Below are 72,089 nucleotides of genomic sequence, written 5' to 3' on the forward strand. Positions count from 1 at the left end.
GGAACACTTTGTGTGCTACCAAACGTCACAACGTAACTGGGTGATTATAAAGGTGCTCTAAAGGTGTCCCCAATGGTACTTGTTGAGTTGGCATAGATCGAGATTAGGATATATCACTCCGATTGTCGGATAGGTATCTTTGAGCCCTCTCGGTAATGCACATCACTATAAGCGTTGCAAGCAATGCAACTAATGAGTTAGTTGCGGGATGATGCATTGCGGAACGAGTAAAGAGACTTGCCGGTAACGAGATTGAACTAGGTATTGAGATACCGACGATCAAATCTCGGGCAAGTAACATACCGATGACAAAGGGAACAACGTATGTTGTTATGTGGTTCGACCGATAAAGATCTTCATAGAATATGTAGGAGCCAATATGGGCATCCAGGTTCCGCTATTGGCTATTGACCAGAGAAGTGTCTCGGACATGTCTACATAGTTCTCGAACCTGTAGGGTCCGCACGCTTAATGTTCGTTGACGATATAGTATTTATGAGTTATGTATGTTCGTAACCGAATGTTGTTCGGAGTTCCGGATAAGATCACGAACATGACGAGGAACTCCGGAATGGTCCGGAGATAAAGTTTGATATATGGGATAATAGTTTTTGGTCTCCGGGAGGGTTCTGGAATTCACCGGAAGGGGTTCCGGATGTTTCCCGTAATGTTTGGGGTATGAGAACACTTTATTTGGGCCAAAGGGGAAAGCCCACAAGGTTTTTGGAAAGCGCAAAAGGAAGTTTTGTGGAGTCCAGGGGCCAGACGCCAGGGTCCCTGGCGTCTGGGGCCAGACGCCGGGAACCCTGGAGTCTGGCCCTGGAGTCTGAGAAGGACTCTTGCCTTTCGGGTGAAACCGACTTTGTGGAGGCTTTTACTCCAAGTTTTGACCCCAAGGCTCAACATATAAATGGAGGGGTAGGGCTAGCACCCAAGACACATCAAGAAACACCAAGCCATGTGTCGGCAACCCCGTCCCCCCTAGTTTATCCTCCATAATAGTTTTCGTAGTGCTTAGGCGAAGCCCTGCGGAGATTGTTCTTCACCAACACCGTCACCACGCCGTCGTGCTGCCGGAACTCATCTACTACTTCGCCCCTCTTGCTGGATCAAGAAGGCGAGGACGTCATTGAGCGGAACGTGTGCTGAACACAGAGGTGGCGTATGTTCGGTACTTGATCGGGACGGATCGTGAAGGTGTACGACTACATCAACCACGTTGATAAATGCTTCCTCTTTCGGTCTACGAGGGTACGTAGACATACTCTCCCCTCTTGTTGCTATGCATCACCATGATCTTGCGTGTGCGTAGGAAATTTTTGAAATTACTACGTTCCCCAACATATCTAAGTGGGAGTTGTTAAGTAATTTGATTAATTGAACTTTAATTTATCATGAACTTAGTACCTAATAGTATTTTGCATGTCTATGTTGTTGTAGATCCATGGCCCTTGCTATCGTTCCTTTGAATTTTAATGCGTTCCTAGAGAAAGCTAAGTTGAAAGATGATGGTAGCAATTACACGGACTGGGTCCGTAACTTGAGGATTATCCTCATTGCTACACAGAAGAATTACATCCTGGAAGCACCGCTAGGTGCAAGACCCACTGCAGGAGCAACTCCGGACGTTATGAACGTATGGCAGAGCAAAGTTGATGACTACTCGATAGTTCAGTGTGCCATACTTTACGGCTTAGAATCGGGACTTCAATGTCGTTTTGAACGTCATGGAGCATATGATATGTTCCAGGAGTTGAAGTTAATATTCCAAGCAAATGCCCGAATTGAGAGATATGAAGTCTACAATAAGTTCTATAGCTGCAAGATGGAGGAGAATAGTTCTATCAGTGAACATATACTCAGAATGTCTGGGTACCACAACCACTTGACTCAACTAGGAGTTACTCTTCCTGATGATAGTGTCATTGATAGAGTTCTTCAATCACTGCCACCAAGCTATAAAGGCTTCGTGATGAACTATAATATGCAAGGGATGAACAAAACAATTCTCGAGCTCTTCGCGATGCTAAAGGCTGCGGAGGTAGAAATCCAGAAGGAGCATCAAGTGTTGATGGTTAACAAGACCACTAGTTTCAAGAAAAAATGCAAAGGGAAGAAGGGCAACTTCAAGAAGAACGGCAAGCAAGTGAAGAAGCCCAAATCTGGACCTAAGCCTCAAACTGAGTGCTTCTACTGCAAACGGACTTGTCACTGGAAGCGGAACTACCCCAAGTATTTGGCGGATAAGAAGGATGACAAAGTGAAAGGTATATTTGATATACATGTTATTGATGTGTACCTTACTAATGCTCATAGTAGCATCTGGGTATTTGATATTGGTTCTGTTGCTCATATTTGCAACTCGAAATAGGGGCTACGGATTAAATGAAGATTGGCTAAGGACGAGGTGACGATGCTCATGGGAAATGGTTCCAAAGTCGATGTGATCGCCGTCGGCACGCTACCTCTACATCTACCTTCGGGATTAGTTTTAGACCTGAATAATTGTTATTTGGTGCCAGCGTTAAGCATGAACATTATATATGGATCTTGTTTGATGCGAGACGGTTATTCATTTAAATCAGAGAATAATGGTTGTTCTATTTATATGAGTAATATCGTTTACGATCATGCACCCTTGATGAGTGGTCTATACTTGTCGAATCTCTATCGTAGTGATACACATATTCATAATATTGACGCCAAAATATGAAAAGTTAATAATGGTACTGCAACTTATTTGTGGCACTGCCGTTTAGGTCATATTGGTGTAAAGTACATGAAGAAACTCCATGCTGATGGGATTTTGGAATCACTTGATGCCTGCGAACCATGCCTCATGGGAAAGATGACTAAAACTCCATTCTCCGGAACAATAGAGCGAGCAACGGACTTATTGGAAATAATACATACTGATGTATGTGGTCCGATGAGTCTTGAGGCTTGCGGCAGGTATCGTTATTTTCTGGCCTTCACAGATGATTTGAGCAGATATGGGTATATCTACTTAATGAAACATAAGTCTGAAACATTTGAAAAGTTCAAAGAATTTCAGAGTGAAGTGGAAAATCATCGTAACAAGAAAATAAAGTTTAAACAATCTGATCGTGGAGGTGAATATCTGAGTTATGAGTTTGGTCTTCATTTGAAACAATGTGGAATAGTTTCGCAACTCACGCCAAATGGTACACCACAGCGTAATGGTGTGTCTGAACATTGTAACCGTACTTTATTAGATATGGTGCAATCTATGATGTCTCTTACTGATTTACCTCTATCATTTTGGGGTTATGCTTTAGAGACGGCTGGACTCACGTAAAATAGGGCACCTTCTAAATCCGTTGAGACGACACCATATGAGTTGTGGTTTAGCAAGAAACCGAAGCTGTCGTTTCTTAAAGTTTGGGGTTGCGATGCTTATGTGAAAAAGCTTCAACCTGATAAGCTCGAACCCAAATCGGAGAAATGTGTCTTCATAGGATACCCAAAAGAAACTGTTGGGTACACCTTCTATCACAGATCTGAAGGCAAGATATCCATTGCTAAGAATGGATCCTTTCTAGAAAAGGAGTTTGATAACCCGCAAGTATAGGGGATCGCAACAGTTTTTGAGGGTAAAGTATTCAACCCAAATTTATTTATTCGACACAAGGGGAGCCAAAGAATACTCTCAAGTATTAGCAGCTGAGTTGTTAATTCAACCACACCTGGAAACTTAATATCTGCAGCAAAGTATTTAGTAGCAAAGTAATATGATAGTAGTGGTAACGGTAGCAAAAGGTAACCGTAGTAAAAGCAATGTTTTTGGTATTTTGTAGTGATGATAGCAATAGAAACGCGAAAGTAAATAAACAAAGAACAATATATGGAAAGCTTATAGGCAATGGATCGGTGATGGAGAATTATGCCGGATGCGGTTCATCATGTAACAGTCATAACCTAGGGTGACACAGAACTAGCTCCAGTTCGTTGATATAATGTAGGCATGTATTCCGAAGATAGTCATACGTGCTTATGGAAAAGAACTTGCATGACATCTTTTGTCCTACCCTCCCGTGGCAGCGGGGTCCTTACGGAAACTAAGGGATATTAAGGCCTCCTTTTAATAGAGAACCGGAACAAAGCATTAACACATAGTGAATACATGAACTCCTCAAACTACGGTCATCACCAGTAAGTATCACGATTATTGTCACTTCGGGGTTAACGGATCATAACACATAATAGGTGACTATAGACTTGCAAGATAGGATCAAGAACACTCATATATTGATGAAAACATAATGGGTTCGGATCTGAAATCATGGCACTCGGGCCCTAGTGACAAGCATTAGCATAGCAAAGTCATAGCAACATCAATGTCAGAACATAGTGGACACTAGGGGTCAAACCCTAACAAAACTAACTCGATTACATGATAGATCCCATCCAACCCATCATCGTCCAGCAAGCCTATGATGGAATTACTCACGCACGGCGGTGAGCATCACGAAATTGGTGATGGAGGATGGTTGATGATGAAGATGGCGACGGATTCCCCTCTCCGGAGCCCCGAACGGACTCCAAATCCCTCCCGAGAGGTTTTAGGGCTTGGCGGCGGCTCTGTATCGTAAAACGTGATGATTTCTTCTCCCTGATTTTTTTTCTCCCCGAAACTCAATATATGGAGTTGGAGTTGGAGTCGGAGAGGCAACATGGGGCCCACGAGCTAGGGGGGCGCCCCCACCCTCGTGGAGAGGTGGTTCTTGATAACCCACAAGTATAGGGGATCGCAACAGTTTTCGATAAGTAAGAGTGTCAAACCCAACGAGGATCTAAAGGCAGAACAAATATTCCCTCAAGTTCTATCGACCACCGATACAACTCTACGCACGCTTGACGTTCGCTTTACCTAGAACAAGTATGAAACTAGAAGTACTTTGTAGGTGTTTTTGGATAGGTTTGCAAGATAATAAAGAGCATATAAATAAAGTGTAGGGTCTGTTTAGATAAAGACACAACTAAGTTAGTTTTAGTAAAGAGCTTTTTGTTACGAGAAAGTTATTTGTCCCTAGGCAATCGATAACTAGACCAGTAATCATTATTGCAATTTTCATATGAGGGAGAGGCATAAGCTAACATACTTTCTCTACTTGGATCATATGCACTTATGATTGAAACTCTAGCAAGCATCCGCAACTACTAAAAGATCATTAAGGTAAAACCTAACCATAGCATTAAAGCATAAAGTCCTCTTTATCCCATACGCAACAACCCCCTTACTCGGGTTTGTGTTTCAGTCACTCACGCAACCCACTATAAGTGAATCATGAATGTATTGCAACACCCTACAGCAGGGATCCCTCATGCTTGCGCGACACGAGAGCACCAAAGGACAGCACCAATACAAAACAGATCTACTCAAACATCATAGGATAGCCATACATCATTGGGAAATAATATATAGCATTGAGCACCATGTTTAAGTAGAGATTACAGCGGGTAAGAGAGAGGTTACACCGCTGCATAGAGGGGGGAAGAGTTGGTGATGATGGCGGTGAAGATTGCGGTGATGATGATGGCCCCCGGTGGCACTCCGGCACCACCGGAAGCGAGGGGGAGAGAGCCCCCTCCTTCTTCTTCTTCTTCCTTGACCTCCTCCCTAGATGGGAGAAGGGTTTCCCCTCTGGTCCTTGGTCTCCATGGCGTGGGAGGGGCGAGAGCCCCTCCGAGATTGGATATGTCTCTTTGTCTCTCTCTGTTTCTGCGTTCTCTGATTCTACCCTTTCACCGTTTCTTATATTCCTGGAGATCCGTAACTCTGATTGGACTAAAATTTTAACACGATCTCTATCCGGATATTAGATTTCTTGCTGTGAAAGAAGGGCACCAACCGCCTTACGGGGTGGCCACGAGGGTCAGGGGCGCGCCCCCCTGCCTCATGGCCCCCTTGGGCATCATCTCGCGTGGATTTTTCTTCCCAAAAATCATATATATTCCAAAAAAATCTTCGTCAGTTTTTATCCCATTTGGACGCCGTTTGATATGGATATTCTGTGAAACAAAAAACATGCAACAAACAGGAACTGGCACTGGGCACTGGATCAATATGTTAGTCCCAAAAATAGTATAAAAAGTTGCCAAAAGTATATGAAAGTTGTAGAATATTGGCATGGAACAATAAAAATTATAGATACGACGGAGACGTATCAGCATCCCCAAGCTTAATTCCTGCTCGTCCTCGAGTAGGTAAATGATAAAAAAGATAATTTTTGATGTGGAATGCTACCTAGCATAATCTTGATCACATATCTAATCATGGCATGAATATTAAGATACGAGTTATTCAAAGCAATAGTCTATCATTTGACATAAAAACAATAATAATTCAAGCCTACTAATAAAGCAATCATGTCTTTTCAAAATAACATGGCCAAATAAAGTTATCCCTACAAAATCATATAGTCTGGCTATGCTCCATCTTCACCACACAAAATATTCACATCATGCACAACCCCGATGACAAGCCAAGCAATTGTTTCATACTTTTGACGTTCTCAAACCTTTTCAACTTTCACGCAATACATGAGCGTGAGCCATGAACATAGCACTATAGGTGGAATAGAATGGTGGTTGTGGAGAAGACAAAAAGGAGAAGATTGTCTCACATCAACTAGGCGTATCAACGGGCTATGGAGATGCCCATCAATAGATATCAATGTGAGTGAGTAGGGATTGCCATGCAACGGATGCACTAGAGCTATATGTGTATGAAGCTCAAACTGAAACTAAGTGGTGTGCATCCAACTTGCTTGCTCATGAAGACCTCGGGCATTTGAGGAAGCCCATCATCGGAATATACAAGCCAAGTTCTATAATGAAAATTCCCACTAAGTATATGAAAAGTGATAACTCAAGAAGACTCTCTATATGAAGAACATGGTGCTACTTTGAAGCACAAGTGTGGTAAAAGGGTAGTAACATTGCCCTTCTCTCTTTTTCTCTCATTTTTTTATATTTTTATATTTATTTTTTGGTGGAGACTTCTTTGGCCTCCTTTTTTATTTGAGCTTCTTTGGCCTCTTTTATTTATTTTGAAGTCCGGAGTCTCATCCCGACTTGTGGGGAATCATAGTCTCCATCATCCTTTCCTCACTGGGGCAATACTCTAATATGATGATCATCACACTTTTATTTACTTACAACTCAATATTACAACTCGATATCTAGAACAAAGATATGACTCTATATGATGCCTCCGGCGGTGTACCGGGATGTGCAATGATCTAGTGTAGCAATGACATCAAAAAACGGACAAGCCATCAAAACATCATGCTAGCTATCTTACGATCATGCAAAGCAATATGACAATGAATGCTCAAGTCATGTATATGATGATGATGGAAGTTGCATGGCAATATATCTCGAAATGGCTATGGAAATGCCATGATAGGTAGGTATGGTGGCTGTTTTGAGGAAGGTATATGGTGGGTTTATGGTACCGGCGAAAGTTGCGCGATACTAGAGAGGCTAGCAATGATGGAAGGGTGAGAGTGCATATAATCCATGGAATCAACATTAGTCATAAAGAACTCACATACTTATTGCAAAAGTTTATTAGCTATCGAAACAAAGTACTACGCGCATGCTCCTAGGGGGATAGATTGGTAGGAAAAGACCATTGCTCGTCCTCGACTGCCACTCATAAGGAAGACAATCAATAAATACCTCATGCTCCGACTTCGTTACATAACGGTTCACCATACGTGCATGCTACGGGAATCACAAACCTCAACACAAGTATTTCTACTAATCCTCAACTACCCACTAGCATGACTCTAATATCACCATCTTTATATCGCAAAACTATTGCAAGGAATCAAACATATCATATTCAGTGATCTACAAGTTTTATGTAGGATTTTATGACTAACCATGTGAATGACCAATTCCTGTCATCTCTCTAAATGGATATAAGTGAAGCAAGAGAGTTTAATTCTTTCTACAAAAGATATGCCCACGCTCTAACAAATATAAGTGAAGCAAAAGAGCATTCTACAAATGGCGGTTTTCTATGTAAAGAGAAACAGGCAATCCAAACTTCAAATGATATAAGTGAAGCACATGAAGCATTCTATAAAGCCATACTCAAAAGGTATAAGTGAAGTGCAATGAGCATTCTATAAATCAACCAAGGACTATATCGTACCATCATGGTGAATAAAATAAAAATGAAAACTAAATGCAAAAGACGCTCCAAGATTGCACATATCGCATGAACGAAACGAATCTGAAAACATACCGGTACTTGTTGAAGAAAGAGGGGATGCCTTCCGGGGCATCCCCAAGCTTAGACACTTGAGTCTCCTTGAATATTTACTTGGGTTGCCTCGGGCATCCCCAAGCTTGAGCTCTTGCCTCTCTTCCTTCTTCTCACATCGAGACATTCTCGATCATCGAACACTTCATCCACACAAAACTTCAACAGAAAACTCGGTAAGATCTGTTAGTATAATAAAGCAAATCACTACTCTAAGTACTGTTGCAAACCAATTCATATTTTGTTTTTTCATTGTGTCGGCTGTAATATAGCTTTTCCCTGGCTTAATCCACTGATATAAATCGATAGTTTCATCAAAAAAGCAAACTATGCATCAAAAACAGAATCTGTCTAAAACAGAACAGTCTGTAACAATCTGAGCATTCACCATACTTATGATACTTGAAAAAATTCTACCAAAATTAGGAAAAATAAAAAATTTGTATAAAAGACAGTGCAAAAAGAATCAGAACCATTTGACGTTCCAGCTAAAAATGTAAAATCGCGCACTACAGCCAAAGTTTCTGTCCTGCACCATACAAACCATCAAGCAAATGTAAACATCCTAAAGGCAAATCTTGGCACATTATTTTTATAATACAATGGAATTGTACAAGGGTATAATTATTTTTGTTGAAAAGTTTCTGTAATCAAGATTCACAAAGTTGTCGTGAGCATGAACAAAGTTCAAGGAGCTCTCCCATTTCAACAATGCTTGTCTTTCTCACTTTCGCTTTCCTTTTTGAAAAAGTTTTGGCTTCCCCTCTTTATTTTATTTTGTTTTTAAACTATATAAAAGCACTCAACAGAAATAAATGAATCTCTAAAACTTCCGGGTTGTCTCCCTGGCAGCGCTTTCTTTAGAGCCATTAAGCTAGGCATATAGTGCTCAAGTAATGAATCCACCCGGATCCCAAGGTATATCAAAGCCAATTTTAATTAACAATGATTTGTAATTTAGTAGTGAGCAAAAAGTAACATATATCATACTACAATGAAGTGTAACTCTCTTCCTATGCATCGGCATGTCATAAAAGAATAATTCATGCACACAAAGTAAAGGCCAATGCATAGCATAAGCAGTTTCTTGCAATTTTGTCATATTGGAAACATAGAGGTGGAGATATAGTTCCTCTCTCATAATAATTGCAAGTAGGAGCAGCAAGCACATGCATATTATATTCATCAAAATCATCATGTGCAACGGTATAAGGCAACCAATCAATATAATCCTTAATAAGGGTAAACTTCTCCGATATAGTGTAGTTGGGAGAATTCAAAAAGATAATAGGACTATTATGCGTGGGTGCAATAGCAACAATTTCATGTTTAACATAAGGAACTATAGCAAGTTCATCTCCATTAGCATAATTCATATTGGCATCTTGGCCACACACAAGCATAGCAAGCATCATCAAAAAGGGATATTTCAAAAGAATCAACGGGATCATAGCATTCATCCTTCGGTAAGCACGAAGGGAAATTAAACAATGTATGACTTGAAGAGTTACTCTCATTAGAAGGGGGGCACGGGTGATCAATCTGCTCTTCCTCCTTTTGTTCTTCACTCTCCTCCTCATCTTTTTCATCCAATGAGCTCACAGTTTCATCAACTTCATCTTCCATAGATTCCTGCAAAATATTAGTCTCTTCTTGGACAGCGGAGACTTTCTCAATAAGTGCATTAATATCGGAATTGTATTCATAATTCTCATAGCAATATTTAAGGATAGCTAAATTTTCAGGTCTATAAACCGGATCATCAAAATCTTCAAACTCTTTAAACATAGATTCAATTTCATAAGCACCCATAAAAGCAACAAATTCTTCTATTTGTTCCACATCATAGTAAACATATATACCATTAGCATAAGAAGCTAAGGTTTTATTATCATTAAATTCGCATAAAAAGGGAAGGTGTGGAGCCTTTATCCTAGAGCAACAAGTATAATCATATCTCAAGGATAGTTGCCTATCATACCAATTCAATATATGAATTTGTTCCCATAATAGTTTTCCTTTCTGTGTCAAGCGGTAATCCCTAAAGTATTCACGTTGATCCAACGTTACTCCCATTACATAGTTGAATGGGGTTTTCTCAGGATTATTAAAGTAGTACATAATATCTTTCACATAACCAGCATCGAGGGTTTTAGGAGGTTCCCCATCTCCATGACCAGAAAGTACACCTAATGTTTTTGGTATTTCGTGTTCCATATCCATAACTCAAGATAAAGAACAACTAAGAATAGCAAATAAAAATTACTTAGTGATAAAGCAAACAAGCACACACGAGAATATTCACCCCACGCTATGGCTCCCCGGCAACGGCGCCAGAAAAAGGTCTTGATAACCCACAAGTATAGGGGATCGCAACAGTTTTCGATAAGTAAGAGTGTCGAACCCAACGAGGAGCTAAAGGCAGAACAAATATTCCCTCAAGTTCTATCGACCACCGATACAACTCTACGCACGCTTGACGTTCGCTTTACCTAGAACAAGTATGAAACTAGAAGTACTTTGTAGGTGTTTTTGGATAGGTTTGCAAGATAATAAAGAGCATATAAATAAAGTGTAGGGTCTATTTAGATAAAGACACAACTAAGTTAGTTTTAGTAAAGATCTTTTTGTTACGAGAAAGTTATTTGTCCCTAGGCAATCGATAACTAGACCGGTAATCATTATTGCAATTTTCATATGAGGGAGAGGCATAAGCTAACATACTTTCTCTACTTGGATCATATGCACTTATGATTGGAACTCTAGCAAGCATCCTCAACTACTAAAGATCATTAAGATAAAACCCAACCATAGCATTAAAGCATCAAGTCCTCTTTATCCCATACGCAACAACCCCCTTACTCGGGTTTGTGTTTCAGTCACTCACGCAACCCACTATAAGCGAATCATGAACGTATTGCAACACCCTACAGCGGGGATCCCTCACGCTTGTGCGACATGGAGAGCACCAAAGGACAGCACCAATAATAAAACATGCAACTCAAACCAATCACGATCATCAAATAGCCCATAGGAAAAAACAGATCTACTCAAACATCATAGGATAGCCATACATCATTGGGAAATAATATATAGCGTTGAGCACCATGTTTAAGTAGAGAGTACAGCGAGTAAGAGAGGTTACACCGCTGCATAGAGGGGGGAAGAGTTGGTGATGATGGCGGTGAAGATTGCGGTGATGATGATGGCCCCCGGTGGCACTCCGGCGCCACCGGAAGCGAGGGGGAGAGAGCCCCCCTCCTTCTTCTTCTTCCTTGACCTCCTCCCTAGATGGGAGAAGGGTTGCCCCTCTGGTCCTTGGTCTCCATGGCGTGGGAGGGGCGAGAGCACCTCCGAGATTGGATTTGTCTCTGTGTCTCTCTCTGTTTCTGCGTTCTCTGATTCTACCCTTTCACCGTTTCTTATATTCCTGGAGATCCGTAACTCTGATTGGGCTGAGATTTTAACACGATCTCTATCCGGATATTAGCTTTCTTGCGGCGAAAGAAGGGCACCAACTGCCTTCCAGGGTGGCCACGAGGGTCAGGGGTGCGCCTGCCCTCCTAGGGCGCGCCCCCCTGCCTCGTGGCCCCCTCGGGCATCGTCTCGCGTGGATTTTTCTTCCCAAAAATCATATATATTCCAAAAAAATGTCCGTCGGTTTTTATCCCGTTTGGACTCCGTTTGATATGGATATTCTGTGAAACAAAAAACATGCAACAAACAGGAACTGGCACTGGGCACTGGATCAATATGTTAGTCCCAAAAGTAGTATAAAAAGTTGCCAAAAGTATATGAAAGTTGTAGAATATTGGCATGGAACAATAAAAAATTATAGATACGACGGAGACGTATCAGTGGTAGGCCCCCTGGCCTTCATCTTTTGTAGGTATTTTTCTTATTTTTTTGAAAAGTGGCTCCATGAAGTTTCAGGTCATTCCGAGAATGTTTGCTCCTGCACATAAATAACACCATGGTAATTCTGTTGAAAACAGCGTCAGTCCGGGTTAGTTCCATTCAAATCATGCAAGTTAGAGTCCAAAACAAGGGCAAAAGTGTTTGGAAAAGTAGATACGTTGGAGACGTATCAACTCCCCCAAGCTTAAACCTTTGCTTGTCCTCAAGCAATTCAGTTGATAAACTGAAAGTGATAAAGAAAAACTTTTACAAACTCTGTTTGCTCTTGTTGTTGTAAATATGTAAAGCCAGCATTCAAGTTTTCAGCAAAGATTATAACTAACCACATTCACAATAATGCATAGGTCTCAAGTTTACTCATATCAATAGCATAATCAACTAGCGAGCAATAATAATAAATCTCGGATGACAACACTTTCTCAAAACAATCATAATATGATATAACAAGGTGGTATCTCGCTAGCCCTTTCTGAGACCGCAAAACATAAATGTAGAGCACCTTTAAAGACCAAGGACTGACTAGACATTGTAATTCATGGTAAAAGAGATCCAGTCAAGTCATACTCAATGTAAACTAACAATAATGAATGCAGATGACGGCGGTGCTCTCCAACTGGTGCTTTTTAATAAGAGGATGATGACTCAGCATGAAAGTAAATAGATAGGCCCTTCACAAAGGGAAGCAGGGATTTGTAGAGGTGCCAGAGCCCGGTTTTGAAACAGAGGTGAATAATATTTTGAGCGGTATACTTTTATTGTCAACATAACAACCAAGAGATGGCGATATCTTCCATGCTACACACATTATAGGCGGTTCCCAAACAGAATGGTAAAGTTTATACTCCCCCTTCCACCAACATGCATCAATCCATGGCTTGCTCGAAACAACGAATGCCTCCAACTAACAAGAGTCCCAGGGGGAGTTTTGTTTGCAATTATTTTGATTTAGTTTACATAAAGCATGGGACTGGGCATTCCGGTGACCAGCCATTTATCTCATGAGTGAGGAGCGGAGTCCACTCCTCTTGAGAATAACCCGCCTAACATGGAAGATACAGACAGCCCTAGTTGATACATGAGCTATTCGAGCATACAAAACAGGATATTTATTTGAAGGTTTAGAGTTTGGCACATACAAATTTACTTGGAACGGCAGGTAGATACCGTATATAGGTAGGTATAGTGGACTCATATGGAATAACTTTGGGGTTTATGGAGTTTGGATGCACAAGCAATATTCCCACTTAGTACAAGTGAAGGCTAGCAAAAGACTGGGAAGCGACCAGGTAGAGAGCGACAATGGTCATGAACATGCATTAAAATTAATCAACACCGAATGCAAGCATGATTAGGATATAATCCACCATGAACATAAATATCGTGAAGGCTATGTTGATTTTGTTTCAACTACATGCGTGAACATGCGCCAAGTCAAGTCACTTAAATCATTCAGAGGTTGTCATTGCAAACATGTTTATTCATAATAGGCTGAATCAGGAACGATGAACTAACCATATTTACAAAAACAAAAGAGGTCGAGTTCATACCAGCTTTTCTCATCTCAGCCAGTCCATCATATATCATCATAATTGCCTTTCACTTGCACGACTGAATAGTGTGAATAATAATAATAGTGCACGTGCATTGGACTAAGCTGGAATCTGCAAGCATTCAATAAATAGGAGAAGACAAGGCAATATGGGCTCTTTTGTCAAATCAACAATAATGCATATAAGAGCCATTTCAACAATTTAATTATGGTCTTCTCCTATCGACCCCCAAAGAAAAGAAAAGAAATAAAACTATTTACATGGGAAAGCTCCCAACAAGCAAAAGAAGAAGAGGAAATCTTTTTGGCTTTCTTTTTAATTACTACTATAAGCATGGAAATTAAACTGATTAAAAGCTACAACTAATTTTTTTGTTTTTCTCAAGGTTTATTAAACACACAAGAAGAAAGCATAAAAAAGGAAATTAAACTAGCATGGATGATACAATGAAAAAGTATGAGCACCGACATCTAGCAATGAGTGTGTGGACATGAATGTAATGTCGGTGGGAAATACATACTCCCCCAAGCTTAGGCTTTTGGCCTAAGTTGGTCTATGGCCACGGCTGGCCTGGCGGATATCCATAATAATAGCTGGGGTCATACTGCGATGCAGCGGCTATCGCCTGCTGAGCTACAGCGTGGCGACGAGTGGCCTCCTCTCTCCTCTCGTACTCATATGCCTCCTCTCTGGTGATAGTATATCTTCCTCTTGCCTGATAATCAAAGAAGGCAGGAGCAGGGAGAGTAATACGGAAAGCACGATGTCTGTCAAAGATTAGTCGATACTGGAGAGGTGATTCGTTCCTCTCGACAAACAGGTGGTGAACCATAGCATTAAAATCTAGATAAGCAGGTGGTAATTCAATACCATCTTCGCGTATGGCTATACCAAGAAAATTAGCTATGCGGGTTGCATAAATTCCTCCAAAGAAATCTCCATTAAATCTATTAAGATGCAACCTACGTGCAACAATGGCTCCCAAATTATAAGATTGGTCTCCTAACACAGCACTCCTAAGAATACTGAGATCGGGGACACACATGTGACATGCCTCATCTTTACCATTGATACATCTACCTATGAAGAGAGCAAAGTAATGTATAGCAGGAAAATGAATGCTCCCTATGGTAGCTTATGTAATATCTCTAGATTCTCCCACAGTTATGCTAGCAAGAAAATCCCTAAATTCAGATTTGCGAGGATCCCTTATACTACCCCATTGTGGAAGTTTGCATGCAGTGGTAACATCCTCTAAGTCCATAGTGTAAGATTTATCATGGAGATCAAACAGGACAGTTGGAGAATTACGTGAAGTTGAAAATTCAAACCTCCTCACAAAGGTTCTGGTGAGGTTGTGATACTGGCTGCACTTCTCTTCCTCAAATCTCACAAGATCAGCGTTACGCAAATATGCGTTGAATTCTTCCTTAATTCCTACTCGATCCATAAAGTTCTCCGAGGGCCATTCACAAGGACGCACTGGAGCGTTTCTTGGCGGCTCATCATCAGCATAACGCATTGCAAGCATGGGTCCTTGCTTCCTTGAGGAACCACCTTGGAACATTTTCCTAAGCATATTTCTTCCTCTGAAAAATACTGAAATTTTTTAGTAACTTCAAAATAAAAGTAAACCAAACTCAATAATATTGATAGCAACTACTCCTACAAGTGCCTAGGGCCTATATCATGCATCAAAACTACTTTTGGCCATATAAATTTGACATGCAAGCTCAAGAACAGGGTCACCTAAGCAGAGAAAAATTGCAATGAATAAAGCACTAGAACAAAAACTAATTGGACCAATGGAGGAGTCACATACCAAGGAACAATCTCCCCAAGCAGTTTTATGAGAGGTGCTTTGAGCAAGGAGATCAAAAATGGTAGCAAAATGAGCTTGGACTCAGGTTTGAGCTGGTTATTCGTGTTTGTGGGAGGAAGAAGAAGTGTATGGGTGAAAGGATAAGTGAAGGAGGGCCACCGTGGGCCCACGAGGCAGGGGGCGTGCCCAGGGGGTAGGGCGCGACCTCCACCCTCGTGGGAAGGTGGTTGGCCCCCCTGTTGTGTTCTTAGTGCCAAATATTCTCAAATATTTTAGAAAAAAATATATTTAAATTTAAGGGCATTTGGAGAACTTTTATTTTCGAGATATTTTTATATTGCACGGATAATCAGATAACAGACAGAAAAATATTTATTTTTATTTTATTTAATATAAATAACAGAAAGTAAAAGTGGGGTACAGAAGGTTGTGCCTTCTAGTTTCATCCATCTCATGGTCATCAAAAGGAATCCTCTAACAAGGTTGATCAAGTCTTGTTAACGAACTCATTCTGAGTAACATGGAACCGGAGAAATTTCTAATAACACTATGTTACCTCAACGGGGATATGCACATCCCCAATAATAAGAATATCATATTTCTTCTTGACAGTAGGAAGAGGAAATTCAAAATCTCCAAATATAATCGATGGAATTTTTCCAATAGAGTTGATACTATGAACTTGAGGTTGTTTCCTCGGAAAGTGTACCCTATGCTCATTACCATTAACATGAAAAGTGACATTTCCTTTAGTGCAATCAATAACAGCCCCTGCGGTATTCCAAAAGGGTCTTCCAAGAATAATAGACATACTATCGTCCTCGGGAATATCAAGAATAACAAAGTTCGTTAAAATAGTAATGTTTGCAACTATAACAGGCACATCCTCACAAATACCGATAGGTATAGCAGTTGATTTATCAGCCATTTGCAAAGATATTTCGGTAGGTGTCAACTTATTCAAATCAAGTCTACGATATAAAGAGAGAGGCATAACACTAACACTGGCTCCAAGATCACATAAAGCAGTTTTAACATAATTTCTTTTAATGATGCATGGTATAGTTGGTACACCGGGATCTCCAAGTTTCTTGGGTATTCCACCCTTAAAAGTATAACTAGCAAAAGGGACGTGCGTTGCAACGGGTGAAAAAAAATATCTCCAATGTCCATGATCACATTTTGTTGTATCACCGAGATTCCTTATCAATCTCAATTTCGTGAAATCATGAACGTTTTTTGAAACTCATGAACACTTTTGCAAATTTTTGAACATTTTTTAAACTCAAGAACTTTTTTGAATTCATGAACATTTTATACTATTTTTAAAGTTATTTAAAAATTCTGAACATTGTTTAACAATTTTCTTGAATCGGAGAACATTTCTAGAATGGACGAACATTGTTTGGAAATTAGTGGAACAATTTTTTCAGTTCACGAACATTTTTTTGAATTAACAAACATTTTTGGTAATGCATGATCTTTTTTGAATCAGTGGATGTTTTATGAATGAATAAAACATTTTTTGAATTTTTAGGATATTTTTCCATATGATTTGAATTGGCAAAATTTGGTCAATTTCATTAACTTTTTTAATACACGAACTATTGATAAAACATGAATATTTTTTAATTTTCCGAACATCTTCCATTGGGATGTCCGCAGCGGATGCCTTTGTCTGCCTGCCGGTTGACAGCAATGGTGGCATTTCAGTCTTCTAGTCGCCGCACCATGGCCATGACAGTCGTTGTGCAGCGAGGAGGAGGATGGATGCGGCTATGGCCGGGGCTGGAGTTTACATAGTCGGTAGATGGCAGGGCAACTGACGAGGTGGTTAATGGTGGGCAATAGACAAACGAACATGTGGCATCGTAGTAGGTTCTTGGGCAACCGCACATGCTTAATGTAGGGAGGCGGAATGATGACATGTCATTTGAACATGGAGTTGTCGCGTGCACCGGGAAACAGCGCGAGCGGCGCTCTCGGGAGGCACCACTTTCAATGCGAGAGTGCCAGTGAGAGGTCGTGTCGCTCTGAGCCGGCATAAATGCATCGTTGTGCTCTGGAGCGGCGCTGACCACTTCGGACGGGAAGGATGTGGGAAAGGGGGGCTGGGGTTTGGGTGGGCCATGGCAGATAGAATGGAGGGTGGCAGATGTCCGGACGCCCGCCAAGCACCCAGCTAGTTTTTGGATTGCGAGAGAAATTAAGTTTGGACCAGTCGGCGGGCCGACACAGACCGTCATTTGATGAGAAAACACGTCCGGACCATGAGGTCTGGATGATTGCGGGCTTTTTGTGGGTCGGCGTTGGAGATGCCCTTACATACTCTTGAAGAGTTTAATAATCCATTTAAAGTATTTTATCAAATTATCAAAAAAATTGAATTCTAATAATTTTTTTGCGAAATGGATTCTAATGATTTTGATTATGTAGTTTTTTTAATGGAAGGATTGTTTGATTTGGAATATTATATTTCATTCCCAATATCTTTTACACTATTAAGTGTTGACCCTAACGCAAGAAATATTAATAACCGGCTGACAAAAAACAATGTTGGGGCCTAGCCCACCGGCACGTAACACCCATCAGGCCATCATGTGTACCTCCACCGCTAGCTAGCTTATGCTTATCCATTCATCTCCACGGAGATGCATCTGCATCCATCTCCCATCTCTCGCTCCGTCGTTCTCACATCCAAAAAAGCACCGACAGAGCTATCTCCTTCGTGGCCCTTATCCACAAGGCTGCTCCTCATCCATCATCACCCAGCTCCCAGCAGCGCTGCTTTCTCGTCTTCTCTGCCCCGCCCCCAGTTCCTTCCAACGCCTACGCGTTGGTGCTCCAGCCAAAGACAGCCACCCCAGCCGCCGTCTGCTCCAGCCTGGGCCAGGAGAGGACGCCGAGGCTGGCGAGGGATGGGGGTCGGGCCGGTGTGCAAGGTAGCTAGGAGGCAAAGTAGGACTTGGTCGCGCCGAGAACGAGCCTCGTGGCTCCCCCCGCCCCTCTCTATAAACCGCGGGTCCCCTCTCTACACAAATCGCGGGTCCGTGGAGTGAATAGCCGGTGGCTGTGGTGTCCATCCCCTTTCTTCCTCTGCTCTGACGAGCTGCCTTGCTTGGATCCGTCGAGTGAGGCGCCGGCACGTAACACCCATCAGGCCATCACGTGTACCTCCACCGCTAGCTAGCTTATGCTTATCCATTCATCTCCACGGAGATGCATCTGCATCCATCTCCCATCTCTCGCTCCGTCGCTCTCACATCCAAAAAAGCACCGACAGAGCTATCTCCTTCGTGGCCCTTATCCACAAGGCTGTTCCTCATCCATCATCACCCAGCTCCCAGCAGCGCTGCTCTCTCGTCTTCTCCGCCCCGCCCCCAGTTCCTTCCACCGCCTACGCGTTGGTGCTCCAGCCAAAGACAGCCACCCCAGCCGCCGTCTGCTCCGGCCTGGGCCAGGAGAGGACGCTGAGGCTGGCGAGGGACGGGGGTCGGGCCGGTGTGCAAGGTAGCTAGGAGGCAAAGTAGGACTTGGTCGCGCCGAGAACGAGCCTCGTGGCTCCCCCCGCCCCTCTCTATAAACCGCGGGTCCCCTCTCTACACAAATCGCGGGTCCGTGGAGTGAATAGCCGGTGGCTGTGGTGTCCATCCCCTTTCTTCCTCTGCTCTGACGAGCTGCCTTGCTTGGATCCGTCGAGTGAGGCACCGGTGGCGGCGGTGTCCGACGTGCTCCCGGTCGGTGCCCCTTTCGTCCTCTGCTCTGAGGCCGGGTCCGGGCTTGCCTCTGTTCTTTTGCCATCCCACAGTCGATCGCTGCCTCTGCTCCAGCCATGACATGACCTGAGTTCCTTCTATTCTTCTTCTTTGTTTATTTCCTTTGATTCTTGAGGTAGCATCTCCCGCTCGATTAATTCCATCTTTGACCAACTCCTTTGATGCTACTTGTTGTCGTCAACTCACAAACACATTTAAACTGGTGGGACAGTCTACAAGTAAACGATGTGGGACTATCTATTAACCATAATCTTCTATACTTTTTATTACAGAAACACTCGCTGGAATATCTCACGCAGACGGGCTAAGGCCCAAGTGGCAACGCATCAGCCACGAACGATCGCAAGGCAAGGCCCGAGCAAGAGCGTAGACGGAAAATATATAGATTACTGCATGTACGGACGCATATAGATAGTACCACCTTGGATATTAAGAAAAATATCAAATCAAGAAAAAACGGACAGGAAGAAGCGTATTATGACATGGGAAGAAAGCGCATTGTGACGGTGAACCCGGAGACTCAATCGGTGCTTTATTATTAGAGAGAGATTAGCAAGCATGGTGGAAATTTCAGCTTCCGGTATCTTTCTTTTATTTCTAATAATATATTTCATGTACTTAACATAAGGATTGGTTTTGAGCATATCAGTTAATCGCATACACAAAAAGATAGGTCTAATCATTTCAGCAAAGCGCTCAAAATCCTCATCATCCTTTTTCTTGGATGGTTTGGGAGGAAAAGGCATGGGTTTCTGAACCCAAGGCTCTCTCTCTTACAAATGTTTCCTAGCAACAAAGTCTTTCTAATCATAACATTAATTCTTTGATTGTGGGTTATCAAGATCAACAGCAGGTTCAATTTCTACATCATTATCATTACTAGGTTGAGCATCATTATAAACATTATCATTAACATTATCACTAGTTTCACGTTCATTACCGGATTGTGTTTCAGCATCAGAAATAGAAATATCATTTGGATTCTCAGGTGTTTCAACAGTAGGATCACTAGAAGCATGCAAAGTCCTATCATTTTTCTTCTTCTTCCTTTTAGAAGAACTAGGTTCATCTATATTATTTCTCTGAGAATCTTGCTCAATTTTCTTAGGGTGGCCTTCAGGATTCAATGGTTCCTGGGTCATTCTACCAGTTCTAGTAGCCACTCTAACAGCATTATCATTATTCTTATTATTCAATTTATTGAGCAAATGATTTTGAGCTTTAAGTACTTGTTCTACTTGAGTAGTAACCATAGAAGCATGTTTACTATTAAGTTTAAGTTCACCTTTGGCATTAGCCATATAATCACCCAAGTGTTCAAGCATATTTGAATTGTATTTCGATTGTCTACCAAAATAAGCATTAAAATCTTCTTGCTTAGCCATAAATTTATCAAACTCATCTAAGAATGGGCTAGCAAACTTAGTAAATGGGATTTTAGCTTTATCATATCTATAGAGAGAATTTACTTTTACTACCTGTGTCGGGTTATCAAGACCATGAGTTTCTTCAATAGGTAAAGGATTAAGATTATATGTTTCTTCAACAGGCGGTAAATTAAGACCATGTATTTCTTCAATAGGAGGTAAATTCTTAACATCTTCAGCTTTAATACCTTTTTCTTTCATAGATTTCTTTGCCTCTTGCATATCTTCAGGACTGAGAAATAGAGTACCCCTCTTCTTCAGAGTTGGTTTAGGAATAGGCTCAGGAATTGGCTCCGGAGGTGTCCAATTATTTTCATTTGTCAACATATTATTCAATAGAATTTCATCTTCATCCGGTGTTCTTTCCCTGAAAATAGAACCAGCACAACTATCCAGGTAATCTCTAGAGGCATCGGTTAGTCCATTATAAAAGATATCAAGTATTTCATTTTTCTTAAGAGGATGATCAGACAAAGCATTAAGTAATTGGAGAAGCCTCCCCCAAGCTTGTGGGAGACTCCCTCCTTCAATTTGCACAAAATTATATATATCCCTTAAAGGAGCTTGTTTCTTATGAGCAGGAAAATATTTAGCAGAGAAGTAATAAATCATATCCTGGGGACTATGCACACAACCAGGATCAAGAGAATTAAACCATATCTTGGCATCACCCTTTAATGAGAACGGAAATATTTTAAGGATGTAAAAGTAACGAGTTCTCTCATCTTTAGTGAACAGGGTGGCTTTATCATTCAATTTAGTAAGATGTGCTACAACAGTTTCAGATTCATAACCATGAAAAGGATCAGATTCAACCAAACTAATTATATCAGGATCAACAGAGAATTCATAATCCTTATCAGTAACACAGATAGGTGAAGTAGCAAAAGCAGGGTCAGGTTTCATTCTAGCACTTAGAGATTGCTTACTCCATTTAGCCAATAACCTTTTTAGTTCCTTTCTATTTTTGCAAGCTAAAATAGCGAAAAAAGCTTCTTGATCAAAAACATAACCCTTAGGAATAACAAGTGATTCTTCATCATCACTTTCATCAGTATCCTCAGATTCAATATTTTCAATTTCTCTAGCCCTAGAAATTTGTTCATCAAGAAAATCACTGAGTGGCACAGTAGTATCAGGCATAGAGGTAGTTTCATCATAAGTATCATGCATAGCAGAAGTGGCATCATCAATAACATGTGACATATCAGAACGAATAGCGGAAGCAGGTGTAGGTGTCGCAAACTTACTCATAACAGAAGGTGAATCAAGTGCAGAGCTAGATGGCAGTTCCTTACCTCCCCTCGTAGTTGAGGGATAGATCTTGGTTTTCGGATCTCTCAAGTTCTTCATAATGATAAGCAGATATATATCCCAAGTGACTCAAAGAATAGAGCTATGCTCCCTGGCAACGGCGCCAGAAAATAGTCTTGATAACCCGCAAGTATAGGGGATCGCAACAGTTTTCGAGGGTAAAGTATTCAACCCAAATTTATTGATTCGACACAAGGGGAGCCAAAGAATACTCTCAAGTATTAGCAGCTGAGTTGTCAATTCAACCACACCTGGAAACTTAATATCTACATCAAAGTATTTAGTAGCAAAGTAATATGATAGTAGTGGTAACGGTAGCAAAAGGTAACAGTAGTAAAAGCAATGTTTTTGGTATTTTGTAGTGATGATAGCAATAGCAACGCGAAAGTAAATAAACGAAGAACAATATATGGAAAAGCTCATAGGCAATGGATCGGTGATGGAGAATTATGCCGGATGCGGTTCATCATGTAACAGTCATAACCTAGGGTGACACAGAACTAGCTCCAGTTCGTTGATATAATGTAGGCATGTATTCCAAACATAGTCATACGTGCTTATGGAAAAGAACTTGCATGACATCTTTTGTCCTACCCTCCCGTGGCAGCGGGGTCCTTACGGAAACTAAGGGATATTAAGGCCTCCTTTTAATAGAGAACCGGAACAAAGCATTAACACATAGTGAATACATGAACTCCTCAAACTACAGTCATCACCGGTAAGTATCCCGATTATTGTCACTTCGGGGTTAACGGATCATAACACATAATAGGTGACTATAGACTTGCAAGATAGGATCAAGAACACTCATATATTGATGAAAACATAATAGGTTCAGATCTGAAATCATGGCACTCGGGCCCTAGTGAAAAGCATTAGCATAGCAAAGTCATAGCAACATCAATCTCAGAACATAGTGGACACTAGGGATCAAACCCTAACAAAACTAACTCGATTACATGATAGAACCCATCCAACCCATCACCATCCAGCAAGCCTATGATGGAATTACTCACGCACGGCGGTGAGCATCATGAAATTGGTGATGGAGGATGGTTGATGATGACGATGACGACGGATTCCCCTCTCTGGAGCCCCGAACGGACTCCAGATCAGCCCTCCCGAGAGGTTTTAGGGCTTGGCGGCGGCTCCATATCGTAAAACGCGATGATTTCTTCTCCCTGATTTTTTTCTCCCCGAAACTCAATATATGGAGTTGGAGTCGGAGAGGCAACAGGGGGCCCACGAGGTAGGGGGGCACGCCCTAGGGGGGCAGGCGCACCCCCCATCCTCGTGGAGAGGTGGTGGGCCCCCTGGCCTTCATCTTTTGCAGGTATTTTTCTTTTTTCTGAAAAGTGGCTCCGTGAAGTTTCAGGTCATTCCGAGAATGTTTGCTCCTCCACATAAATAACACCATGGTAATTCTGCTGAAAACAGCGTCAATCCGGGTTAGTTCCATTCAAATCATGCAAGTTAGAGTCCAAAACAAGGTCAAAAGTGTTTGGAAAAGTAGATACGTTGGAGACGTATCCGAGTTTCTCTCGAAAGAAGTGAGTGGGAGGAAAGTAGAACTTGATGAGGTAATTGTACCTACTCCCTTATTGGAAAGTAGTTCATCATAGAAATCAGTTCCAGTGATTCCTACACCAATTAGTGAGGAAGCTAATGATGATGATCATGAAACTTAAGATCAAGTTACTACTGAACCTCGTAGGTCAACTAGAGTAAGATCCACACTAGAGTGGTACGGTAATCCGGTTCTGGAAGTCATGTTACTAGACCATGACGAACCTACGAACAATGAGGAAGCGATGATGAGCCTAGATTCCGCAAAATGGCTTAAGGCCATGAAATCTGAGATGGGATCCATGTATGAGAACAAAGTGTGGACTTCGGTTGACTTTCCCAATGATCGGCAAGCCATAGAGAATAAATGGATCTTCAAGAAGAGGGCTGACACTGACGGTAATGTTACTATCTACAAAGCTCGACTTGTTGCGAAAGGTTTTTGACAAGTTCAAGGAGTTTACTACGATGAGACATTCTCACCCGTAGCGATGCTTAAGTCTGTCTGAATCATGTTAGCAATTGCCGCATTTTATGATTATGAAATCTGGCAAATGGATGTCAAAACTGCATTCCTTAATGGATATCTTAAAGAAGAGTTGTATATGATGCAACCAAAAGGTTTTGTTGATCCTAAGGTGCTAACAAAGTGTGCAAGCTCCAGCGATCCATTTATGGACTGGTGCAAGCCTCTCAGAGTTGGAGTATACACTTTGATAGTGTGATCAAAGCATATGGTTTTATACATGCTTTTGGAGAAGCTTGTATTTACAAGAAAGTGAGTGGGAGCTCTGTAGCATTTCTGATATTATATGTGGATGACATATTGTTGTTGGAAATAATACAGAATTTCTGGATAGCATAAAAGGATACTTGAATAAGATTTTTTTTCAATGAAAGACCTCGGTGAAGTTGCTTATATATTGGGCATCAAGATCTATAGAGATAGATCAAGACGCTTAATTGGACTTTTTTGACAGAATGACAGTAGGGGGAAAACCCCTACTGTTTATCATATATCTATATAAATGGGAGGTTTACATAGACATATCAGCTACTTTACGTCATACTGCAACCACACCTAAGGTGTAGATGCCCAACCAGTTAAAAATAGATAAGGAGGCTATACAACAGAAATACAAAAATTGATCAGAGCAGCTCTATGCGCTGCTTTTACCCTATGTTGTAGTAAGGACAAATCTTCCTTGAATCATTTGAGCCAAGAGTCAAACACTGGGAGCCAGTCCTCTAGAGTGTTTGTTATTTCTCTCCTTCCAAATACTCCATGATGCGGTCAAGAATGTTTCATAGAAAAATGGGTTCGGCCAGACCTCCTTTGTGGTTTGAAGAAGATCGAGGCGATAGAGAAATGTTAGCCAAGCCAAGTTTAGTCTAGCCTAGCAACTCTGACTAAAAGGGAAAGAGAAGATCATGTGATCCACCATCTCCTCAATGTGTTGGTTGCAAAGGACGCAGTTGAAGTTGTTGCCAATATTGTAGTGCCTCCTCTTCAACATGTTGCGCATGTTGAGTCTGTCATGAAACAAGAGCCAACCAAAAACTTTGATTTTCATGGTGCACTTGGATTTACAAAGTTGACTGAATGCCTAATGCATCACCCCATCTCTAAAGTAATTGTTGTAGTACTCCTTCGGTTTATAGAGCGTGGATCCCCAGGAGTAGTGCCAGACATCATGCAGAGATGTCGATGGAGAGATCCACGTTGGTTGTGATTGGATATCGTGGATCTCAATGAGAGCCTGGGGCGAGACCGAAAGATGAAAGGTTGCTTGCATGTCCATAGTGGTCATCGCATCAGCAACCGACAGATCCTCTTGCATGGAAAACGAGAAGGCACGAGGGTGCGAGATTTGCAGTACCTCCTCTCTCTAGAGATCTTTCCAAAAGAGGGTCGACGTGCCATCCACCAGCTGAACCCGAGAAATTCCTCGGTAGATGGGGGTCAGCTTAAGAATGTCCTTCCACCAGAACGAACCAACGGGGTCCACAGCGTGTGGAATTTTGTCATCATAGTGATTTTCCCAGATAAGGTTGACCCAAGGCACATCATGTCTGTTGAAGAATTTGTGGAGGAATTTTAGTAGCAAGGCCTCATTGTGAATTTTCAAGTTGATCACCCCTAAGCCCCCTTTTTTCTTGGGTCGGCAGACCAAATCCCAAGTAACCAGAGAGTTACACTTTTCACCCTGTTCGGTTTTCTTGGTCCAGAGGCATCTGCGTCTGATCTTATCAAGGATCTCAATGAGCTTGGGAGGGAATTTGAGAGTACACATGGCAAAAACCAGAAGAGACGTGACCGAAGCATTGAACCAAGATAGCTTGCCACCGTACGACATCATCGCGATGGTGGGAGTCAGTTCTCTTTCCACTTTGCAAACCAAAGGCATAAATTCTTGGATCATAGGTCAGGTAGTGCCCAGTGGGAGGCCGAGGTAAGTGAATGGCATCGAGCCAACTGCACATCCAAATACTCTAGCAAGATTGGTCGTGGTAGATGCCTCAAGATTAATTGGGATCATCATGGATTTGTGAAAGTTAATCTTGAGGCCAATGGAGGAAGCATAGTCAGACAGAATCTGCTTAACTAGGGTGGCTTGTCGAGTGCATGTAGGGAGGACAATGAGCGTGCCGTCTGCGTATTGAAGGACTTGATATTCAGTCTGTCCAATGCAAGGAAATGGTAAGTCAAGCCTGCCTTGTCGAAAAGTGTCATTAATTGATGCCTGAAGTAACTCTGCTGCAAGGACAAAGATTAGCGGCGAAAGCAGGTCCCCTTGTCTGACCCTGCAACTGCAAGGGAATTGCCGGCCAAGCACGCCATTAAGGAGGACTAATGATCGGCCAGAGGAGAAGAGGCAATTAATCCAGGATATCTATCGATCATTGGAGCCCATATGACGCTTTATGTTAATCATTGGCTCATGCGCTACTGTATCAAATGCTTTGGCAAAATCGAGCTTGAGGAGAATGATCTCCCGACCAGACACATGACATTGATGAACATAGTGGTAGGCCCATGCGAGGCAATCTTGGATGGTTCTCCCCTTAAGGAAGCTGTATTGGTTGCGGTGTACCAGTTGTAAAATTATACGTTGCAATCTATTGGCTAGGAGCTTCGTCAGTAGTTTCAGACATCAATTAAGTAGGGTGATCGGTCTATAATCATTGACTGATGTGGGCACGTTTACCTTGGGGATCAGAGTAATGAGACCATCATTAATGCTAGTGATGTCAAGATTTCCTTCATAGAATCACGAGCAAAGTGAGTAGAAATCATGTTTGATGATTGGCTAGCAGGCTTTGAGGAAAGCTCCACTGAAACCATCAGGTCTAGGGGCACTATCAGGTGGCATTTCCTTGACAACTCCATCGATTTCTTCTGGGGTGAATGGTTCAGTGAGAAGGTCAAGATTATTTGCTCATTGGATTATTGAAGGCAAGTCAAACTTCATATCACATTGTGCATTGGTCCCCAATCTGGTTTTGTATGTGGAGTGTAAGAGAGCTTCCTTACCAGGGTGGTCGTCAACCACATGATCATCATCAGTGCAGAACGAGGCAATGTTGTTCTTACGATATCTTTCTGTGGCAATCGCTTGAAAAAACGTAGTGTTCTCGTCTCCGAACTTGATCCAACAGATGGTACAACGCCTTTTCCAATAAAGCTTCTGGTATTTGAGCAGCCTGATAAGGTAAGCTTTAAGGATGTTTCTGAAATTTGTTTCTGGAAGTGTGAGACAACGCTTGTTTTCCATTTCGTCTAACTCAGCAAGGACCTCATTACAATTGGTGATCGCAATAGATAGCCGAGAAATATGCTTACTCCAAATCTTAAGTGCATGACGGAGGGCTTTGAACTTGTGACTTAGCGTGGCCGCAACATTTTTGTTGTATACTGGTTTGTCCCAAACTTTTTGCACCACATCCATAAACCCAGGGTGTAAAATCTAGTATGATTCAAAACGAAAAATCTTACTTCGAGTGATCTTGGTTTCAATGGTAACCATGTAGGGTATATGATCTCAAACTGGCTTGCCGAGGGGTTTAACTAGGGTTTTGGGGTATGAATGGGTCCAGTGCAGGGAGGTGAGAAACCAATCAATTTTCTCAAGAAGGGGATCAAGTTGCATGTTACTCCACGTATAAGATCTACCTTGAACCGGAATCTCAATGAGTTGTTGCTTGCGAATTATGTCATTAAAAGTGATCATGTCATTCAGGTTCCCCCAGGTTTGTTGCAGTTGTCAGGAGCTCGCATATAGTTAAAATCGCCGAGGAGCAACCAATCTTGAGCATTAGGAATCTGGATATCATACAACCAGGAAGTAAACGCAATACGATCATCACCTGCACACGGACCATAAACATTAGCTAGCGAAAAGATGCCAGAAAACACAACCGTACCCGAAATAAAGCGCTTTTCCAAACCGTAAGAATACCACCAGATGATCCGCGGGAAGGAACAAAAGCAAAGCAATCGAATTGTCTAGGGAAACAAGTTTTAAGGAACGCAAAAGAAACTTCAAGCATTTTGGTTTCCTGCAAGCAAACCACCGCACAACCACTAGTGTTGATGGCATTAGAGAGGGCCCACTGCTTCTTCTCCGAATTCAGACCTCTGATGTTCCAAGACAGCACATTCCAGCATCGCAGAGGTGACATGGCAAAAGCAGAGATCACTCCAGGGAGAGAGAGGCCGCCTACCCCTGATCTTCAGAAGGACTAGCAGCCGACGCAGTAGCAAGCAAGGCTTCAGAGGTCAGTTCATCTTCAAGAATGGCACATCTGTTAACACCAATCTCTTGCAGTGTGGAGATTGGGGTTGGAGGAGGAACTGCATCATCAATCGTAGGTGCATTACTGGAGGAACCAATCGTGGGCATAACACGAGGCTTAACCTTGGAGGAAGCCACACGTGTATCAGTGGGAGCATGAGTCTAGAAGCCATTAAACTTGTTGGAACGCTGGCTACGCCTGACCTCCGAGGTGGAAATAGGAGCTGCAGCCCGGGCACGCCTGGCCCTCGGCACATTTGGAACTGGTGGAGCCACTATGTCAGTTGCATCATTGCTAGCCTCGACAGCAGATTCAGAAACCTCCCCAAAGTTCAAATTAGTGTCAGCATTGTTTGCCCCTTTAGTAGATTCAGAAATCTCCTCAATGACCACAGATGAGTTAGTGAGCAGAGCATGACTATCAGACTGCATCTAGTAGAAGTGTAATCCTACAGCATCCTGAGAAACTCTGACATCCACAACGGCAAAATTGTTCCTCATACCATATCCCTCTCTCCAAGGGCCAATAGTAGCAATGATCGGGCGCAGGGCATTGAAAATGAAACTGTTGAGATGCTGCTTGAGGATGGGATCATTCAAAAGTATGGCCAAGAGCTCATCCCCATGTGCAGACAGCCCAAACCTAATACCCTAAGAGTGAACATCCACTAAAATAGACAGAGAGTCAGAAACCACATAATCATCAAAAATGGCGACATCCATAGAAGGCAGAATGCCCAGATCAGACTGGGCAGAACTAGAGCTGTCAGAGACGGTGATAGAATCATTCCAGGCCTGATAAGCATTGTCTATGAGATTGTCTTCAGGCACCAGACCATGTTGGACAGTGAGACCCTGCGAAGCCAGCCATGTCTGATAATTCACCAAATGAGGAGGCATTGGAGGCAGCTGCACAGGTTGAGGAACCTGCCAATGACCCCAACCTCCATTGTCTTGTGCATTTTGGGTCGGGTCTTGATCAACATTGTTGCCTGCTTGCGGCACACCGTTCTAAACCAGCCAATTATGTACTTGCTGTTGGTACAACTGCTCTGTCGTGAGCTTAGGGCCTAATTGAGGATGAGGATTTCCATCTAGAGGTGGTGTTTCTTCCCCAGCAGGTAACACCTTAGGCAGCATGCCGTTCTAGTCATTGCTGCGCAGGATGGTAACCTGCATAGTCCAGTAGTCCCGCGCACCACCAAGTTGCCACACAATGAAACTTTTGGGGATCAGGCGGAGTCGAATGACCCGAGCTTTGATCAGCATGAACCTACGGTCCTGCCTCGGATTATACCAAGATACCAAGGAACCATACACAAAGCACATACCTTGATAGAGTTTTGAAGAAGTTCAAATGGATCAGTCAAAAAAGGGTTCTTGCCTGTGTTACAAGGTGTGAAGTTGAGTCAGACTCAATGCCTGACCACTGCAGAAGATAGAGAGAAAATGAAAGTCATTCCCTATGCCTCAGCCATAGGTTCTATCATGTATGCAATGTTGTGTACTAGACCTGATGTGTGCCTTGCTATTAGTTTAGCAGGGAGGTACCAAAGTAATCCAGGAGTGGATCACTGGACAGCAGTCCAGAACATGCTGAAATACCTGAAAAGGACTAAGGATATGTTTCTCGTTTATGGAGGTGACAAAGAGCTCGTCGTAAATGGTTACATCGATGTAGGCTTTGACACTGATTCGGATGACTCTAAGTCACAAACCAGATATGTATTTATATTGAATGGTGGAGCTGTCAGTTGGTGTAGTTCTAAGAAAAGTGTCGTGGCGGGATCTATGTGTGAAGCGGAGTACATAGTTGCTTCAGAAGCAGCAAATGAAGGATTTCATATCCGATCTAGGTGTAATACCTAGTGCATCGGGTCCAATGAAAATATTTTGTGACAATACTGGAGCAATAGCCTAGGCAAAGGAATCCAGATTTCACAAAAGAACCAAGCACATCAAAAGACGCTTCAATTCCATCCGCGACCTAGTCAAGGAGGGAGACATAGAAGTTTGCAAAATACATACGGATCTGAATGTTGCAGACCCGTTGACTAAGCCTCTCTCACGAGCAAAACATGATTAGCACCAAGACTCCATGGGTGTTAGAATCATTATTGTGTAATCTACATTATTGACTCTGGTGCAAGTGGGGGACTGAAGGAAATATGCCCTAGAGGCAATAATAAAGTTGTTGTTTATATTTCCTTATATCATGATAATTTTTTATTATTCATGCTAGAATTGTATTACCCGGAAACTTAGTACGTGTGTGAATACATAGACAAACAGAGTGTCCCTAGTATGCCTCTAATTGACTAGCTCGTTAATCAAAGATGGTTAAGTTTCCTAGCCATAGACATGAGTTGTCATTTGATGAACAGGATCACATCATTAGAGAATGATGCGATTGACATGACCCATCCGTTAGCTTAGCACTATGATCGTTTATTTTATTGATATTGCTTTCTTCATGACTTATACATGTTCCTATGACTATGAGATTATGCAACTCCCGAATACCGAAGGAACACTTAGTGTGCTATCAAATGTCACAACGTAACTGGGTGATTATAAAGATGCTCTACAGGTGTCTCCAAAGGTGTTTGTTGGGTTGTCATAGATCGAGATTAGGATTTGTCACTCCGTGTATCAGAGAGGTATCTCTGGGCACTCTCGGTAATGCTCATCACTATAAGCCTTGCAAGCAATGTGACTAATGAGTTAGTTGCGGGATGATGCATTACGAAACGAGTAAAGAGACTTGCCAGTAATGAGATTGAACTAGGTATGATGATACCGACGATTGAATCTCAGGCAACTAACATACCGATAACAAAGGGAACAACGTATGTTGTTGTGCGGTTTGACCGATAAAGATCTTCATAGAATATGTAGGAGTCAATATGAGCATCCAGGTTCTGTCCAGGTTCCGCTATTGGTTATTGACCGGAGATGTGTCTCGGTCATATCTACATAGTTCTCGAACCCGTAGGGTCCGCACGCTTAATGTTCGATGACGATTTGTATTATGAATTATGTGATTTGATGACCGAAGATTGTTCGGAGTCCCGGATGAGATCACGGACATGATGAGGAGTCTCGAAATGGTCGAGACATAAAGATTGATATATTGGAAGGCTATGGTTGGACACCGGAATAGTTTCGGAAAGGTTCGGACATTTTCCGGAGTACCGGGGGTTACCAGAACCCCCCCCCCCCCCCCGGGGGAGTTAATGGGCCTTCATGGGCCCTAGTGGAGAGAGGAGGCGGCGGCCAGGTGCAGGCGCGTGCCCCCTTAGCCCAAACCGAATTGGACTAGGGTTGGGGGAGCGGCCCCCCTTTCCTTCTTCTCCTCCACCTCTTCCGCCTTCCCCCCTTCTCCGGAAAGGAAAGGAGGGGGTCGAATCCTACTTGGACCGGGAGTCCAAGTTAAGTAGGACTCCCCCTTGGCGCCCCCCCCCCTTGGGCAGGCCACCTCTCCTCCCCCCTTTATACGTGGGAAGGGGCACCCCAAAGGCACACAAAGTCTTCTCTTAGACGTGTGCGGTGCCCCCCTCCACAGTTACACACCCCGGTCATATCGTCGTAGTGCTTAGGCGAAGCCCTGCGCCGGTAAATTCATCATCACCGTCGGCACGCCGTCGACGGAACTCTCCCTCATCCTCAACTGGATCAAGAGCTCGAGGGACATCATCGAGCTGAACATGTGCTGAACGCGGAGGTGTCGTACGTTTGGTGCTTGGATCGGTTGGATCGCGAAGACGTTTGACTACATCAACCGCGTTACTAAATGCTTCCGCTTTCGGTCTACTAGGGTACGTAGACACACTCTCCCCATCTCGTTGCTATGCATTTCCTAGATAGATCTTGCGTGATCGTAGGTAAAAATTTTGAAATATCGCGCTCCCCAACACGAGACACCTCTCTGGTCAATAACCAATAGCGGAACCTGGATGCCCACATTGGCTCCTACATATTCTACAAGATCTTTATCAGTCGAACCTCACGACAACATACGTAATTCCCTTTGTCTATCGGTATGTTACTTGCTTGAGATCCGATCGTTGGTATCTTCATACGTAGTTCAATCTCGTTATTGGCAAGTCTCTTTACTCGTTTCGTAATACATCACCCCATGACTAACTCCTTATACATTTGCTTGCAAGCTTATGATGTGTATTACCGAGAGGGCCCAGAGATACCTCTCCGATACTCGGAGTGACAAATCCTAATCTCGATCTATGCCAACCCAACAAACACCTTCGGAGATACCTGTAGAGCATCTTTATAATCACCCAGTTACGTTGTGACGTTTGATAGCACACAAGGCATTCCTCTGGTATCTAGGAGTTGCATAATCTCATAGTCGAAGGAATATGTATTTGACATGAAGAAAGCAATAGCAACAAAACTGAATGATCATTATGCTAATCTAACGAATGGGTCTTGTCCATCACATCATTCTCCTAATGGTGTGATCCCATTATCAAATGACAACTCATGTCCATGGTTAGGAAACCTTAACCATCTTTGATCAACGAGCTAGTCAAGTAGAGGCTCACTAGGGACACGGTGTTTGTTTATGTATTCACACATGTATTTAGCTTTCCGATCAATACAATTCTAGCATGAATAATAAACCTTTATCATGAATAAGGAAATATAAAATAACAACTTTATTATTGCCTCTAGAGCATATTTCCTTCATTTGACCCATTGTTTGACCCTTTTTGCATATGTGGAAATGAGTTGTCCATTAATATCAGTCAAGACACTCAGAAAGATTGTTACGATAAAGAAACACTACTAGGGAAAAGCTTATAGGTCGACGCTTACTAGTAGCGCGGGTTTATAACCCTCACTACTGCTACTTACTAGTAGCGCGTATTTTTACCCCTCGCTACTACTAAGTTGATAGTAACCCGCGCTACTACTAAGCAGTCTCTATCGTCCCCCCCCCCCGGGACATGCCATAGTAGTAGCGAGGGGTATGAACCCGCGCTACTACTAAGTTGATAGTGGTAGAGCGGGTTTATACCCCTCGCTACTACTAAGTAAAAGGTAGGTGAAGTCCCCATATCCTCGGCTGAATCCCTCCTCTCTCCCACACTCTCCCATTCCCCTTCTCCTCCCACCCGTGATTCTCATCCTCACCCACCGCCACCGCCGATCTCACAACTCGGCGCCTTCCCCAAATTCGGTGACCACTCCCATCGCAGCCCCCTCCCCGGCCCCTCCTTCCTCCTTCTCCGCTGCTGGAAGGAGAGGGAAACCAGCAGAACATCGTCCATGGCGGCGGCTAGATCCACCATGGATGCAGCCACTTGCACCTCCTCGCCGAGACAAGGCCTCCTGAGGACATGCGAGCACCATGGTCAAGGGTCCTACGACAAGCAGTAGCAGGTCACCGGGCTTCATCTAGGTTTCGAGCATCGGCTCCAACTTCGGCGGCCACCAGTGAGTTCCTCCTCCTATTCCTCTCTATCTCTCTCTTCCTCATTCAAATAATTTTCTCTTCTTTCGTAGCAGCAGTAGATGAGAGGTGCGGGAACGAGTTGGGTGGGGAGCCACCATCACCATGGACAACTTCATCCCCTCTAGGACCAGCAACAACCATGGTTGGAGAGGACGATGATGCCCAGCAACATCAACCATGGATGAAATTTATTTATTTTAATTCCCAATTAGTTAGTAGTAGCGCGGGGCCCTAACAATCTTCTTAATAATGAAGAAAACGTCAAAGCTTTTGCGTCGTGTTTGAATTTATTTACTCATACTCATTTCCTCAACTAAAATTCAGATATATCGAATGTGTTTTTTACCAGTATTTTTTTCAACTTTTATAGATATTATTTATACAGGAAACCTTTTAAAGCATCAAATGATTATGACTATAAAAATAATGGATTTTTATTAGAACAATGTGAGGTGAATCAGACACGGCCGATAAAAAGAAGACAATTTCTTTTTTGTTCGGACAACGCCATGATCTATCACAATCTCTCCCCCGTCACTACCTAGTACAGTAGTCTACGTAGTAGTATTAAGAAAAAAACGTCAGATTTCTCAAAAAAAAACGTCAGTCATCCTCTCCACTGCCGCCTCACATTCTTCTCTGGATAGTTCCCCACCACTGCCTCACAATCTCCTCTGTTCCCCATTCTCTCCACCACAGCCAGCGCTCCCTAGTCAGGCCGCCCCTCCCCTTCGTCGCCACCGCCGGCGCTCCTTGGTCAGGCTGCCCTCCCCTTAGTCACCAGTGTCGCCGCTCCCTGGCAGGCCGCCCCTCCCCTTCAAATCAGATCGCAGAAGTGGCCGAGGAGGTCCTCCAGATCGGCATGCTCGCGCCAGTGCTAGGCGCCGTTGGATGCGGACGCGGAGGCTTGGGACTTGCACGCCCTACTCTACCCTACTCCTTCCAATCCGGCCCCGAAGTGCTCGAGGAGGCGCTCGAGGTCGGCATGCTCACCGGCGATGCTGGGTCCCTCCATCCTCCTGGTTCCCTCGCTGTCGCCAACATGAGCCTCTCCACCCTCTCCCGCGCGATCGTCCAGGTCCAGGTAATCTCTCTCTCTCTCTCTCTCTCTCTGACCCTGTCGTCTGCTCCTCCCCGTCAATTCGGTTAGTCGCCAGGTGCATCGCCTCACTGAGATATCACCATGAATATTCCTTTTCAAGACTGTCCATATTTTGTTCTGTTAAAGGGCTTTGTTAGAAAATCTGATTTAACTGAGTATTATTCTGCTCTAAATTGCAGCCCCTTCTGCTTGTGAGTGGATCCAAGAGTTCACATGATGCAGTATCTTTTTGAAATATGATACATTATCTTCATAAAAGAAAGGAAGTTGGAGAAGTTATTATTGAAGAGAAATTCAGTGGTATGTGCTTCTCAAGAGCTAAACTGGAACAATAAGTGCATGACTCTCATGCCTACACTAACTAATCAGGTAGCATATGCAAATTTTTAACCATACTACATCCAGATATGACATTTGAATATAAAAACTGGCAATTCATATTATAAAATGGAACAAAAATGGGTGTCGCGTTTAATCTTTAGAGAGTGTGTTTTCTATTAGAATGGTTCCTTTCAAGAATGTAATATGAGAAATCATCTGCTTAGTTGGTGGTTGTATTGATGATTCGGCCCTTAATGGTTCAGACTTCCCGAAGGAGAAGAAGGAGGTGCGGAAAGAGGATGGGAGCAACAAATCTGAACCAAAGAGTATGTTTTGTTGTGGATCTTCTATGGAATGTTGTTGCTAATAACCAAGCATGCTTTCTCTTTAGTTCCTCTATGAAAGTAGCATCAAATTGGGATTTTGTTGATGATCTGCAAAGCTTAATTGAGACATAATTCTCTCAGTTACCACTTCTGCAAATCGTGATTGTTACTTGAAGTCGATTAATATGATCCAGACACAATCAACCGCTTCTCATGAATATATGTGAACTCTTTTGACACTTTGTGGATCTCTTTAGTCTCTCTGATCAATATTTTTTTAAGGTTATTTGTCTTTCACATGGATGTTCATTCTTTTTGGTTGCTTAGAAATGACAAATAGATGTAGCTCAGTTTGAGCGTGAGTGATAGCAGTCTTGCAGCTTATGTTTAGCATGCAAATTTTACTTGGAAGAAATGTTGATGGTTGTTTCTATGTTTTCAGTGGAATCAATTTTTTTCGCCCCACAGCAGAAGTTGGAAGAGGTATTCTCAGGAGTTCCCAGCAATTGGTTTGATGTATGCTGGAACATGTATTCTAGCCCACTGTGGTTATCCAGCATGTTAGTCTGTTACATGATTCATTCTAGTATCTACATGCCATATCTTCTTTTTTGAATACTCTATGGTATATTCTTAATCTCATTACGGTCTGTATGTTTGAAGAACAGATCACAGATCATTATATAGCAATACAACTGGGCCATATATCATGAAGTTGATCATCATTACCTTGTGATACTGCCAGCTGTGCGTGTGCCCCATTATATCCTGGAACGGGGTGCGCGTACCGTTGGGAGTGGTCGGGGCCATACGTGTCCCTTAACCCTGTGAATGTCAAGAATGTTATCATACAACAGTACCTGAAGGATTAATGCAACAAGATGTAGTAGTTGGTAATACAATTCATCTAGGTCTCTTTCTGGGTGTGTCTTTGCTTGTGTTCATATTACTTGCAACTAAGAATTGGAATATCCATATGCAGATTGGGAGGGCTTTTAGGTGAGGTCAGTAAAATGCTCATTTGCCAAGGCTTCATGGCACGGCTTCAGGTTTAGGTCAGGTACACACAATAGGGACCATGTTAGCATATGCTCATGCCATAAGAGTCACCCTGTTACACTTCATACATTTTTCCTGTGAATTACTACTTTGTTGTTTCATAAATTATAGAATGCTAACATGTTTTTGTTATTATAATATGCAGACAGACAACATGATCAATGAAAGCAATCGATGGATCACACTGTGAACAAGTTGGCAAATGAGCCTGTATCTGCAGAGCAGTTCGTCAGCGCTGAAGTCAGCATGCAAGCAGTGCAGTGATGCCGCAGGACAGTCTTGGCGGCGGCGGCAGCGAGGTGTAATTGCCTTATGAACTTGAGATCAGTTTTATATTGAAGAGCATGCACCTGTGTTGGCGAAGAGCTCGTCAGCGCGGCCGTGGATGGGCTCCTCGGCGACTGCACCTGTGTTGGCAAAGAGCTCATCATCGGGTGACCCGGCGGTTGCACTTGTGATGGCGAAGAGCTCATCGTCGCGTCCGTGGACGGGCGCCTCGACGGCTGCACCTGTGTTGGTGAAGAGCTTGTTGTCGTGGCTGCCGGCGGGTGACTCGGTGGTTGCACTTGTGCTGGCGAAGTGCTCGTCGTCGGGTGCCTCAGCGTATGCGCTGGGAAGTGATGGCGCATCTGGATTGATTCCCCCTAATTTAGCAGATGTCTTTCCGTTAGTCGAGCAAATTCCATGCGAATTGGACGTGATGTTTCCTTGTGCGGGCGTGGGAACGGCAGAGTTTTGGTCCGCCGGGAAAAAATGGTAAACGCACTCTGGACGTGGGTTTGTGTAATCTCGACGGTTAGATCAAATTAAGTTGTCTGATCGTCTGGCTATAATTTCTCCCTGTTGTTTGTGTACCTTAGGCTGGGTGCACGTAGCGATGAATATGTTTGCTTGTTTATTAGTAGTAGAGAAGTAGAGAAGGGATAGAGATAGAGATAGAAATAGAGAAGAGAAGAGAAGTAGAGATAGAGATAGAGAAGAGATATGCCTTGGACTGAATCAGAAGTATAGATTACTAGTAGGAAGGATGTACTACTGCAATGCAAGCAATCTTGGATATGGTTAATTAAGACTGTTGTTGATTTGTCAAGTTTATATATCTCAACCCAGAACACACACATTTCAGACGAGAACCTGACATAAGAAAGACAAACTGGAGTAATACTAGCAAACGTGCAATTGATTGTTCGGTTGTTCATCATCAGTCAGCACCCACCGTGACGGGGATTATGACAATAGATAATACTCCAAAGGAGTGTGTGCGCTGTAGTCTAGACTCAAGTAGTAATACAGAATTAATTCCTGCTGCAAGAATAAGAAAAAGGCGACCACTACAAATCAGCCGGATGATTTCATATAGAAATCATCCGCCTAGTCAACCGTAGGAGTTCGATTCAGCAACACTGCGGCAGCAGCGAGCGCGTGACCAATTCAACGCAACGCTTCTGGAACATCGGCAAAACTCCACTGCACCACAGCGAGGCCACAACCATAGTTCCGACCCAGCACCGATGGCTTCTGGCGAAGCTCCATTGCAACTCCGGCAGAGCTCCAGTGCAGCACCGACGGCGTCCGGCGAAGCTCCAATGCAGCGCCGGCTGTGCTTCTGGCGGCCCGGCGTTGTTCCATTGCAACACCGTCCCAACAAGCTCGAAGCAACATCGCCGGAGTTGCAGCGCCCCCCGTAACATTGCCGGAGTTTGCAGCGCCCCCCGTTGGCCACTCTCCGCGGTCACCATCGCACGACGCTCCATTGCAGCTCAGGGAGCCACGCACGCTGCTTAAACCATAGCTCCGACGGCCATGGCGGGCGGTGGTCACGCGTCGAAGTTTCCCTCGATACATGGCAGCAGCAGTTGTCACAGCAGAGCATCACCGCCTGCAGCAGCAACGCTCTGTCGCCCCGGTGGTGAGAGAGAGCAGGAAGAGAAGGGAGCTCTGTGCAGAGAGTAGAGCAAATCACGGTCATGGAGTGGCAAACATGAAAGCGATAGAGAGAGGAGGGATCTGTAGGAGGGGATGCACTGGCATGAAGAAGAAGACCCGAGCGAGAAGAATGTATGGCTGTGGCTTACCCTGCGTGGGATAAGGCCGAGATGGGGAGCGGCACGCTGGGCCCAGCCAGGACGCGTGTCAATCGCTGGATGAGGCTTACGTCTCGTTGTAATCATCCGGTTTAAAACAATGGTTTTCCTAAGAAAAAGGTGCAAATTTCAGACCAAGTAGTACTGAATAGTATCGGAGTTCAATCTACAGGGGAGCCAGGCCACTCCAGGATGCCGCCCAGCTCAAGTCATGGGTCATGGGGTGGCGTGCGGATGGGTCATGGAGGCTGCCGACGTGCTGATGATGCAGTTCGTGTTGTCACCGCGGCGACGGAGAGCTCATGCAGGCCGAGGCCACCCACGCCATGTCCGGCCACTCGCCCTACTCATCCGCCACACACCGCAGGTGGGCGCCCGCATCGACCGCGGCGGCTTCTTCTGCCTCCTCTTCAGCAGCGGCAGCCCCAACTCCACTTTCCTGCTCGAGGCCATCGGCAGGGGCAAGGCCGCCGTGCTGCTCTCCTTCGGCGGCTGTGACATGGCCATCGCCGCGCACACCCAGGACATCGAGGAGGCTGAGGAGGAGGTGGTGGTCGTCGTTATTGTGGTGCAGGGTCCCGAGGAAGCCGTGGCCACGGTGGAGGTGGCGGCGGATGTCGTCGGCGAAAGGGAGCGGTTGTGGACATGAGAGGGGTTCTTTTATTTGTGGCAATTTTGCAACAACAAAAAAACCTTGGTCGGCGGCGTATTTAGGCGGATAAGACGACGTGGCAGTTAAGCTGCCAAGTGGGTGATTGCACACGTGCCACATTAATGAATACGTAGAGCAAAGCGTATAATGGAGCATATGTGACCCTAGAGCAAGTTTAGTGATTGTATTTCGGATATTTCTAACTACAGGGACTAAAGTGGCCACCTGCGCAAGTTATACGCCCTATAGTGAATTTTTCTCTTTATGATTATGCAAGAACAACCCTTAGTACTAGCGGCTATAACTGCGTGCTTAGAGTAACTCCAGCCGACGCCCTGCACGCCCCAGTCCAGTTTCCCGTCCGGCGACCCCAGTTCGCCTCCTTGCCGCCGTCTCCTTGCTGGCTGCCTCGCCCTAGCTACCACGCATCGTCACCACGCCTCCTCGCCGCCTGCCGCTACCGCTCGCCGCACGCCTGCCTCCTTCCCCGCTTGCCGCCCCGTGCCTGCCTCCCTCCCCGCTCGCTGCCTCCCGCCACCGCTCGCCGCCCTGCGCTCTGACGCCCACCGGCCTCCACGACCGGGCCGAGCGACCTGGCGGACCTCGTCTCGGGCGGGAGCTCCATCTCCTCGGGCTGGAGGAGCGGCGGCGGTGGCGCCTGCGGCACTGCCAGCGTGGCCTCCAGCAGCGCCACGCCCTACTCCTGGATCGCACACACGATCTTGAGCTGCTTCTCGGCCAGCCCGGGCCCATGGTGAGGAAGTACTGCAGGAGGTGGACGACGTAGAGCTGCCTCGCATCGTGTCGCGCCTTGATGGATGCCACCTCGTCCTGCGCGTCCTGCACGTGCCGCAGCCACGCGCGCGGCTGCTCTGGCTCCGGCGCGCCGTCCAGCTACCTGAGCACGTCGGCCCGCGGCTGCAGCAGGGCCTTGACGGCGTTGTCGAGCTCCTTGACGCGCTTGTCCCCGTCAGCCAGCGGCTGCCACCACTTGCCGAAAAATAGCAGACGAGCGCGCCGCCGAGGGCGAGCATGACCACGGGCTGCATCTCCATCTCTGATCAGCAAAGGTCAACCGCAAGCGCGGTTCGGTTGATCTTCTCTGGCACGTGGCGAGTCGGCGAGCAGCGCGTCTCCAGCCCGTGCAGCTCGACGGACGCGGCGTGGTGGAGGCGCGTCTCCTTCCCCGTCGACGCTTGCGCTCCTCCGCTGGCTGGAGGTTATCGACGACGCCGCGGTCAAGATGCTCGACGAAATGTCGCTGCCTCCGTGGGAGCCCAACACTGCTCGTGGGGGAGCAACGAGTGGAAAATTTTGCCCCCTTAAGGCCAAAATTTTCGCCGGCAGCCCCCAAGCGGCGAAAAAATGCCTCCTGAGAGGCGCAATGGCTGGAGATGCTCTTAGAGCATCTCCAGCCGTTCGGCCCCCCAGGGTGCCGAAAAAGAGCCCCCTGGGGGCGAGCCAGCGCTAGATTAGCGCGTAGGGCGACCTAGCTCCCAGTCATCGGCCCACCGGTCGCCCCGGGTGCGGCGATGTTGTGTGTAAAATAGATGCAAACTCGGTGAAACTTCATTCAAATTTGTACATAAAACATGAAAATATGCAAACTACGACTGAACTATGCCTAAACTACGCCTAGCCGCCAACGTCCGCCGCCGCCGCTGAAGGAAATATGCCCTAGAGGCAATAATAAAGTTGTTATTTATATTTCCTTATATCATGATAAATGTTTATTATTCATGCTAGAATTGTATTAACCGGAAACTTAGTACTTGTGTGAATACATAGACAAACAAAGTGTCACTAGTATGCCCCTACTTGACTAGCTCGTTGAATCAATTATGGTTATGTTTCCTAACCATAGACATGAGTTGTCATTTGATTAACGGGATCACATCATTAGAGAATGATGTGATTGACTTGACCCATCTGTTAGATTAGCACGATGATCATTTAGTTTGTTGCTATTGCTTTCTTCATGACTTATAGATGTTCCTATGACTATGAGATTATGCAACTCCCGAATACCGTAGGAACACTTTGTGTGCTACCAAACGTCACAATGTAACTGGGTGATTATAAAGGTGCTCTACAGGTGTATCCGATGGTACTTGTTGAGTTGGCATAGATCAAGATTAGGATTTGTCACTCCGATTGTCGGAGAGGTATCTCTGGGCCCTCTCGGTAATGCTCATCACTATAAGCCTTGCAAGCAATGTGACTAATGAGTTAGTTGCGGGATGATGCATTACGAAACGAGTAAAGAGACTTGCCAGTAATGAGATTGAACTAGGTATGATGATACCGACGATTGAATCTCGGGCAAGTAACATACCGATGACAAAGGGAACAACGTATGTTGTTATGCGGTTTGACCAATAAAGATCTTCATAGAATATGTAGGAACCAATATGAACATCCAGGTTCTGCTATTGGTTATTGACTGGAGACGTGTCTCGGTCATGTCTATATAGTTCTCGAACCCATAGGGTCCGCACGCTTAACGTTCGGTGACGATCGGTATTATGAGTTTATGTGATTTGATGTACCAAAGGTAGTTTGGAGTCCCAGATGAGATCGGGGACATGACGAGGAGTCTCGAAATGGTCGAGACGTAAATATCGATATATTGGACGACTATATTCGGACATAGGAAAGGTTCCAAGTGATTCGGGTATTTTTCGGAGTACCGGGGAGTTACGGAAATACGGGGAAGAAGTATTGGGCCTCATGAGCCAAGTGGTGGAAGAGAGGAGGCAGGGCGCGCGGCACCCCTAGCCTAAACCGAATTGGACTAGGTGGTCGGCCCCCCTTTCCTCCCTCTCCTTCCTTCTTCCCTTCCCCCTTCCTTTCCTCCTAGTAGGAGTAGGAAAGGGGAGTCCTACTCCTACTAGGAGGAGGACTCCTCCTCCTTGCGCGCCCTAGGAGGGCCAGCCGGCCTCCTCCCCTTGCTCCTTCATATACGGGGGCAGGGGCACCCTAGAACACACAAGTTGATCATTGATCCCTTAGCCGTGTGCGGTGCCCTCCTCCACCATAATCCACCTCGATCATATTGTAGTGGTGCTTAGGCAAAGCCCTTCGTCGATAGCAACATCATCACTGTCATCACGCTATCATGCTGACGGAACTCTCCCGTGAAGCTCTGCTGGATCGGAGTTCGTGGGACGTCATCGAGCTGAATGTGTGCTGAACTCGGAGGTGCCGTGCGTTCGGTACTTGGATCGGTCGGATCGTGAAGACGTTCGACTACATCAACCACGTTCTCATAGCGCTTCCACTTACGGTCTACGAGGGTACGTGGACGATACACTTCCCTCTCGTTGCTATGCATCACCATGATCTTGCGTGTGCGTAGGAATTTTGTTGAAATTACTACGTTCCCCAACAGTGGCATCCGAGCTAGGTTATTGCGTAGATGTTATATGCACGAGTAGAACACATGTGAGTTGTGGGCGATACAAGTCATACTGCTTACCAACATGTCATACTTTGGTTCGGCGGTATTGTTGGATGAAGCGGCCCGGACCGACATTACACGTACGCTTACGCGAGACTGGTTCTACCGATGTGCTTTGCACACAGGTGGCTGGCAGGTGTCAGTTTCTCCAACTTTAGTTGAACCGAGTGTGGCTATGCCTGGTCCTTGCGAAGGTTAAAACAGCACTAACTTGACGAACTATCGTTATGGTTTTGATGCGTAGGTAAGAACGGTTCTTTCTCAGCCCATAGTAGCCACGTAAAACTTGCAACAACAAAGTAGAGGACGTCTAACTTGTTTTTGCACGGCATGTTGTGATGTGATATGGTCAAGACATGATGCTATATTTATTGTATGAGATGATCATGTTTTCTAACAAAGTTATCGGCAACTGGCAGGAGCCATATGGTTGTCGCTTTATTGTATGCAATACAATCGGCCTGTAATTGCTTTACTTTATCACTAAGCGGTAGCGATAGTCGTAGAAGCAATAGTTGGCGAGACGACAACGATGCTACGATGGAGATCAATGTGTCGCGCCGGTGACGATGGTGATCATGACGGTGCTTTGTAGATGGAGATCAAAGGCACAAGATGATGATGGCCATATCATATCACTTATATTGATTGCATGTGATGTTTATCCTTTATGCATCTTATTCTGCTTTGTTTGATGGTAGCATTATAAGATGATCTCTCACTAAATTTCAAGGTAAAAGTGTTCTCCCTGAGTATGCACTGTTGCCAAAGTTCATCGTGCCGAGACACCACATGATGATCGGGTGTGATAAGCTCAACCTTCATCTACAACGGGTGTAAGACAGTTTTGCACACGCAGAATACTTGGGTTAAACTTGACGAGCCTAGCATATGCAGATATGGCCTCGGAACACTGAGACCGAAAGGTCGAGCGTGAATCATATAGTAGATATGATCAACATAGTGATGTTCACCATTGAAAACTACTCTGTTTCACGTGATGATCGGACATGGTTTAGTTGATATGGATCACGTGATCACTTAGATGATTATAGGGATGTCTATCTAAGTGGGAGTTCTTAAGTAATATGATTAAATTGAGCTTTATTTATCATGAACTTAGTCTTGATAGTATTTGCATATCTATGTTGTAGATCAATAGCTTGCGACATAGCTTCCTATTTATTTTGATATGTTCCTAGAGAAAATAAAGTTGAAAGATGTTAGTAGCAATGATGCGGATTGGATCCGTGATCTGAGGATTATCCTCATTGCTACATAGAAGAATTATGTCCTTGATGCACCGCTAGGTGACAGACCTATTGCGGGAGCAGATGCACATGTTATGAATGTTTGACAAAGCTCGGTATGATGACTACTTAATAGTTTAGTGCACCATGCTTTACGGCTTAGAACCGGGACTTCAAAAACGTTTTGAATGCAATGGAACATATAAGATGTTCTAAGAGTTGAAATTGGTATTTCATACTCATGCCCGTGTCGAGAGGTATGAGACCTATGACAGTACTTTGCCTACAAGATGGAGGAGAATAGCTCAACCAGTGAGCATGTGCTCAGATTGTCTGAGTACTACAATCGCTTGAATCAAGTGGGAGTTAATCTTCCAGATAAAAAGGTGATTGACAGAGTTCTCTAGTCACTATCACCAAGTTACTGGAACTTCGTGATGAACTATAATATGCAAGGGATGACGAAATTAATTCCCAAGCTCTTCACGATGCTCAAATCGGCGAAGGTAGAAATCAAGAAATAGCATCAAGTGTTGATGGTTAACAAGACCACTAGTTTCAAGAAAAGGGCAAAGGGAAAGAAAGGGAACTTCAAATAAGAATAGCAAGCAAGTTGCTGCTCCCATGAAGAAGCCCAAAGCTAGACCCAAGCCTAGAACTAAGTTCTACTACTGCAAAGTAAATGGTCAATGGAAGTGGAACTGCCCTAGATACTTGGTGGATAAAAAGGATGGCATAGTGAACAAAGGTCTATTTGATATACATGTTATTGTTGTGTACTTTACTAGTGTTTATAGCAAACCCCTCAGTATTTGATACTGGTTCAGTTGCTAAGAGTAGTAACTTGAAACGGGAGTAGCAGAATGAACAGAAACTAGTTAAGGGTGAAGTGACGATGTGTGTTGGAAGTAGTTCCAAGATTGATATGATCATCATCGCACACTCCCTATACTTTCGGGATGAGTGTTGAACCTAAATAAGTGTTATTTGGTGTTTGCGTTGAGCATGAATATGATTTAATCATGTTTGTTGCAATACGATTATTCATTTAAATTAGAGAATAATTGTTGTTCTGTTTACATGAATAAAACCTTCTGTGGTCATACACCCAATGAAAATGGTTTGTTGGATCTCGATCATAGTGATACACATATTCATAATATTGAAGCCAAAAGATGCAAAGTTAATAATGATAGTGCAACTTATTTGTGGCACTGCCGTTCGGGTCATATTGGTGTAAAGCGCATGAAGAAACTCCATACTGATGGACTTCTGGAATCACTTGATTATGAATCACTTGGTACTTGCGAACCGTGCCTCATGGGCAAGATGACTAAAACACCGTTCTTCGGAACAATGGAGCGAGCAACAGATTTGTTGGAAATCATACGTACTGATGTGTGTGGTCCGATGAATATTGAGGCTCGCGGGTATCTTTATTTTCTCACCTTCACAGATGATTTGAGCAGATATGGGTATATCTACTTAATGAAACATAAGTCTGAAACATTTGAAAAGATCAAAGAATTTCGGAGTGAAGTGGAAAATCATCGTAACAAGAAAATAAAGTTTCTACGATCTAATCGTGGAGGAGAATATTTGAGTTACGAGTTTGGTCTACATTTGAAACAATGTGGAATAGTTTCACAACTCACGCCACCCGGAACACCACGGCGTAATGGTGTGTCCGAATGTCGTAATCATACTTTACTAGATATGGTGCGATCTATGATGTCTCTTACTGATTTACTGCTATCATTTTGGGGTTATGCTTTAGAGACGGCTACATTCACATTATAAAGGGCACCGTCTAATCCATTGAGATGACACTGTATGAACTATGGTTTGGCAAGAAACCAAAGCTGTCATTTCTTAAAGTTTGGGGTTGTGATGCTTATGTGAAAAAGTTTCAGCCAGATAAGCACAAACCTAAATCGGAAAAGTGCGTCTTCATAGGATACCCAAAAGAAACTGTTGGGTACACCTTCTATCACAGATCCGAAAGACAATATCTTTATTGCTAAGAGTGGATCCTTTCTAGAGAAGAAGTTTCTCTCGAAAAAAGTGAGTGGGAGGAATGTAGAACTTGACAAGGTAATTGTACCTTCTCCCGAATTGGAAAATAGTTCATTACCGAAATCAGTTCTAGTGATCTCTACACCAATTAGTGAGGAAGCTAATAATGATGATCATGAAACTTCAGATCAAGTTACTATCGAACTTCGTAGGTCAACCAGAATACGTTCCGCACCAGAGTGGTATGATAATACTTTCTGGAAGTCATGTTACTAGACCATGACGAACCTACGAACTATGAGGAAGCGACGATGAGCCTAGATTCTGCGAATTGGCTTGAGGCCATGAAATCTAAGATGAGATCCATGTATGAGAACAAAGTATGGACTTTGATTGACTTGCTCGATGATCGGTGAGTCATTAAGAATAAATGGATCTTCAAGAGGAAGACGGACGCTGATAGTAGTGTTACTATCTACAAAGCTCGAATTGTCGCAAAAATGTTTTCGACAAGTTCAAGGTGTTGACTACGATGAGATTTTCTCACTCGTATTGATGCTTAAAAGTCTGTTCGAATCATGTTAGCAGTTGCCGCATTTTATGAAATCTAGCAAATGGATGTCAAAACTGTATTCCTTAATGGATTTCTTAAAAGAAGAGTTGTATATGATGCAACCAGAAGGTTTTGTCGATCCTAAAGGTACTAACAAAGTGAGCAAGCTCCAGCGATCCATCTATGTACTGGTGCAAGCATCTCGAAGTTGGAATATATGCTTTGATAAAGTGATCAAAGTATATGGTTTTATACAGACTTGCGGTGAAGTCTGTATTTACAAGAAAGTGAGTGGGAGCACTACAACATTTCTGATAAGTATATGTGAATGACATATTGTTGATCGTAAATAATGTAGAATTTTCAGGAAAGCATAAATGAGTGTTTTGAAAAGAGTTTTTTTTCAAAAAAAACCTCAGTGAAGCTACTTACATATTGAGCATCAAGATCTATAGAGATAGATCAAGACGCTTGATATATTTTCAATGAGTACACACCTTGACAGGATTTTGAAGTAGTTCAAAATGGAACAGTCAAAGAAGGAGTTCTTGCCTGTGTTGTAAGGTGTGAAGTTGAGTAAAGACTCAAAACCTGACCACGACAGAAAATAGAAAGAGAATGAAAAGTCATTCCCTATGCCTCAGTCATAGTTTTTATAAAGTATGCTATGTTGTTTACCAGTCCTATTGTATACCTTAGCATCTTTCTGGCAAGGGAGTACAATAGTGATCTAGGAGTAGATCACTGGACAGCGGTCAAAATTATCCTTAGAGGACTAAGGAAATATTTCTCAGTTATGGAGGTGATAAAAGAGTTCGTCGTAAAGAGTTACGTCGATGCAAGCTTTTCACACCGATCTAGATGACTCTAAGTCTCGATCTAGATACATATTGAAAGTGGGAGCAATTAGCTAGAGTAGCTTTGTGCAAAGCATTGTAGACATAGAAAATTTTCAAAATACATACGGCTCTGAATGTGGCAGACCCGTTGACTAAATTTCTCACAAGCAAAACATGATCACTCTTTGGGTGTTAATCACATAGCGATGTGAACTAGATTATTGACTCTAGTAAACCCTTTGGGTATTAGTCACATGGAGATGTGCACTAATCACATAAAGATGTGAACTAGATTATTGACTCTAGTGCAAGTGAGAGACTGAAGGAAATATGCCCTAGAGGCAATAATAAAGTTGTTATTTATATTTCCTTATATCATGATAAATGTTTATTATTCATGCTAGAATTGTATTAACCGGAAACTTAGTACATGTGTGAATACATAGACAAACAAAGTGTCACTAGTATGCCTCTACTTGACTAGCTCGTTGAACCAATGATGGTTATGTTTCCTGACCATAGACATGAGTTGTCATTTGGTTAACGGGATCACATCATTAGAGAATGATGTGATTGACTTGACCCATTCGTTAGCTTAGCACGATGATCGTTTAGTTTGTTGCTATTGCTTTCTTCATGACTTATACATGTTCCTATGACTATGAGATTATGCAACTCCCGAATACCGAAGGAACACTTTGTGTGCTACCAAACATCACAACGTAACTGGGTGATTATAAAGGTGCTCTACAGGTGTCTCCGATGGTATTTGTTGAGTTGGCATAGATCGAGATTAGGATTTGTCACTCCGATTGTCGGAGAGGTATCTCTGGGCCCTCTCGGTAATGCACATCACTATAAGCCTTTGCTACCTCTTGAGCACTGCGTTGGTTTTCCCCGAAGAGGAAGGGATGATGCAGCAAAGTAGTGTAAGTATTTCCCTCAGTTTTTAAGAACCAAGGTATCAATCCAGTAGGAGGCTACGCGCGAGTCCCTCGTACCTGCACAAAACAAATAAATCCTCGCAACCAACGCAAATAGGGGTTGTCAATCCCTATAAGGCCACTTACGAGAGTGAGATCTGATAGATATGATAAGATAATATTTTTGGTATTTTTATGATAAAGATGCAAAGTAAAATAAAGTCAAAGTAAATAGCAAAGGAAATAACTAAGTAGTAGGAGATTAATATGATAAAGATAGACCCGGGGCCATAGGTTTCACTAGTGGCTTCTCTCGAGAGCATAAGTATTCTACGGTGGGTGAACAAGTTACTGTTGAGCAATTGACAGAATTGAGCATAGTTATGAGAATATCTAGGCATGATCATGTATATAGGCATCACGTCCGAGACAAGTAGACCGACTCCTGCCTGCATCTACTACTATTACTCCACTCATCGACCGCTATCCAGCATGCATCTAGTGTATTAAGTTAAAGACAGAGTAACGCCTTAAGCAAGATGACATGATGTAGAGGGATAGACTCATGCAATATGAAGAAAACCCCATCTTGTTATCCTCGATGGCAACAATACAATACGTGCCTTGCTGCCCCTATTGTCACTGGGAAAGGACACCGCAAGATTGAACCCAATGCTAAGCACTTCTCCCATTGCAAGAAAGATCAATCTAGTAGGCCAAACCAAACTAATAATTCAAAGAGACTTGCAAAGATAACCAATCATACATAAAAGAATTCAGAGAAGATTCAAATATTATTCATAGATAGACTTGATCATAAACCCATAATTCATCGGTCTCAACAAACACACCGCAAAAAGAAGATTACATCGAATAGATCTCCACAAGAGAGGGGGAGAACATTGTATTGAGATCCAAAAAGAGAGAAGAAGCCATCTAGCTACTAACTATGGACCCGTAGGTCTGAGGTAAACTACTCACACTTCATCGGAGGGGCTATGGGGTTGATGTAGAAGCCCTCCGTGATCGATGCCCCCTCCGGCGGAGCTCCAGAACAGGCCCCAAGATGGGATCTCGTGGATACAGAAAGTTACGGCGGTGGAATTAGGGTTTTGGCTCCGTATCTGATAGTTTGGGGGTACATGGATATATATATAGGAGGAAGGAGTACGTCGGTGGAGCAACAGGGGGCCCACGAGGGTGGAGGGCGCGCCTGGGGTAGGCAGGCGCGCCCCCTACCTTGTGGCCTCCTCTCTTGTGCCTTGACGTAGGGTCCAAGTCTCCCAGGTCTTATTCGTTGAGAAAATCACGTTCCTGAAGGTTTCATTCCGTTTGGACTCCGTTTGACATTCCTTTTCTTCGAAACCCTTAAACAGGCAAAAACAGCAATTCTGGGCTGGGCCTTCGGTTAATAGGTTAGTCCCAAAAATAATATAAAAGTGGATAATAAATCCCAATAATGTCCAAAACAATAGATAATATAGCATGGAGCAATAAAAAATTATAGATACGTTGGAGACGTATCAAGCATCCTCAAGCTTAATTCCTGCTCGTCCTCGAGTAGGTAAATGATAAAAACAGAATTTTTGATGCAGAGTGCTACTTGGCATAATTTTAATGTAATTCTTCTTAATTATGGTATGAATATTCAGATCCTAAAGATTCAAGACAAAAGTTCATATTGACATAAAAATAATAATACTTCAAGCATACTAACTAAGCAATTATGTCTTCTCAAAATAACATGGCCAAAGAAAGTTCATCCCTACAAAATCATATGGTTTAGTCATGTTTCATTTTCGTCACACAAGAATGCTCTCATCATGCACAACCTCGATGACAAGCCAAGCAATTGTTTCATACTTTAGTAATCTCAAACCTATAAACTTTCACGCAATATATGAGCGCGAGCCATGGACATAGCACTATGGGTGGAATAGAATATAATGAGGGGGGTTATGTGGAGAAGACAAAAAAGGAGAAAGTCTCACATCAACGAGGCTAATCAATGGGCTATGGAGATGCCCACCGATTGATGTTAATGCAAGGAGTAGGGATTGCTATGCAACGGATGCACTAGAGCTATAAATGTATGAAAGCTCAACAAAAGAAACTAGTGGGTGTGCATCCAACTTGCTTGCTCACGAAGACCTAGGGCACTTGAGGAGGCCCATTGTTGGAATATACAAGCCAAGTTCTATAATGAAAAATTGCCACTAGTATAAGAAAGTGACAAAACAAGAGACTCTCTAACATGAATATTAAGGTGCTACATTGAAGCACAAGTGTGGCAAAGAATAGTAACATTGTCCCTTCTCTCTTTTTCTCTCATTTTTTTGGGCCTTCTTTTTTATGGCCTTTTCTCTTTTTTATATATTCCTCACTTGGGGCAATGCTCTAGAAAATGATGATCATCACACTTCTATTTATTTACAACTCAATGATTACAACTCGATACTAGAACAAAAGATGACTCTATATGAATGCCTCCGGCGGTGTACCGGGATATGCAATGACCAAGAGTGACATGTATGAAAGAATTATGAACGGTGGCTTTGCCACAAATACTATGTCAACTACATGATCATGCTAAGCAATATGACAGTAATGAATGTGTCATGATGAACGGAATGATGGAAAGTTGCATGGCAATATATCTCGGAATGGCTATGGAAATGCCATAATAGGTAGTATGGTGGTTGTTTTGAGGAAGATATAAGGAGGTTTATGTGTGAAAGAGCGTATCATATCACGGGGTTTGGATGCACCGGCGAAGTTTCCGCCAACTCTCAATGTGAGAAAGGGCAATGCACGGTACCGAAGAGGCTAGCAAGGATGGAAGGGTGAGAGTGCGTATAATCCATGGACTCAACATTAGTCATAAAGAACTCACATACTTATTGCAAAAATCTACAAGTCATCAAAAACCTCGGTACTACGCGCCTGCTCCTAGGGGGATAGATTGGTAGGAAAATACCATCGCTCGTCCCCGACCGCCACTCATAAGGAAGACAATGAAATAACACCTCATGTTTCAAATTTGTTGCATAACATTTACCATACGTGCATGCTACGGGACTTGCAAACTTCAACACAAGTATTTCTCAATTTCACAACTACTCAACTAGCACGACTTTGATATTATTACCTCCATATCTCAAAACAATCATCAAGCATCAAACTTCTCTTAGTATTCAAAACACTCTTAAGAAAATTTTACAAACTTTGAATACCTAGCATATTAGGATTTTAAGAAAATTACCATGCTATTAAGGCTCTCGAAATAATCTAAGTGAAGCATGAGAGATCAATAGTTTCTATAAAACAAATCCACCACCGTGCTCTAAAAGATATAAGTGAAGTACTAGAGCAAAATTATATAACTCAAAAGATATAAGCGAAACACATAGAGTATTCTAACAAATTCCAAATCATGTATGGCTCTCTCAAAAGGTGTGTACAGCAAGGATGATTGTGGTAAACTAACAAGCAAAGACTCAAATCATACAAGACGCTCCAAGCAAAACACATATCATGTGGCGAATAAAAATATAGCTCCAAGTAAAGTTACCGATAGAAGTAGACGAAAGAGGGGATGCCTTCCGGGGCATCCCCAAGATTTGGCTTTTAGGTGTCCTTAGATTATCTTGGGGGTGCCATGGTAATCCCCAAGCTTAGTCTCTTTCCACTCCTTGTTCCATAATCCATCAAATCTTTACCCAAAACTTGAAAACTTCACAACACAAAACTTAAAGTAGGAAATCTTGTGAGCTCCGTTAGCAAAAGAAAACAAAAGACCACTTCAAGGTACTGTAATGAACTCATTATTTATTTATATTGGTGTTATACCTACTGTATTCCAACTTCTCTATGATTTATAAACTATTTTACTAGCCATAGATTCATCAAAATAAGCAAACAGCACACGAAAAACAGAATCTGTCAAAAACAGAACAGTCTGTAGTAATCTGTAGCTAGCGCAAGATCTGTAACCCCAAAAATTCTAAAATAAATTTCTGGACCTGAGGAATTTATCTATTAATCATCTGAAAAAAGAATTAACTAAATATCACTTTCCAAATAAAAATGGCAGCAGTTCTCGTGAGCGCTAAAGTTTCTGTTTTTTACAGCAAGTTCAACAAGACTTTCCCCAAGTCTTCCCAACGGTTCTACTTGGCACAAACACTAATTAAACACAAAAAACACAACCAAAACAGAGGCTAGATAAATTATTTATTACTAAACAGGAGCAAAAAGCAAGGAATAAAAATAAAATTGGGTTGCCTCCCAACAAGCGCTATCGTTTAACGCCCCTAGCTAGGCATAACAAGCAAGAATAGATCTAGGTATTGCCATCTTTGGTAGGCAATACATAAGTGGCTCTCATAAATGATTCATAAGGTAATTTAATTTTCTTGCTAGGAATGTGTTCCATGCCTTTCCTTAATGGAAATTGGAATATAATATTTCCTTCCTTCATATCAATAATTGCACCAATCGTTCTAAGGAAAGGTCTACCAAGAATAATAGGGCATGAAGGATTGCAATCTATGTCAAGAACAATAAAATCTACGGGCACATAATTCCTGTTTTCAAAAATAAGAACATCATTAATTCTTCCCATAGGTTTCTTAATAGTGGAATCCGCAAGGTGCAAGTTTAGAGAGCAATCATCAAAATCATGGAAACCTAACAAATCACACAAAGTTTTTGGAATCGTGGAAACACCAACACCCAAATCACATAAAGCATAGCATTCATGATCTTTAATTTTAATTTTAATAGTTGGTTCCCACTCATCATAAAGTTTTCTAGGTATAGAAACTTCCAATTCAAGTTTTTCTTCATAAGATTGCATCAAGGCATCAACGATATGTTTAGTAAACGCTTTATTTTGACTATAAGCGTGAGGAGAATTTAGCACGGATTGCAACAAGGAAATACAATCAATCAAAGAGCAATTTTCATAGTTAAATTCCTTGAAATCCATAATAGTGGGTTTAGCAACATCTAAGGTTTTAATTTCTTCAAACCCACTTTTTTCAAATTTAGCATCAAGATCAACAAATTCCGAATTCTTAGAACGCCTTCTAGGTAAAGGTGGATCATATTCAGTCCCATCATTATCAAGATTCATATTGCAAAACAAAGATTTAATAGGGGACACATCAATAACTTTTAGATCTTCATCATTATTTTCATAGGAACTCAGTTTAGCGGCCATCTTATTAACTAAGGTAGCCTGCCTATCTGAAATTTCAGCAGTTGATCTTAAACCATCGAATTCTTTAGACATATCATCAAGCTCTTTATTCATAAAACTCATAAAACTTTTCTGTTCTTTAAGCTCGTTTCTGAAGAAACTATTATGTTCAAATTGCAAGACCATGAAACTCCTGACATTGCTTTCGATTTCTTCTAATCTTTTAAGGTGAAGGTCACCAAATTTAGGTAGAGCCATCGTGACAAGCAAGAGAACTAACACACAAGCAAACAAAAAGCAAGCGGGCAAAAAGAGGCAAATAGAGAAAGAGAGGGAGGATAGAGAGAGAGAGGGCAAATAAAACGGCAAGGGTGAAGTGGGGGAGAGGAAAACGAGAGGCAAATGGCAAATAATGTAATGTGGGAGATAAGGGTATGTGATGGGTACTTGGTATGTTGACTTTTGCGTAGACCTCCCCGGAAGACCTCCCCGGCAACGGCGCCAGAAATCCTTCTTGCTACCTCTTGAGCACTGTGTTGGTTTTCCCCGAAGAGGAAGGGATGATGCAGCAAAGTAGCGTAAGTATTTCCCTCAGTTTTTGAGAACCAAGGTATCAATCCAGTAGGAGGCAACGCGCGAGTCCCTCGTACCTGCACAAAAAAAATCCTCGCAACCAACGCAAATAGGGGTTGTCAATCCCTATAAGGCCACTTACGAGAGTGAGATCTGATAGATATGATATAGATAATATTTTTAGTATTTTTATGATAAAGATGCAAAGTAAAATAAAGGCAAAGTAAATAGCAAAGGAAATAACTAAGTAGTAGGAAATTAATATGATAAAGATAGACCTGGGGGCCATAGGTTTCACTAATGGCTTTTCTTGAGAGCATATGTATTCTACGGTGGGTGAACAAATTACTGTTGAGCAATTGACAGAATTGAGCATAGTTATGAGAATATCTAGGCATGATCATGTATATAGGCATCACGTCCGAGACAAGTAGACCGACTCATGCCTGCATCTACTACTATTACTCCACTCATCGACCGCTATCCAGCATGCATCTAGAGTATTAAGTTAAAGACAGAGTAACGCCTTAAGCAAGATGACATGATGTAGAGGGATAGACTCATGCAATATGAAGAAAACCCCATCTTGTTATCCTCGATGGGAAAAATACAATACGTGCCTTGATGCCCCTACTGTCACTGGGAAAGGACACCGCAAGATTGAACCCAAAGCTAAGCACTTCTCCCATTGCAAGAAAGATCAATCTAGTAGGCCAAACCAAACTGATAATTCGAAGAGACTTGCAAAGATAACCAATCATACATAAAAGAATTCAGAGAAGATTCAAATATTGTTCATAGATAGACTTGATCATAAACCCATAATTCATCGGTCTCAACAAACACACCGCAAAAAGAAGATTACATCGAATAGATCTCCACAAGAGAGGGGGAGAACATTGTATTGAGATCCAAAAAGAGAGAAGAAGCCATCTAGCTACTAACGATGGACCCATAGGTCTGAGGTAAACTACTCACACTTCATCGGAGGGGCTATGGTGTTGATGTAGAAGCCCTCCGTGATCGATGCCCCCTCCGGCGGAACTCCGGAACAGGCCCCAAGATGGGATCTCGTGGATACAGAAAGTTACGGCGGTGAAATTAGGGTTTTGGCTCCGTATCTGGTCGTTTGGGGGTACATGGATATATATAGGAGGAAGGAGTACATCGATGGAGCAATAGGGGGCCCACGAGGGTGGAGGGCGCACCTGGGGTAGGCAGGCGCGCCCCCCTACCTCGTGGCCTCCTCTCTTGTGCCTTGACATAGGGTCCAAGTCTCCCGGGTCTTGTTCGTTGAGAAAATCACGTTCCCGAAGGTTTCATTCCGTTTGGACTCCGTTTGATATTCCTTTTCTTCGAAACCCTAAAACAGGCAAAAAAAAACAGCAATTCTGGGCTGGGCCTCCGGTTAATATGTTAGTCCCAAAAATAATACTAAAGTGGATAATAAAGCCCAATAATGTCCAAAACAGTAGATAATGTAGCATGGAGCAATCAAAAATTATATACGTTGGAGACGTATCAGCCTTGCAAGCAATGCAACTAATGATTTAGCTGTGGGATAGTGCATTGTGGAATGAGTAAAGAGACTTGCCGGTAACAAGATTGAAATAGGTATTGAGATACCGACGATCGAATCTCGGGCAAATAACATACCGATGACAAAGAGAACAATGTATGTTGCTATAAGTGAAGGAAATATGCCCTAGAGGCAATAATAAAGTTATTATTTATTTCCTTATATCATGATAAATGTTCATTATTCATGCTAGAATTGTATTAACCGGAAACATAATACATGCGTGAATACATAGACAAACAGATTGTCACTAGTATGCCTCTACTTGACTAGCTCGTTGATCAAAGATGGTTATGTTTCCTAACCATAGACATGAGTAGTCATTTTATTAATGGGGCCACATCATTAGGAGAATGATGTGATTCACATGACCCATTCCGTTAGCTTAGCACACGATCGTTTAATATGTTGCTATTACTTTCTTCATGACTTATACATGTTCCTATGACTATGAGATTATGCAACTCCCGTTTACCGGAGGAACACTTTGTGTGCTACCAAACGTTACAACGTAACTGGGTGATTATAAAGGTGCTCTACAGGTGTCTCCCAAGGTACTTGTTGGGTTGGCGTATTTCGAGATTAGGATTTGTCACTCCGATTGTCGGAGAGGTATCTCTGGGCCTCTCGGTAATGCACATCACTTAAGCCTTGCAAGCATTGCAACTAATGAGTTAGTTGCGGGATGATGTATTACGGAACGAATAAAGAGACTTGCCGGTAACGAGATTGAACTAGGTATTGAGATACCGACGATCGAATCTCGGGCAAGTAACATACCGATGACAAAGGGAACAACGTATGTTGTTATGCGGTTCTGACCGATAAAGATCTTCGTAGAATATGTAGGAGCCAATATGGCATCCAGGTTCCGCTATTGGTTATTGACCGGAGAATGTCTCGGTCATGTCTACATAGTTCTCGAACCCGTAGGGTCCACACATTTAACGTTACGATGAAAGTTTTATTATGAGTTTATGTGCTTTGATGTACCAAAGGTTGTTCGGAGTCCCGGATGTGATCACGGACATGAGAGGAGTCTCGAAATGGTCGAGACATGAAGATTGATATATTGGAAGCCTATGTTTGGATATCGGAAGTGTTCCGGGTGAAATAGTGATTTTACCGGAGTACCGGAGGGGTTACCGGAACCCCCCCAGAGGCTATTGGGCCTTATGGGCCCAAGTGGAGGAAGGGGAGAGGCGGCCAAGGGGCAGCCGCGCGCCCCTCCCCCCCCAAGTCCGAATTGGACAAGGAGGGGGGCCGGCGCCCCCCCCCTTTCCTTTCCCCTCTCTCCTCCTTCCCCCCAAGTCCTAATCCAACTAGAAAAAAGGAGGGGAGTCCTACTCCCGGTGGGAGTAGGACTCCTCCGGTGCGCCTCCTCCTATGGCCGGCCGCACCCCCCTTGCTCCTTTATATACGGGGGCAGGGGGGCACCCCATAGACACAACAATTGGTCATTGATCTTTTAGCCGTGTGCGGTGCCCCCCTCCACCATAGTACACCTCGATAATACTGTAGCGGTGCTTAGGCGAAGCCCTGCATCGGTAGAACATCAACATCGTCACCATGCCATCGTGCTGACAAAACTCTCCCTCAGCACTCGGCTGGATCGGAGTTCGAGGGACATCATCAAGCTGAACGTGTGCTGAACTCGGAGGTGCCATACGTTCGGTACTTGATCGGTCGGATCGTGAAGACATACGACTACATCAACCGCGTTGTGCTAACGCTTCTGCTTTCGGTCTACGAGGGTACGTGGACAACACTCTCCCCTCTCGTTGCTATGCATCACCATGATCTTGCGTGTGCGTAGGAATTTTTTTGAAATTACTACGTTCCCCAACAGTGGCATCCGAGCCAGGTTTTATGCGTAGATGTATATGCACGAGTAGAACACAAGTGAGTTGTGGGCGATATAAGTCATACTGCTTACCAGCATGTCATACTTTGGTTCGGCGGTATTGTTGGATGAAGCGGCCCGGACGACATTACGCGTACGCTTACGCGAGACCGGTTCTCACGACGTGCTTTGCACAAAGGTGGCTGGCGGGTGACAGTTTCTCCAACTTTAGTTGAACCGAGTGTGGCTACGCCCGGTCCTTGCGAAGGTTAAAACAGCACCAACTTGACAAACTATCGTTGTGGTTTTGATGCGTAGGTAAGATTGGTTCTTGCTTAAGCCCGTAGCAGCCACGTAAAACTTGCAACAACAAAGTAGAGGACGTCTAACTTGTTTTTGCAGGGCATGTTGTGATGTGATATGGTCAAGACATGATGCTAAATTTTATTGTATGAGATGATCATGTTTTGTAACTGAGTTATCGGCAACTGGCAGGAGCCATATGGTTGTCGCTTTATTGTATGCAATGCAATCGCCCTGTAATGCTTTACTTTATCACTAAGCGGTAGCGATAGTCGTGGAAGCATAAGATTGGCGAGACGACAACGATGCTACGATGGAGATCAAGGTGTCGCGCCGGTGACGATGGTGATCATGACGTGCTTCGGAGATGGAGATCACAAGCACAGATGATGATGGCCATATCATATCACTTATGTTGATTGTGATGTTTATCTTTTATGCATCTTATCTTGCTTTGATTGACGGTAGCATTATAAGATGATCTCTCACTAAATTTCAAGATAAAGTGTTCTCCCTGAGTATGCACCATTGCCAAAGTTCGTCGTGCCCAGACACCACGTGATGATCGGGTGTGATAAGCTCTACGTCCATCTACAACGGGTGCAAGCCAGTTTTGCACACGCAGAATACTCAGGTTAAACTTGACGAGCCTAGCATATGCAGATATGGCCTCGGAACACTGAGATCGAAAGATGGAGCGTGAATCATATAGTAGATATGATCAACATAGCGATGTTCACCATTGAAAACTACTCCATTTCACGTGATGATCGGTTATGGTTTAGTTGATTTGGATCACGTGATCACTTAGATATTAGAGGGATGTCTATTCTAAGTGGGAGTTCTTAAGTAATATGATTAATTGAACTTAATTTATCATGAACTTAGTCCTGGTAGTATTAGCATATCTATGTTGTAGATCAATAGCTCGCGTTTAGCTCCCCTGTTTTATTTTTGATATGTTCCTAGAGAAAACTAAGTTGAAAGATGTTAGTAGAAATGATGCGGATTGGATCCGTGATCTGAGGTTTATCCTCATTGCTGCACAGAAGAATTATGTCCTTGATGCACCGCTAGGTGACAAACCTATTGCAGGAGCAGATGCAGATGTTATGAACGTTTTGGCTAGCTCAATATGATGACTACTTGATAGTTTAGTGCACCATGCTTAACGGCTTAGAATCGGGACTTCAAAGACGTTTTGAACGTCATGGACCATATGAGATGTTCCAGGAGTTGAAGTTAATATTTCAAGCAAATACCCGAGTTGAGAGATATGAAGTCTCCAACAAGTTCTATAGCTAAAAGATGGAGGAGAATAGCTCAACAGTGAGCATGTGCTCAGATTGTCTGGGTACTACAATCGCTTGAATCAAGTGGGAGTTAATCTTCCAGATAAAATAGTGATTGACAGATAATCCTAGTCACCATCACCAAGTTAGTAGAACTTCGTGATGAACTATAATATGCAAGGGATAACGGAAACGATTCCCAAGCTCTTCGTGATGCTGAAATCGACGAAGGTAGAAATCAAGAAAAGCATCAAGTGTTGATGGTAAACAAAACCACTAGTTTCAAGTAAAGGGACAAAGGGAAGAAAGGGGAACTTCAAGAAGAACGGCAAGTTGCTGCTCAAGTGAAAAAACCCAAGTCTGACCTAAGCCTGAAACTGAGTGCTTCTACTGCAAAGGGACTGGTCATTGGAAGCGGAACTACCCCAAGTAATTGGCGGATAAGAAGGATGGCAAAGTGAACATAGGTATATTTGATATACATGTTATTGATGTGTACTTTACTAGTGTTTATAGCAAACCCCTTAGTATTTGATACTAGTTCAGTTGCTAAGAATAGTAACTCGAAACGAGAGTTGTAGAATGAACAGAGACTAGTTAAGGGTGAAGTGACGATGTGTATTGGAAATGGTTCCAAGATATATATGATCATCATCGCACACTCCCTATACTTTCGGGATTAGTGTTAAACCTAAAAAATGTTATTTAGTGTTTGCTTTGAGAATCAATATGATTGGATCATGTTTATTGCAATACGGTTTCATGTAAGTTAGAGAATAATTGTTTTTCTATTTACATGAATAAAACCTTCTATGGTCATACACCCAATGAAAATGGTTTGTTGGATCTCGATCGTGGTGATACACATTTTTATAATATTGAAGACAAAAGATGCAAAGTTAATAATGATAGTGCAACTTATTTGTGGCACTACTGTTTAGGTCATATTGGTGTAAAGCGCATGAAGAAAATCCATGCTGATGGGCTTTTGGAATCACTTGATTATGAATCACTTGATGCTTGCGAACCATGCCTCATGGGCGAGATGACTAAAACTCCATTCTCCGGGACAATGGAGCAAGCAACAAATTTGTTGGAAATCATACATACTGATGTATGTGGTCCGATGAATATTGAGGCCGCGCGGATGGTATCATTATTTTCTCCTTCACAGATGATTTGAGCAGATATGGGTATATCTACTAATGAAACATAAGTCTGAAACATTTGAAAAGTTCAAAGAATTTCAGAGTGAAGTGGAAAATCATCGTAACAAGAAAATAAAGTTTCTACGATCTGATCGCGAGGCGAATATTTGAGTTACGAGTTTGGTCTTCAATTAAAACAATGTGGAATAGTTTCACAAACTCATGCCATGCCGCAACCGCTAATGGTGTGTCCGAACGTCGTAATCGTACTTTACTAGATATGGTGCGATCTATGATGTCTCTTACTGATTTACCACTATCGTTTTGGGGTTATGCATTAGAGACAGCTGCATTCACATTAAAAAGGGCACCATCTAAATCCGTTGAGACGACACCGTATGAACTGTGGTTTAGCAAGAAACCTAAGCTGTCGTTTCTTAAAGTTTGGGGTTGCAATGCTTATGTGAAAAAGTTTCATCTTGATAAGCTCAAACCCAAGTCGGAGAGTGCATCTTCATAGGATACCCAAAAGTAACTGTTGGGGTACACCTTCTATCACAGATCAAAGGCAAGACTATTCGTTGCTGAGAATGGATCCTTTCTAGAGAAGGAGTTTCTCTTGAAAGAAGTGAGTGGGAGGAAAGTAGAACTTGATGAGGTAACTGTACCTGCTCCCTTATTGGAAAGTAGTTCATCATCAGAAATCTGTTTCTGTGACTCCTACACCAATTAGTGAGGAAGCTAATGATGATGATCATGTAACTTCAGATCAAGTTACTACCGAACCTCGTAGGTCAACCAGAGTGAGATCCACCAGAGTGGTACGGTAATCCTGTTCTGGAGGTCATGTTAATTGACCATGACGAACCTACGAACTATGAGGAAGCAATGATGAGCCCAGATTCCGAAAATGGCTTGAGGCCATGAAATCTGAGATGGGATCCATGTATGAGAACAAAGTGTGGACTTTGGTGACTTGCCCGATGATCGGCAAGCCATTGAGAATAAATGGATCTTCAAGAGGAAGACGGACGCTGATAGTAGTGTTACTATCTACAAAGCTAGACTTGTCGCAAAAAGGTTTTCGACAAGTTCAAGGTGTTGACTATGATGAGATTTTCTCACTCATATATGCTTAAGTCTGTCCGAATCATGTTAGCAATTGCCGCATTTTATGAAATCTGGCAAATGGATAAACAAAACTGCATTCCTTAATGGATTTATTAAAGAAGAGTTGTATATGATGCAACCAGAAGGTTTTGTCAATCCTAAAGGTGCTAACAAATATGCAAGCTCCAGCGATCCATCTATGGACTGGTGCAAGCATCTCGGAGTTGGAATATACGCTTTGATAAGTTGATCAAAGCATATAGTTTTATACAGACTTGTGGTGAAGCCTGTATTTACAAGAAAGTGAGTGGGAGCACTACAGCCTTTCTGATAAGTACAAGAAAGTGAGTGGGAGCACTACAGCCTTTCTGATAAGTATATGTGAATGACATATTGTTGATCAGAAATGATGTAGAATTTTCTAGAAAGCATAAAGGAGTGGTTGAAAGGAGTTTTTTTCGAAGAAAGACCTTGGTGAAGTTGCTTACATATTGAGCATCAAGATCTATAGACATAGATCAAGACGCTTGATAGTTTTTCAATGAGTACATACCTTGACAAGATTTTGAAGTAGTTCAAAATGGAACAGTCAAAGAAGGAGTTCTTGCCTGTGTTACAAGGTGTGATTGAGTAAGACTCAAAGCCCGACCACGGCAGAAGATAGAGAGAATGAAAGTCATTCCCTATGCCTCAGCCATAGGTTCTATAAAGTATGCCATGCTATGTACCAGATCTATTGTATACCCTACACTGATTTTGGCAAGGGAGTACAATAGTGATCTAGGAGTAGATCACTGGACACGGTCAAAATTATCCTTAGTGGAATAAGGATATGTTTCTCGATTATGGAGGTGACAAAAGGTTCGTCGTAAAGGGTTACGTCGATGCAAATTTTGACACTGATCCAGATGACTCTAAGTCTCAATCTGGATACATTTTGAAAGTGGGAGCAATTAGCTAGAGTAGCTCCGTGCAGAGCATTGTTGACATAGAAATTTGCATATACGGATCTGAATGTGGCAGACCCGTTGACTAAACTTCTCTCACAAGCAAAACATGATCACACCTTAGTACTCTTTGGGTGTTAATCACATAGCGATGTGAACTAGATTATTGACTCTAGTAAACCCTTTGGGTGTTGGTCACATGTCGATGTGAACTATGGGTGTTAATCACATGGTGATGTGAACTATTGGTGTTAAATCACATGGTGATGTGAACTAGATTATTGACTCTAGTGCAAGTGGGAGACTGAAGGAAATATGCCCTAGAGGCAATAATAAAGTTATTATTTATTTCCTTATATCATGATAAATGTTTATTATTCATGCTAGAATTGTATTAACCGGATACATAGACAAACAGAGTGTCACTAGTATGCCTCTACTTGACTAGCTCGTTGATCAAAGATGGTTATGTTTCCTAACCATAGACAATGAGTTGTCATTTGATTAACGGGTCACATCATTAGGAGAATGATTTGATTGACATGACCCATTCTTTAGCTTAGCACCCGATCGTTTAGTATGTTGCTATTGCTTTCTTCATGACTTATACATGTTCCTATGACTATGAGATTATGCAACTCCCGTTTACGCGGAGGAACACTTTGTGTGCTACCAAACGTCACAACGTAACTGGGTGATTATAAAGGTGCTCTACAGGTGTCTCCGAAGGTACTTGTTGGGTTGGCGTATTTCGAGATTAGGATTTGTCACTCCGATTGTCGGAGAGGTATCTCTGGGCCCTCTCGGTAATGCACATCACTATAAGCCTTGCAAGCATTGCAACTAATGAGTTAGTTGTGGATGATGTATTACGGAACGAGTAAAGAAACTTGCCGGTAACGAGATTGAACTAGGTATTGAGATACCACGATCGAATCTCGGGCAAGTAACATACCGATGACAAAGGGAACAACGTGGAACAACGTATGTTGTTATTGTTGGGTTTCGTAGTAATTTCAAAAAAATTCCTACACTCACGCAAGATCATGTGATGCATAGCAACGAGATGGGAGAGTGTTGTCTACGTACCCACGCAGACCGACTGCGGAAGCGTTGACGCAACATAGAGGAAGTAGTCGTACGTCTTCATGATCCAACCGATCAAGCACCGAAACTACGGCACCTCCGAGTTCGAGCACACGTTCAGCTCGATGACGATCCCCGGACTCCGATCCAGCAAAGTGTCGGGGAAGAGTTCCGTCAGCACGACGGTGTGGTGACGATCTTGATGTACTACAGCAGCAGGGCTTCGCCTAAACTCCGCTACAGTATTATCGAGGACTATGGTGGCTGGGGGCGCCGCACACGGCTAAGGAATAGATCACGTGGATCAACTTGTGTGTTTCTGGGGTGCCTCTGCCTCAGTATATAAATGATTAGAGGGGGGAGGCTGGCCGGCCACAGGAGGCGCGCCAGGAGAGTCCTACTCCCTCTGGGAGTAGGATTTCCCCCCAAAATCCTAGTTGGAATAGGATTCCTTGAGGGGGGAAAGAGAGAGGGGGGGCCGGCCACCTCTCCTAGTCCTAATAGGACTAGGGGAAGGGGGGAGGCGCACAGCCACCTTGGGCTGCCCCTTTCTCCTTTCCACTAAAGCCCACTAAGGCCCATATAGCTCCCGGGGGGTTCCGGTAACCTCCCGGTACTCCGGTAAAATCCCGATTTCACCCGGAACACTTCCGATATCCAAACATGGGCTTCCAATATATCAATCTTTATGCCTCGACCATTTCGAGACTCCTCGTCATGTCCGTGATCACATCCGGGACTCCGAACAACCTTCGGTACATCAAAATGCATAAACTCATAATATAACTGTCATCGTAACCTTAAGCGTGCGGACCCTACGGGTTCGAGAACAATGTAGACATGACCGAGACACGTCTCCGGTCAATAACCAATAGCGGGACCTGGATGCCCATATTGGCTCCTACATTTTCTACGAAGATCTTTATCGGTCAGACCGCATAACAACATACGTTGTTCCCTTTGTCATCGGTATGTTACTTGCCCGAGATTCGATCGTCGGTATCCAATACCTAGTTCAATCTCGTTACCGGCAAGTCTCTTTACTCGTTCCGTAATACATCATCTCACAACTAACATATTAGTTGTAATGCTTGCAAGGCTTATGTGATGTGCATTACCGAGAGGGCCCAGAGATACCTCTCCGACAATCGGAGTGACAAATCCTAATCTCGAAATATGCCAACCCAACATGTACCTTTGGAGACACCTGTAGTACTCCTTTATAATCACCCAGTTACGTTGTGACGTTTGGTAGTACCCAAAGTGTTCCTCCGGTAAACGGGAGTTGCATAATCTCATAGTTATAGGAACATGTATAAGTCATGAAGAAAGCAATAGCAACATACTAAACGATCGGGTGCTAAGCTAATGGAATGGGTCATGTCAGTCAGATCATTCAACTAATGATGTGACCTTGTTAATCAAATAACAACTCTTTGTTCATGGTTAGGAAACATAACCATCTTTGATTAACGAGCTAGTCAAGTAGAGGCATACTAGTGACACTAAGTTTGTCTATGTATTCACACATGTATTATGTTTCCGGTTAATACAATTCTATCATTAATAATAAACATTTATCATGATATAAGGAAATAAATAATAAGTTTATTATTGCCTCTAGGGCATATTTCCTTCAGTTATGCGGTCTGACCGATAAAGATCTTCATAGCATATGTAGGAGACAATATGAGCATCCAGGTTCCGCTGTTGGTTATTGACCGGAGACATGTCTCGGTCATGTCTACATAGTTCTCGAACCCGTAGGGTCCGCACGCTTAACGTTACGATGATAGTTTTATTATGAGTTTATGTATTTTGATGTTCCGAAGGTTGTTCGGAGTCCCGGACATGATCACGGACATGACGAGGAGTCTCGAAATGGTCGAGACATGAAGATTGATATATTGGAAGCCTATGTTTGGATATCGGAAGTGTTCCGGGTGAAATAGTGATTTTACCGGAGTACCGGAGGGGTTACCGGAACCCCCCGGAGGCTATTGGGCCTTATGGGCCCAAGTGGAGGAAGAGGAGAGGCGGCCAAGGGGCAGCCGTGCGCCCCTCTCCCCCCCCAAGTCCGAATTGGACAAGGAGGGGGGCGCCCCCCCTTTCCTTTCCCCTCTCTCCTCCTTCCCCCCAAGTCCTAATCCAACTAGGAAAAAGGAGGGGAGTCCTACTCCCGATGGGAGTAGGACTCCTCTGGCGCGCCTCCTCCTATGGCTGGCCGCACCCCCCCTTGCTCCTTTATATACGGGGGCAGGGGCACCCCATAGACACAACAATTGATCATTGATCTCTTAGCCGTGTGCGGTGCCCCCTCCACCATAGTCCACCTCGATAATACTGTAGTGGTGCTTAGGCGAAGCCCTGCGTCGGTAGAACATCAACATCGTCACCATGCCGTCGTGCTGACGAAACTCTCCCTCAACACTTGGCTGGACCGGAGTTCGAGGGACGTCATCGGGCTGAACGTGTGCTGAACTCGGAGGTGTCGCACGTTCGGTACTTGATCGGTCGGATCGTGAAGACGTACGACTACATCAACCGCGTTGTGCTAACGCTTCCGCTTTCAGTGTACGAGGGTACGTAGACAACACTCTCCCCTCTCGTTGCTATGCATCACCATGATCTTGCGTGTGCGTAGGATTTTTTTTGAAATTACTACGTTCCCCAACAATAATGTAATGCCCTCGATGCAGCTATATCTCCCACGTGTCAAAGCACGACTTAGAGGCATAACCGCATTGAAAGCAATGTCGCAAGTGAGGTAATCTTCACACAACCCATGTAATACATAAGGGAAAGAGAAACATAGTTGGCTTACAATTGCCACTTCACACAATTACATGAATAAAGCATTACATCATCCAGATACACACAAGGTCCGACTACGGAACCCAAAATAAAAGAAGACTACCCCAAATGCTACACAGATCCCCGATCGTCCCAACTGGGCTCCACTACTGATCAACTGAAAAATGGAACAACATAACGAACACGATCTTCATCGAGCTCCTCCTTGAGCTCGGTTGCGTCAACTGTACGGTTTCATCGGCACCTGCAAACTGGTTTTGGAAGTATCTGTGAGTCACGGGGACTCAGCAATCTCACACCCTCGCGATCAAGACTATTTAAGCTTATAGGTAGGGTAAAAGGTATGAGGTGGAGCTGCAGCAAGCAACTAGCATATATGGTGGCTAACATACGCAAATGAGAGCAAGAAGAGAAGGCAAAGCACGGTCGAGAAACTATGATCAAGAAGTGATCCTAGAACAACCTATGCCAAACATAACTCTAACACCGTGTTCACTTCCCGGACTCTGCCGAGAAGAGACCATCACGGTTACACACGCGGTTGATGTATTTTAATTAAGATCAACTTCAGGTTTTCTACAACCGGACATTAACAAATTCCCATCTGCCCATAACCGCGGGCATGGCTTTCGAAAGTTCAAATCCCTGCAGGGGTGTCCCAACTTAGCCCATCACAAGCTCTCACGGGCAACGAAGGATATTCCTTCTCCCAAGATAATCCGATCAGACTCGGCTTCCCGGTTACAAGACATCCTCGACAATGGTAAAACAAGTCCAGCAAAGCCACCCAGATGTGCCGACAAATCCCGATAGGAGCTGCAGATATCTCGTTCTCAGGGCACACCGGATGAGCCAGACATCGGGTGGGCCAGCCCAGAGTTTCCCCCGGTAGCTCCGGACATCGCTCAGTTTGGACCAACACTTAGACAAGCACTGGCCCGGGGCTTTAAAATAAAGATGACCCTCGGGATGCGCGACTCCCAAGGGAAAAGGGCTAGGTGGCGAATGGTAAAACCAATGTTGGGCCTTGCTGGAGGAGTTTTATTCAAGGCAAACTGTCAAGGGGTTCCCATTATAACCCTACCGTGTAAGGAACGCAAAATCCGGGAACATAACACTGATATGACGGAAACTAGGGCGGCAAGAGTGGAACAAAACACCAGGCATAAGGCCGAGCCTTCCACCCTTTACCAAGTATATAGATGCATTAATTAAATAAGAGATATTGTGATATCCCAACAAAATATCCATGTTCCAACAAGGAACAAACTCCAATCTTCACCTGCAACTAACAACGCTATAAGAGGGGTTGAGCAAAGCGGTAACATAGCCAAACAACGGTTTGCTAGGACAAGGTGGGTTAGAGGCTTGGCTTAACAAATATGGGATGCATGATAAGCAAGTGGTAGGTATCGCGGCATAGGCATAGCAAAAGAGCGAGCAACTAGCAAGCAAAGATAGAAGTGATTTCAAGGGTATGGTCATCTTGCCTGAGATCACGGAAGGAAGAACAACGAGTCCATGAAGAAGACAAACGGACGTAGTCGAACGAATCCTCACAAACGCAACGTTGTCGGAACCAACCCAAAGAAGCAACACCGGAAAGGAGCAAACAACATAGTAAACAACCATCACATAACATGGCATGATGCATAATCAAGTATGATGCATGTCCGGTTTAAATGTGCATGGCAAAGCAAAGTGCACAAACAACACTACAAATTAAGTGGAGATCAATATGTAACTCCGTTGCATATTGACGAAACACCAGATTCAGGTTATTTAGTTTGATCTCGTTTATGTAACCAACAATATTAAATGTTGTTAAGCATGGAAAGAGGTGAAGCATAAAGAAACTATCTATCTAGGCAAGTTTAAATGAGGCCGGAACAACAAAACAACAAGTCCGGAAAATCCTCATGTGCATATATTAGGTTTGGTACTGTTCTGCCCTAAACCATATTTTATAGTTGTTAAACATGCAAGGAGATGCCACCATGTTAAACTAGGCATTTTTCTACCCCATTTACATATAAAGTTTGTTAAGTTTGGAGCTACGGTTAATTTGTTATGAATTAAAGCATTTTAGCATGGCATTAAGCAAAAATTACACAAACAGCATTTTAAACATTTTAAACATGGATGAAAATGACATATTATGAAACTAGACAAAATTCTAAGCAAGTTTCATATATAAATTGTTTTAATCCGATGCACGGTTATTAAGTTATTATATGCATGAAGTTTAGGGACCTATCTGCAAAACAACGTTCTCTGAAAAAAAGGAAAAACGTTCTATGTAAAAAACACGATACGGGCCGGATCTGGTTGGCCCATCAGTGCACGGGAGGGGCTGGGGGGTCTCACAGCGGGTCTTGGGCCGGATGGTGGTGAGGTAGGCCGGATTTGGGCTTGGAGGCTGTTGGGCCGCGGCTGGAGAGGAGGCCGGCCCAGGCGAGTAGCGAGGCCGCTCGGTCAAAACGGAGGGAGTCAATGCGGGCCCCGCTAGCTCGTCTTCGGCGCAGAGGAACCAGGGGCGCGGCGGCTGGGAGTCGAACTTCGGCGAGCGGGGCATAGGGGCGGCGAGGCGAGGGACTTGGCGACGGCGGCGGATTACAGGTGCGGCGGCCTGGAGCGGCAGCAAACCAGTCGTCGCAGCGGGCGTTGGAGCGGCTCGGCTCAATGCAGAGGAGGCGCGGGATGAGCAGGATGGAGAGGATGCAGCAGTGGGCACTTGACGACGAGGCATGAGACAACAGCTTGGCACGGCGCGGAGCTTGGCTCGGAGTCGAGGTCGCTGGAGGGGGCGAGGATGGGGCCTTGGGCGTCGCGGTTAGCAGAGGAGGCCGAGGCTCCATGGCCGGAGAACGGCAGCGTGGACGGGAACTTGGGGTGCTGGCAGCGCCAAGAACGGCGAAGGCGGGTGGATCCGGTCGGTTGGCGCCGGATCTGGGCAAACGACAGCGCGGAAGGAGGAGTTCTTGGGCGGAGCTGCTTGTGGTTCCCCATGGCGGCTCCTGCGAGGAAAAACAGCGAGAGGGAGCGAGAGATCCAGGGAAAAACGAAGGGAGAAGGAGGAATGGGCGGTTCCTGGTGACTGCGGGTCGGTCGCGGACGGCGAGGGCTCCGATGGCCGACGAGGGTTGGTGGAGAGGTGCTCGGGCAGGATTGGTGGGGATGGATTTTGGATCGGGAGGAGCTGTGGCGGCTGCAGAGTTGATTTGGTGGCGCTGAAAACAAGGGGAAGATGGCGGCGGCGGGGAGGAATGTTAGGGTTGGCCTAAATATATATAGCAATGAGATAAAGGGCTATTTGGACCCTCCGATTTAGATCGGATGGTCGAGATAAAAAGGTTGGGGAGTCCAAATAAAGAAACGGAGACGTTTTGTAGATGTTCGGGGGTGATCCGGAGACAACGGTAGCGACAGTCCGAGTCGGGTCCGGGACAGCTTTCGGGCGCGTGCGCGAGGAGGGTCGCGGGCTGACGAGAGAGGTTAGGTAGGGCCTGGCGGTGAGTAGTGAGCTGTGTAGATGGTCTTGAGCTTAGAGAAGAGAAGAGAGGGAGCCCCGGCGACTGTTTCCGGAGACCGAAAACGTCCGACGTTAGACCGGCTATAATGCCGCTATAGTTTAACGGTTGGGCTATCAAACGAACTCCGAATGCGATGAAACTTGACAGGCGGTCTATCTACACTATAATAAGACCACACGCCAACTTTCAACCCACTCCGAGAACATTTTCCGGCCACTTATAAAATAATATTTCGGACATGCCGCGGGCGCGTGCAAGTGTGTCTGGGCTCAGAACGGACAACGGAAAGAACTGGGGGAAACCCGGACGGATGCAGGTTTTGAAAACATGATGATGCAACGCACATGATGACATGACAACATGCAACACGCAAGAAAATGACATGGCAACGACGGCGAATAACTGGAAGACACCTGGCGCATCGGTCTCGGGGCGTCACAAATAAGGACCTTCATGTATGGAAGAAAAATGGCTCCCACCCCACCTCCACCCACGCCGATAGGCTCTCCGGTGATCTCCCTCTCTAGCCACTAAACTCCCAAACCAATCCACTCATCCTCTCCAGCGTCTCCTCCTCTCTATGAGGATCACCATCTTCGATGGATCAGGGTTCTGGTTCTACCCTTGGCTTGGATTTCTCCAAGGGGCTGGTTTTTGCAAATGAGATCTATAGATCTTGTGGCGTCTCGGTTCATCCTTCGGATGGCACGGATTCTTTCATCATGGTGGTCTCATTTAGTAGGCATGATTTCCGCCTTTCAGAGGATTCGGTTGCAGCAGCTCTTGAGGCCGCTATTGGTGGATTGGCGATCGAGTTCATGGTTTCCATTATACGTGACAAGGTATTCTCCTTTCATGTTTCATGCAAAAAAGTTGGTTTCCATGTTCTTGCTCTTCCGTCTTTCGCTTGTGAGCATTTTAAGTGTTTCTTCCACCTTTGGGGCCATGGTGGTCCAAATTGGAGACGTGAGGTCTTGATTTGGAGAAAAGAGTGTGATGTTGAATGGATTTTTGTTAGTCCTACCAAACGTCGCGCTACAATGGGTATGATGGCCATGCATAAACCCCCTGTTAAATCTTCTTTGAAGTCTGGCCCTAGTTGCAGGAAGAAACTTTCATTTGCTACTTTTCAAAACTATCCTGCCTGCAAAGGGTTATCAATACCCTGCCACACAAACATGCATTGACACTGTCCAGGATGCGGGTTATGTTCTTAATCAACGTGAGTGTGTCATTATTCATTCTCCTCCAGCACCGGAACTCCGGTGGACAGTGGCCACCCCACCGATCTGTTTTGGTACAGTTCCTCTGCCACCCACTCGATCGGCGTCAATCTCGCCTGAACTGGTTCCTCAATCTTCGGAGCATCTGTTGGGCGGGTCTGGGATTTTTTCAAATCACCACCTTCCTGACTTACCAGCAATTGATGGGCCCATTGTGTCATCTAGGGCCGTTCCTGCCCAGCCCAGCAGCCCACCTTCTGAGACATGCGTAAGCTCTCTGAACCCAGTCAATGCCGAATCTCCCAGTGCATGGCAAGTCAATCAGAATCGTAACTTATCGCCCACCCGGATTTTGGGCCAGTCTGTTAAGGATTTGGATGGATTTTCTTCTATGGTTGATGAAATGGCGTTTAATGTCTGGAAATGCCACAACTGCTTTTCTATGGCACATATCACCTCCAGTTGCACCAATCAAACATGCTGTCGTCGTTGTTTTCGGCCAGGCCACAGGGCAAAATCTTGCACAGGATCTGCACCGGCAGGAGGTTTTAGGTGGGTCCCGCGCGTCATTGAGAGTCCATCTGACAGCCCACCACCGGTTTTACGGCTTGACGCCTCGAGTTCCCTCCACCCTACCGCTGCAGCCTGCCCATTGATACGTCCCATCGACGAGTTACATCTAGCTTCGTCATCAAAGCCTACTTCGCCTCCACCTCCGCCACCCCCATTACCTCCATCCCCTCCAGCTCCGCCTCCGCCACCACCATTACCACCATCTCCCCCAGCTCCACCATCCGCCCCGCGACTAGATACGCCGCCACCTCCAATCACAACACCTCCATCATTGTCGGGCACGCCATCAGCACCTTCGCCGGAGATGGCCAACTTTGAGCTGGATCCTCT

General features: G+C 43.8%; 2 protein-coding genes and 1 long non-coding RNA gene across 3 annotated transcripts; all 3 read left to right on the forward strand.

The window, feature by feature from the left end:
• The first annotated feature begins 18,919 nt into the window (after nucleotides 1-18,919).
• Nucleotides 18,920-19,943, forward strand: LOC125555655. The gene is made up of 2 exons (XR_007304801.1): nucleotides 18,920-19,480; nucleotides 19,638-19,943. It is a non-coding gene; the product is annotated as an uncharacterized LOC125555655 (long non-coding RNA).
• Nucleotides 19,944-34,545: 14,602 nt separating this feature from the next.
• On the forward strand, nucleotides 34,546-37,821 carry LOC125507922. The gene is made up of 5 exons (XM_048672449.1): nucleotides 34,546-35,031; nucleotides 35,634-35,696; nucleotides 36,139-36,179; nucleotides 36,679-36,751; nucleotides 36,901-37,821. The coding sequence occupies exons 1-4, from the start codon at nucleotides 34,810-34,812 to the stop codon at nucleotides 36,749-36,751; spliced, it is 399 nt and encodes a 132-aa protein (XP_048528406.1). The 5' UTR covers nucleotides 34,546-34,809; the 3' UTR covers nucleotides 36,901-37,821.
• Nucleotides 37,822-38,979: 1,158 nt separating this feature from the next.
• LOC125507920 lies at nucleotides 38,980-41,203 on the forward strand. The gene has a single exon (XM_048672448.1). It carries the CDS (start codon nucleotides 39,051-39,053, stop codon nucleotides 39,486-39,488), a length of 438 nt encoding a protein of 145 aa, XP_048528405.1. The 5' UTR covers nucleotides 38,980-39,050; the 3' UTR covers nucleotides 39,489-41,203.
• Nucleotides 41,204-72,089: the final 30,886 nt, after the last annotated feature.

This window comes from Triticum urartu, chromosome 5 (assembly GCF_003073215.2).
Source record: "Triticum urartu cultivar G1812 chromosome 5, Tu2.1, whole genome shotgun sequence".
Classification (NCBI taxonomy): Eukaryota; Viridiplantae; Streptophyta; class Magnoliopsida; order Poales; family Poaceae; genus Triticum; species Triticum urartu.

Excerpts from the sequence above, each read along its gene's own strand:
- LOC125507922 (XM_048672449.1), top strand. The coding sequence starts at position 34,810 with ATGCTCGCGCCAGTGCTAGGCGCCGTTGGATGCGGACGCGGAGGCTTG. Across the intron at positions 35,032-35,633 it reads GCGCGATCGTCCAGGTCCAG|ACTTCCCGAAGGAGAAGAAG; the intron begins GTAATCTCTCTC and ends TTAATGGTTCAG. Across the intron at positions 36,180-36,678 it reads CACAGCAGAAGTTGGAAGAG|ATTGGGAGGGCTTTTAGGTG; the intron begins GTATTCTCAGGA and ends ATCCATATGCAG.
- LOC125507920 (XM_048672448.1), top strand. The coding sequence starts at position 39,051 with ATGGGTCATGGGGTGGCGTGCGGATGGGTCATGGAGGCTGCCGACGTG.